This window comes from Tenrec ecaudatus, chromosome 4 (genome assembly GCF_050624435.1).
Source record: "Tenrec ecaudatus isolate mTenEca1 chromosome 4, mTenEca1.hap1, whole genome shotgun sequence".
NCBI lineage: Eukaryota > Metazoa > Chordata > Mammalia > Afrosoricida > Tenrecidae > Tenrec > Tenrec ecaudatus.
Genome location: NC_134533.1, coordinates 68213889 through 68285977, shown reverse-complemented (window position 1 = coordinate 68285977; position 72089 = coordinate 68213889). Strand labels below are relative to the sequence as shown.

The 72089-nt window shown below is 40.0% G+C and overlaps 4 protein-coding genes and 1 pseudogene across 6 annotated transcripts in view; 2 read left to right on the top strand and 3 right to left on the bottom strand.

Moving 5' to 3' along the window:
• LOC142444861 (olfactory receptor 51I2-like) overlaps window positions 1-5708 on the bottom strand; it is a 6759-nt gene extending 1051 nt beyond the window's left edge. The window contains exon 1 of the mRNA XM_075546168.1: window positions 1-5708. This exon is cut by the window's left edge and continues 1051 nt beyond it. Within this exon, the coding sequence (XP_075402283.1) occupies window positions 4699-5655 (957 nt within the window). The 5' untranslated portion in view covers window positions 5656-5708 and the 3' untranslated portion in view covers window positions 1-4698.
• Window positions 5709-26968: 21260 nt separating this feature from the next.
• On the bottom strand, window positions 26969-42743 carry LOC142444860 (olfactory receptor 51E2). Of its 3 annotated transcripts, XR_012783938.1 has the most exons (3): window positions 42607-42701; window positions 28308-29747; window positions 26969-28253 (listed from the first exon to the last, which is right to left on the bottom strand). XR_012783938.1 is itself a non-coding variant. In XM_075546167.1 (2 exons), exon 2 carries the CDS (start codon window positions 29648-29650, stop codon window positions 28763-28765), a length of 888 nt encoding a protein of 295 aa, XP_075402282.1. In that variant the 5' UTR covers window positions 29651-29673; window positions 42607-42743; the 3' UTR covers window positions 26969-28762. The 3 variants fall into 3 exon arrangements, 2 of the variants coding, with proteins under 2 accessions (XP_075402282.1, XP_075402281.1); XM_075546167.1 differs by having other exon boundaries at window positions 26969-29673; window positions 42607-42743; XM_075546166.1 differs by having other exon boundaries at window positions 26969-29747.
• On the bottom strand, window positions 36829-37867 carry LOC142446899 (olfactory receptor OR51C1-like). The gene has a single exon (XM_075548632.1). It carries the CDS (start codon window positions 37865-37867, stop codon window positions 36917-36919), a length of 951 nt encoding a protein of 316 aa, XP_075404747.1. The 3' UTR covers window positions 36829-36916.
• Window positions 42744-51937: 9194 nt separating the features above from the next.
• On the top strand, window positions 51938-52882 carry LOC142446897 (olfactory receptor OR51C1-like). Its single transcript, XM_075548631.1, has one exon. The coding sequence runs from the start codon at window positions 51938-51940 to the stop codon at window positions 52880-52882; it is 945 nt and encodes a 314-aa protein (XP_075404746.1).
• Window positions 52883-65580: 12698 nt separating this feature from the next.
• LOC142445906 (olfactory receptor OR51C1-like) overlaps window positions 65581-72089 on the top strand; it is a 7165-nt pseudogene continuing 656 nt past the window's right edge.

The window sequence follows — 72089 nt, the reverse complement described above, 5'->3', positions numbered from 1 at the left end:
TCGTCGAAATCCCTGGATGGTGCAAGTGGTTAGCACACTAGGCTGTAAGTGAAAGGCTGGCAATTTAATGGGGGAACAAAGCCTGATGATCTACTTTTGGAAAACCATCAGGTGTCGACAACTCTACGGATCATACATAGTTCTCCATGTGGGGTTGCCGTCAGACGGAGTTGATTAGACAGTAACTTGCAATAATACCATCTCTGTGCAATGCATAGTCATGTTTCCGATCATGACTAGTTCATGCTAGCATGCAGTTCCTTTGATGCATTTTACTCTTTATTAATTCTTTTCTTTTTAAGACAAATCTGTTTGTCACTAAAGACTCCAAGTCCATTTCAAATTTTCTTTAGCTTTTTTTTTTTTCTTTTTTAAGTCACGCAGACCACTATGTATGTTTGAGGGTAAAGGTATTTGGAGAGATTGATGAATTCTTCTGGCTTTTAAAAAAGGTACCAGATTAGAGGTGTGTGTGTGTCTTGCTTTCCATAGTCTAGATTTTTCTCATTACTTTTCGTGATGAGATTTGGGCTTTTTGGGGTAGGAATTCTCTTTTTAAGATGTTGTGCCTCTGTTGCCGATATTGGGAGGTATGTCAGTCTGATGATACCATCATTGGTTAAATTTGAGCATTTGCTTAAGGCTGTTGGTGGTGGTGGGTGCCATCAAGTTGGCCCTACCCCAAGGCAGAATGAAAGACCGCAAGGTCCTGTGCCATCCTCACAATCGCTCCATTGCCTGAGCCCATTGATGTACCCACTGGGCCAATCCATCTCATGGAGGGCTTTCCTCTTTTTCGCTTCCCTTCCATTTTACCAAGCATGATATCTAGTGCCTATGAAATGGGTTGTAATCAGCCTGGTTGGCAGTTTGAAATCAACAGCCACTCCTCAGGAGAAAGATGGTGCTATTTTACTTGCATAAACAGTTACAGTCTCCGAAACACACAGATGGGTTGCTATGAGTCAACATTGACTTGCTGGCAGGTGAGTTTGCTTTGGGATTTGGATGTCCTTCCCTAGGATGTCCTTCTCTTGACAATATGGCCAAAGCACAGGATGATGTCTTGCCATCTTGCTTAAGGAGTAATTGCTAATACCTTTATTATAAAAGAGGAACCATTGTAGAGTAGCGATTACATTAGGCTGTGATTCCCAAGGTCAGTAGTTCGAAACCACCAGCTGCTGCATGGGAGAAATGGGGGCTCTTTACTCCCGTAAAGAGTTTTAAGGATGAGAATTTGTATTTTGTGTTATGAGAGTATATGATGCTGATGTTTACTCTATTATTGACCTGTGGTAATGTTTAACCCGTTAAGGTGTCATTCGCAAGTGTATTTTTAAAGGGATATATTTATTTTTAAACAAAGAAGAGAGAGAGAAAAAAAGAGTTATAGTCTCTGAGACTCCTCACAGGGTCAGTTCTACCTTGTCTCACAGGGTTACTATGAGTCAACATTGACTTGATGGCAGTGAGTTTGGTTTTGTGGTTTATTATAAGGTACATTCCTTCCTTTACAGCGAATAAAAAAATCTATGTAGTGATACATCGGAATTTTGTATATCCTCTTTCCAACATCCTTTAAGCTTTTGTTGATTATTGTTGCATGGCAGTAAAATATTCCAGCAGCTGGTCTTCTAAAATGACCAAGCATTTTATATTTACTGGATGATGTTTTGCTGTAAAAATCTTTCTAATTTTAGTTTTGTCTTTGACTTTCACCATCTGTATTTTGCGTATTACTATGGAGTTATTATTTATTTTTAAAGCCTTCATATTGCCTTTATTTTAAAGCCCCATTTTACAAGTTTTAAAAATTAACACAATCCTGTTGTATTTCTGTTCTTTATTGCTGCAAGGCACAAGGTGTTTCAGTATAACCTGATGCTTTCTCACCTGCAATCAGTCATTTCTGCAGGGATGCTTCACACCTGCAATCAGTCATTTCTCCAGGGATGCCAGGCTTTTTGCAGTGGGTAACGGTATTTAGAAACTGCTAGGTGGTTTCTCGGTCTACTTACTGATACTGGGCGCTGTAGCTTCTTGGAATTCTCAATGAACAGAGATGAGAAATTATACCAAAAACAATTAAAAATGCAGTATCTTTTCCATTCCAATGACAGCAATTTAACTACATCAACTATAACATTAACTTCTGCTTATTTAGACTATTACAAAAATTTCCTAACTGGTTTCCTTGCCTTAATTTTCTTCTTTTATATGTCTACCTTTAAACTTTAGTGGCAGAGAAATTATTTGTTGAGCTGTTAACAGCAAGTTCAGTAGTTTAAGATTACCAGCTATTCCTTGGGAGAAAGATAGGGCTTTCTACACCCATAAAGAATTACAGTCTCAGCATTGAGAGTCAAATGAAGGTCAAAAATGATAGTGGGACAGGAGGAATGTAAAAAGAAATAGAGGAAAGAACTAGGAGATAAACAATATTTATAGAGGTATAAATATAGGCATGCACATATGTAGATATATTATTATATAATGATGGAGATATAGGTCAATGTACATAGATTTAAATTTTAAGTATTAAGGTAGCAGAGAGGCATTGGGTCTCTACTCAAGTACTCCCTCAATGCAAGAACACTTTGTTCTAATAACCTGGCATTTTGTGATGCTCCTCTTCCCAACACAAATGCTGAAGTCAAAATGGGTGCATAAGCAAATGTAGTGAAGAAAGCTGATGGTGCCTGGCTATTAAAAGATATAGCATCTGGGACCCAAAAGGCTTGAAGTTAAACAAGTGGCCATCTAGCAGGAAAGTAACAGAGGCCACATGGAAAAAGCACACCCACTTGTGTGATCATGAGGTGTTGACAGGATCAGATTTCAGTCATCAGAAGACCCCAAACAAACAAATATACTGATGCAAATGATGGGGGTCAGAGTGGAGACCCAAAACCCATCTGTACACAATTGGATATTCCCTCACAGATGAGACACAAGGAAAGAATGAGACAGCCAGGGTGCATCATAGCACCCACAAAACACTCAAATTCCTCTAGTTTTTAATGCTTTCTCCCCTCCACTATCAGAACCCCAGTTCTACCTTTAAAATCTGGCTAGACTGGAGCATATACACTGGTACAGATAAGAGTTCTTGAAACATGGAATCCAGGACAGATAAACCCCTCAGGAACAGTAATGGGAGTAGCCATACCATGAGGGTAGGGGGAAAGTGGGGGAACATGGGGGAGAAATGTGGAACCCCCCACCAGGGGGATGAACAACAGAAATGTGGGCAAAGAGAGACAGTGGATGGTGTAAGATATGAAAATAATAATAATTTATAATTTATCAGGGGTCCATGACAGTGGATAGTGGGGGAGGGAGGGACAAAAGAGGAGCTGATACCAAGGGCTCAAGCAGAAAGAAAATGCTTTGAAATGATGGCAACATATGTACAAATGTGTCTGATACAATTGATGTATGAATTGTTATATGGACTATAAGAGCCCCTCAATAAAATGTTTATTAATAAAAAATTTTTTTAAAGATGAAAAATTAAAAAAAGAATTACAGTCTCAAACCCCTACAGGGGCAGTTCTCTGACCTATAGAGTTGCTATGAGTTGGAATTGACTTGATGGCAGTGAGTTTGAGCTCAGTTTTACCTTTATGATTCGCTAATATAGAAGCTCTGGTGGCAACGTTGGTTCAGTGTTAGGCGGCGAACTTAGAGTTTGAACCCGTCAGTGGGAACAATAGTGAGTTTATTTCTGTAAATATTTACAGCCTCAGAAACCCAAGGAAATGGGTCTTCTTTGTCCTGTGGAGCTAAGAAGAGTTGGAATTTATTCAACAGCCATGTTTTTGGTTTAGCATGTCTACCACACAGTTAAGCCTGTGCAATGTTCTATAATGAAATCGTTTCCATGGTGACTCAAACATCGGTTGCAAGTCAAACATTTCAATAAGGTTTGAAAGGTTCCATGAAGTCTCGCCATCCCTTTCATGCTGACCTCCACTCCCTGCAATATGCACCAACAGCTTAATCTGAGACCATCTGCCTTTCCGCAAGCACACTAGAGTTTTTCCATGCCATGTGTCAGCATTTTCCTCGTTTCCTTTGTTTCCATCTTTCCATGCCTTTCCTTGCTTTCTTCTTGTCTTTGCCCTTTAGCACATTTTTCCTGTTTGATCTCCTATAGTTGATTGTTCTGAGGAGCACATTCATGGATGTTATTGTTTGTTTTATAGACTAATGGGTTATTTGTCTGGAAAGTGACCTCTGGGAGTAGTTTTAGTTCCAGATTAAAAGTGTTTCAGGATAATAAAACCAAACCAACTCACTGCCATTGAGCCAGTTCCGATTCATAACACCCCAGTAGGGCAGACTCCACCTGTTCCTGTGTGTGTTTCTAAGACTGTAACACTTTACAAGCACAGAAAGCCTCAACTTTATCCTGAGGGGCAGCTGTTGGTTTCAAACTGCCAACCTTGCCCTTAGCAGTCCAACACATAGTCCACTGTGGCACCATAACTCTGATCACCAGCTAGTATAAAAGCACTCTTCCTACCTCTTCTACAAGTTCCTTGTTTCAATTTATTCATTTTTTTCTGTCTTGTCATACCTGGAGAGTGTTTCTATGTCTGAGTTCTGGATAAGGACTTAGAGAATATTTCTTATTATTTGGCCACAATTCCTGCCAAATTCTGTGGGGTTTTTTTTCTGGTTTTCCCAGACTTACCCCTTTGCCTTCAGTACCTTGAGCATGGCTTCCCTGATGGGTTTGGATTTGACACTATAGATGATGGGGTTGAGCACAGGAGGTACTACCAGGTAGACGTAGGCAACAAGAGCATGTACCAGGTGGGGCAAATGCTTCCCAAAACGGTGGATCATGGACACACCTATGACTGGGATGTAGAAAACCAGGACAGCTAAAATGTGAGACACGCAGGTATTAAGGGCTCGGACACGCTCTTTGGGAGAGGCTAGCCCCATGACTGTGTGAAGAATAAGGGTGTAGGACATGACAATAAGTAAGGAGTCCACACCCACTGTGGACAGAACTACATAGAGTCCATACAGGATGTTGACAGTAATGTCTGCACAGGCTCTTTTCATGACATCCGCATGGAAGCAGAAAGAGTGTGACAGGAGGATCTTGCCAGGGCAGAAATTCAGGCGCTTAAGTAAGAATGGTACTGGGAAGAGGGACACAGTGGCCCGAGTCACAATGGCCATCCCAATCCTGATGATGACATTATTCGTGAGCACAGCTGCGTAGCGCAAGGGGTTCGAGATGGCCACAAAACGGTCAAAGGACATGGCCAGGAGCACAGAGGACTCCACCACAGAGAAGGAGTGAAGGAAGAACATCTGGACCAGGCAAGCATTGAAGCCAATGAGCCGCTGGTCAAACCAGAGCACAGCCAGGGTGGTGGGCAGTGTGGACAAGGTGAGGCCCACATCGGTGAGGGCCAGCATGGACAGGAAGTAGTACATGGGCTGGTGCAGGCTGGGTGTCTTCCTCACAGCCAGGAGGATCAGGCAGTTTCCTGTGAGGGCCACAGTGTACATAGAGGAGAAGGGGATGGAGATCCAGCCGTGAAGAGCCTCCATCCCTGGGATTCCAATCATCAGGAAGGCAGGGGGCTGAAAGAAGGAGACATTGCCATAGGTCTGGGAAGGGAGCATCCCTGAGGGCCAGATGAGGTCTTCAAAATGATGGGACCCACTTCAATCTGGACAGAAAACTAAGGAGAACAAACATAACATTTAGAATTATAGAATCTCTGATATTAGGTGATCTGGGTTCAAGCCCAATAGCAAGTATGAAGGATGAGGAGAATTAAAAGGTATTCCATGTAAAGCAAACATAGCGCTTCACAGAAGCTCCATGTGTTGGCTGGACAACATGAATATAATGCCATTGAACCATACATGTAAATTTATCCCTGTAAAATATTGAAACAGAACATTTTTACACACACACTTATCACAAAACAACAGAAATATATATATTTTTAAACTACACAGAAATAGTCATTGATAAAACCAACACCCTAAACAAGGCAATTAAACGAAGAGAAAGAACTAGCTGGAACGTAAAGCTCCTGACTGTCAGGCTGTTCTTTGAAAGCGTGAAGCACTCCATTTGTGCAAAGCAATGCTTTTTATTTAAAACATGTAAGATGGTTTTAAAGACTTTAACCAAAATGCTCTCTTCTGAACAACAAGAGTGACTTAATGGAGTTAGTGATAAACATACTGTATGCAGTAGACGGGAATCTTGACCATGGGGGCTTGCGGCTCTACTTTCTTGGTCTCAAAAAAATCCCCTTTCCTTTTGGCACTATCATTTTACATATATCCATTCTGGCTAGACAAATGATGCTGTAAAATAGGAAGAAATTATTAAATGTCTCATAGAAGTCACTTATGATATTATTTTTAGGACGGTGATATGTTGAAGTGGAATATATATATATATATATATATGGTTTACACTTAATTATAATCTCTAATCAAAATACGATTAGTTCTTACAATGCCCTTTTTGATATCTACTCACATACGATGATCACCAACAATGAGTGACATTACTAAGCATGGTGAAGATGCCTGGCGATCAGAAAGAAAGTGTCTGGGGTCTTAAAGACTTATCTTAAAAATAAGCTTCCATCCAAGGAAAGCTTTAATAAGCATGCAGAAAAAGCACACCAGCTTGTATGTTCTGAAGATATTTTAAATAAAATCTATGATGAAAGGAGGGATTGTACTAGAGTTTAAATTTCAGAGGTCTTAGGTTTCAAGGGAAGAGCCCTGGTGATTGTAGTGGCTATGCATTGGGCTTGATTTGCATGGTTGTCAGTTAGAAATCACCAGTAGCTCTGAGGGAGAAAGAGTTGGCTTTCTACTCCTGCAAACAGTTACAGTCTCGGGGGTCACTATGAGTCAGCATTGACGGATGGAAGAGAGAAGTTTGAATAAGGCTATCGGTTGTAATGGAAGCCCTAAATCCATTCTGAGTCTCCACACAAATTTGGAATTCACTGAATTCCTTCTAACCAGCAGCACGAATAGGTTTGCCTCGGGCAGAATCCATTATAGAATGGAGTACTAGTGGGGAGCCCAGCCCATCCAGTGAGAGGTGGCATAGCCCTGGGGGACTTGCCTGTGTGTGCCCTTAGTGTTAATTGGGGTCCCTCATGTCACATGTTCATGTATCACATCCTGACTCCTTTGGTCAGAGGGTCCTGAATCGATCTTGTAAGCTCTTGTGTCTAATGACATATGCATCCCAATCATAGTCCCGTTCCCACTTCTGAAACCCCACTTGTCACTGTGAGGTATTCGTCTGCTTCCATTCATGCGTTTGTGAGTATCCTTTGCCCTCCCAAGTCCTTTTAAAGCCCCTGCCTCTCTGCAAACCCTTGGACACCATTACAATTATTGCTAATGTTCTGCCTCATCAGGGTGCTGTCTTTTCCTTGCTTTTTCCCTGTGTAAACATAAGAAACGTTGTTCTTAAATTATAACTCAAATTTTGGGGTTTATCTTGTACCTCAAAACATAATAAAATAAGAAGTAAAGTAGTAGCACAATTGAAATGATGAGGAAAATAGTAATAGTAATGACGATAATAGTAATAATCTAATTACAAAAGGCATGTGAGACTACTTAAAATATGCACATATATGGATACTAGGATGGAAAGTAATCAAACAGAAATAAATAGAAACGCTAGAAAAGCAAATTGAAAGACTAAAATAGATACACAGATTAAAAAAATGGAATTTCAAATACAATATCTCTTCCTGATGAGGAGTTAAAAGCACAAAGCAGAAAAATATTCAACATTTCCTTCTGAAAACAATTTGAATCTGTAATCATTCTATCTTTCAATCAACGCACGTATGAACCATAAAACAAACACTTACCAACACAGAAGTCTACATGTATTCATGTATAATTGTTGCATTGCAAAGTAAAACAAGAATCTTAGGAGCTCCTGATGGTAGCCATATGTATGAATATTTTTTAAAAAATTGACATCCCAGAAATCTCTTAAAACTTTCAGGCCACAAAAGAACAGAGTAAAGTATATGGTGACTTCTGGGAAAATTGTGCAACTTGATTTTTGTGCAGATGGGAAGGGACAGCAAGCGCAGCAATAAGCCCATCCATCAGGATCAGTAGTTTTCTTATCATTTGTCATGTGCACTACATTGTAAGGTTAGAAAATACTGTATGCTATAGGATCAATAATATTAAGGCCTTTGCAAAACAAGATATTTTTGTGTCTAAGCAAATATAATCTAAAATCAGGGACATACATTTAAACTGTCCTAATAAATCTGAATTGTGAATATTTTCAAGAATCATTCAAACTATAAATTTCATCTTTAAATTGGAATTGACTTGATGATACTTTTTTTATACATAGAAAATGCTTATAAACACAATGAACTAAAGAGCAAAGGATATCTGTAGTGCTTAGACGTAGTCTTTAAGTGCCATTTTACCTTAAAGTGATTCAGTTATCCTTCTGTAAATGACTGATTCCAAGTCTTGTGCTGGAAATATGCCAAATAAGCTTGGACCTATTTTAGAACTAGAAAATAAGAAATAAAAGATAACTAGGATCCTTCAAAACACAGTAACAAAAAAAAATCAGCTTGTAGAGGGTCATAGTTGTTAGAGATGAGCCTATTGAGAATAATAACTGCAAAGAATAGAAAGAAATTGAATATATTAAGAAGTGTCCATTTAAAATGAATAGTTCTACAAATACCCTCTTATTGGTCACATTTGAAGAATGCTAAATACTTTTTATAAAAACTAGTAAAAAACAGATTTTCTTTTCACAAATTATGTCTGCATCACATCCAGTTCCTTTCTATTCAGTCCGAGATTGATGGATCCTTTGCTTCAATAGTTCAGCTCCCCACTCAACTGGCAAGTCCAGAAAAGGATGGTTTGGAGCCCGAGGGTACTCACTCTGGCTGCAGCTCCAGGCTTTTCTGTTCCCTCACATCCTGTATGTGTCCCCATGGCTTTACGGTAGAAGAAGTGAGCTTTATTCCGTAGTAGGGGGAATGGGTCAGCTTGAATGTCAATCTCCAGGGAAGCCTGCACTTGAGTCACAAGGAAAACAATTAGCTCAGGCCTCTGAGGACTGGGAAGTTGGCATTAGTATAGGGATTAGGGTCAGACAGTGTTTGGATTAACTAAGCAATAAAGCACAAAAGCCCAGAACCATAGATTGTACAATATTCCCACTAAGTTTAAGTGGTTGTTTCCAGGGACTGTTAGTTTCAGCAGGCTCTCCAAGTTTGAATGTTCCAAGTTAATATTCCTAAAGCCCATCTTGGAAAGAGGGGAATGTGTTTATGGTGAATGGGCACTCATACATGGTGGTTGAACTCAGGTTGAGGGAGTCAGGGAAGGCTTAGAAGACCGCACACCTATTTTCAGCTCTCATTCTGGGAGATACCAGAACGCTGAGATGATAGCTGTGGCCAGGGCTGGCACACAGTCTACCCATACTCAGTCTGGGTCTGAACTGCTGAATCAAAGGGGTGCAAAAGAGAGAGTGTGGGTGGTGGAAACAAAAGCACAGAGCCACTCACCCCTGGGTTTGAATTCTTGCTTTACTTCTCACCACTACAAAGTTCCTTGTTCCTCCTTTCTCACTTTCCAAACCCTCCCCTCCATATATGCTATGAACTCAACTTCCTTCTAAATTCGTATGAACTTTGGTCTTTCATTTGAGACCACATTTGGTGGACATGCTCTGCTCCCCAGCCTTAATTGGAACCAGTCTACATGGCTAACTTTCTTCCCACGGTGCAGCATGTAGCGCAGAGAAAAAGCACGCAATCTTGAAAATTTATGTCAAAGCCAATACATCTTTAACTTGAGATGAATCATTAGTACCACAATTTTTCTCTCATAGTTTTAAAATTCTCACCATTTTCTCAAGTTCCTTACCCAGACTGCTGCCTCTACTCCCAGCAGCTAATTTAATCTCGCTCCTAGATTCAAACAGACAATGGAGGCTTTCAGCTTCCCTCTCAACCTATCTGCTCTATTGCCTGCTTCTATTTGCACATACACATCCTGCCGTTGAAAAACACAAATGATCTTATGTGAAACTTTCCCCTTGTGTTCACACTTTTAAGCCACAATTTGTGGGGTGACCACCGCTAATAGGAACACAATTTTGGACTTTGCAGCTGGGCGCATTAGTACCTTTAAGGTGCTTCAGAGAAAGTTCCTGAAGTTTTGAGAGAGTTATACATCTACATGCAGTTATGGTTTCTTCCAGGGCTACCGTCTTTCACACAGGTTATTGGATTGAGAAACTGAAGATACACGAGGTTTCCACCAACAAAGGGTTCTTCATTCCTTTTATAGGCACATCGCTTTCTCCCATTCCACCCACCTTTTAATCCCTATTATCCACCAATATTTCTTACATCTGAATCATTTTACAATTTGAACATTGTTATATAAATGGAATAATAAAAATGTAATATTTCAATATCATCTTTCTTCACTCAGCTTAGTTATTTTGATATTCTTCCAACTTGTTATGTGGAAGCTTTCTTTTTATTGCCGAGTGATATTACATAGCATGAATGTACTATAGTCTGTGTAATAATTCCCTTTCTGGACCCAAAGGTTGATTTCAATTGTTAACTATTAAAAATAAATCTACAACAACTATTTATGGATAACCTTTTATTTGAACATAACTCTTCGTTTCTCAAGGAAGGTGCTTCAGCCAGAGCTATTATGCAGTGGAACATTCCATTAAGCTAGAAGTGCACAGGATAGCAAATGTTCAGCCATATGTTAGTTACCGTGTTTGCGCTTTTGTTTGTTTTTCTTCTTTTAGAAACTGTCAAAATGTTTTAGAGTGACTACACCATTGTGAATTCCATCATTACATTTCTTATTAGCAATGTGTGAGCAATCTGGTTTTGCCACATGCTCACTGGCAACTGGTGTAGTCACCATGTTTTTTACTTTGCCTATTCTAATAGTTAGAGATTGACACTCCATGGTTATTGTAATTTATGTGTCCTAATGTAAATTCCAGGAGGTAGCATATGAGCAAGAACCAATGGCACCAAAGGGAGAAGTTCAAAATACACTGAAAGCATTAACCAATAACAAGGCTCTAGGAATTGATGGAATACAAATTGAACTGTTTGAACAAGCTGAAGGCACTGGAAGTACTTATTCATCTATGACAAGGAAGTTTAGAAGATGGCTACTTGGCCAACTGACTGGAAGAGAGCCATATTTGTACCTACTCCAAAGAAAGGTGGCTTAATAGAATGCTCATATTATAGAATGTTATCTTTGACATGACAGGCAAACAAAATTTTGCTGAAGATCAACAAAAAAGGTTGCAGCAAGACACTGACTAGGAGCTGCCAGTAGTTTAGGCCGGATTCAGAAGAGTATTTGACACGAGGTATAGCAAGGATGTTACTTTAAGGACTAAGGTATGCCAAGCCATAGTATTTTCAATTGCCTCATGCACATGTGTGAGTTGGGCATTGAATAAAGAAGACAAAGGAAGAATCAATGCACCTGAATTATGGTGCTGGAGAAGAATATTGAAAGTCCTCTTGGATTTCCAAAGGAACGAAAAGTACAAGGGAAGTGAAAAAGAGGAAGACCATGGACAAGATGGATTGATACAGTGACTGCAACAATGGGCTGAAACATAAAAATAAGTATGAGGATTGTGCAGGAGGTAGTGTTTCATTTTACAGAATACAACAGAGGGTACCACGGAACTGACCTGATGGCACTTAACAACAATGATGAATAATAATGTTGCCTCTTTTTTAAAGTTCTGATTTGCTATTTGCATACCTTTTTCTTTGAGCAGTACATTTTATTTTCTTATGATTTATTTACCATTTAAAAATTAAAAATTAGGTGGGGGTTTACATTTTGGATTATCAATATTGTATTCAACAGTTTAAAGTACTCATCACCCTCCCCCAATTGTTTATCTGGCAACTGCTTTTTAATTTCTCTTCTCTCTCTTGTTGACTACTAGTTTTCATTTTATCCAAGTAAACACCAATCAACATTGCTTTATTTGGCCCCCCCCCCCGCCCTCACCCCTTTTCAAACTCCAAAGTCTTTTTCCTTTGGTATGAACATTAGTATCTAATTTTTTCTTTCTATCTTATAACAGACGTTTCATATAATATTTTCCCTTTTGGTACTTAGCTAATATCCTTCAACATAATGTTCTCCAGGTCTATCCATGCCATGAGGTACTTCAGGGTTTTATTATTTATTTATATCAATTCATAATTGCCTTGTGTGTATGTACCAAAGTCTCTCTGTCCATTCATCTACTGATGGATGTTAAGAGTGTTTCAATCTTCTTGCTGTTGTGAACAGTGCTGTCATAAACATGGGAGAAAGGGATTAGATTAGCCAAGTGGATTTGGGACACACTGGGTCTTAGTTTTTTTTGCTGGCTTTCTGGGTCCCTCCTGGCTGTCTCCTGAGAGGCTTCATAGGCTGTGGCTATCTGCCTCTGCCCTGGGTAAATAGCATAGAGGCTCTCAGGTTGAAGCAAGGTAGTATCTAATTATCTATCTATCTATCTATCTATCTATCTATCTATCATCTATCTATCTATCATCTGCCTAAAGTTACACATGCTGGTAGTCCTTGCATAGAGCTGGGGAGAATGTGGTTGCTCTGTTTTGCATCAGGGAGGAGAGATACAAAGCTCATGAATGCACAAACAGGGGAACAGAAAGGGAACTCTGGAGTGAACTCTGTGGCTAGTTTTTGGAGGTTCTCCATGGGCCTAGAATTATGGCCACCCTTGGACAGCAGTCTGGGGATGTTGCTGCGTGTTGGCAGGTCTCAGATCTCAGGCTCAGGAGGGGGTGTGAACTCTGTCCCACAGGACCTAGTGAGAGATGAGAGGAATCCACAGGCAGATGCAGTGAGCAAGGATTTGTTCCATGGGAGAAAATTGAGAGGGAAGATATGAGCCACAGACCTTATTTGACTAGGATTCGATTTCTAGCACCTGTCCTGCCAATAGTGGCCTCCTTACCTCTTAATTTTCTGATCTAACAATGAGAGTCTCAGAAAAAATTTTTTTTGAGAATGGCATAGTGGATAAAAAAACTAATCTCTGAAATCTACACAAAAATGCAACATCTCAGTAAGAAAAATATGGATGGCCCAATTAAAAAGTGGGCGAAGTGGATTAGTGCAATGTATCTGGGTTAAAATGTAACACCTTATCATTAGCTCTCCCATTGGACCCATTAAAAATTTCTAGATATCATTATTTTCTGTTTTCTTATACATTGAGGTTTCTCTCTGTCTTATTAAATTATTTTTGTTTGGTTTGGCTCTTTTGTATGTATTTATTTATAAGAAAAAATGGAGGACAGAGATAGTAACTGTTTTAATAGTTTCTTAGGGTTATGGCAGGGGAGATTGTGGGGGAAATGAGGAGCTAATAATAATGAATAGAAGAATGAAGAAAGTGTCCTGAAAATTGATTGTGGTGGTGATTTCACAGTTCTTTTAAATATATTTAAACCGTTTTATTGTATTGTTGGTAAATTATAGTCAATAAAGCTGTAAAAAATGGATAAAGGACATGAATAGAGAGCTCACAAAGACAATATCTAAATGGTCAACAAACACATGAAGAATCAGACAATTATCCAGGAAGCAGAGAGGAGACCACGTAGACTGAACCCCCAGGAAGAATACACCCAGGCATTTAGTAGCCAAATTATCCAACTTTGAGGAAAAGGAGAAAATCACAAGAACAACTAGAAAAAAAGATGTAGTCACCTATAAGAGTAACCAGATAAGAATATGTTCAGACTTATCAACAGAAACTGTGAAGAATCGGAGAGAATGGAACAGCAGCCTACAAAAGTTGAAGGAGCTTAATGGTAACCCCAGAATCCTCTACCCCACCAAACTATCCATCAAAATAGCCTGAGGTAAGGGTTTTCCCAGATCAGGAAAAATTTAGAAAATATGTCAAAAAACCAAACAAACAAAAGAACCCCAAACCAGCACCACAAAAATTACTTTCCAATTCACTTTGGTCAGAAGACCAACATCCACAGAGCACAAACATAAGACCACTGCATAGAGTAACACTATCCAGAAGACAGAGTACTGAAAGAAATGCCGAAGACATCTTTCATCCAATGGTGAAAAGAAGATGACAATGCATCTGCCCACACATGCAAAACACACTACTAAGGAGGGAGGGTGAAAAATGTCTATCACAAAATGTATGAGATGAAAGCATATAACACAGATGAATGTAATAACTCTGAATGTCAATGGTCTGCATCCCCCCCATCAAAAAGCAAAGGTTAGCAGACTGGATTAGGAAACAAAATCCAGCAAACTATTGTCTCAAGCTCACAGACAACAGGTTGAGGATCAAGGGTTGGGGGAAAGTATAGCAAGCCAATGGCAATCTAAAAAAGCAGGAGTTTAAATTCTAATCTATGACAAAATAGATTTTAAGGTGCATGGCATACCAAGAGAGAAGTATGGGCATTATATAATGCTTAAGGGATCAGTAGACCAAGGGCCAATGAGCATAATAAATATATATGAACTCAATAAGAGACCCACAATATACATCAATCAAATCCTTCAAAAGATGAAAAAGAGATTATGAGATCAACAATCACATTAGGAGGCTTCTATGCTCTCTGAGAAGGATAGATCAGCAGGAAAGAAGCTGTGGAAGTTACATAATCTGTCAACTTGAGGGAGATGTGGAGTCTGGCCTGTCAATCAGGTTGCAGCTTGATGACCTCATCTAGAGGCACAAAAGAGATAAATAGCTCACTGGAGGCGAAAAGATTCACTCTCTGTAAGACATTGCAGCTGACAAGACACATGGAGCTATGCTACAGCCTTGGAGCTGGAGAAACCATGTGGAGACCCCTGCCAGAGTTGAGATGTTTCCACTGCCACTGGATCCACAAGACTTTCCACCTGCTGGCCTATGATCTTCCTGCATTTGGTGTCTGAAGAGGAACTTATAGACTGGTATCGGACATATAGGATAATATCAGACTTATGGTCTTGATCTGGACTGCGCTGGGATGTTTTCTTAATGTACAATTACTTTTTATATAAAGTTCTTTCCTATACACGTATGAGTGTCAATGAATTTGTTTCTCCTGTTAACTCAGACTAACACAGAAGCTCAACAAGGAGGCTACAGAATTAAACTCAACAATTAGACAACTTGACCTGCTATACATATTCAGCTCTCTCCACCCAACAGCAAAAACAAAACAAACAAACAAAAAAAACACCAAAAAACCCCCCACATTCTTTTCAAGTTCACATGGCACATATTCAAAAATAGACCACATGCTGGGACACAAGCCAAGTTTAGCAAATTCAAGCATACAGAGGTCACTCAGACATCCTACTCTGACCACTATACCATAAAGCTGGAAATTTAAAAAAGAAAGATTAAAATAAACAAGGGAAAATTCTTGGGGGATGAACAACCTACTTTTTCAAAAGGAATGGGTATTGGCCCAAATTAGAGATGAAATTAGAAACTTTCTAGAAACCAATGAGAATGAGAATACAACATACCAAACTCCATGGGATACAGCAAAGGCAATTATCAACGGATGCTTGATAGTGATCAATGTGCACATGAAGAAGGAAGAGAGGCTTATGGTGGATACCCTCTCACAAAACCTTCAGCAGTTGGAACAGCATCAGCAGAATAATCCTTCTAATTACACAGTACTATGAAAGGCTGTACTCAAAAGAATACAACAACTTGGAAGAGCTGGACAAATATGTAGAAAAACAAGCCCTCCCCAGTTTATCTCTTATAGATGTCAAGAACCTGGTCAGACCCGTAGCAAAAGAAGAAATAGATGAGGTTATCAAGGAACTACCAACTTTAAAAAGCCCTGGCACTGATTGCTTCACAGGAGAATCCTACCAAGCATTCAGAGAACAGCTGACTCCAATTCTGCGAAGCTCTTCAGAACATAGAAAAGGATGGTAAACTCCCAAACACATTCTATGACAATAGTATAACACTGATACCAAAACTGGGCAAGGATCCAACAAGAATATAGACCCACAGGCTGATATCTCTAATGAACATAGATGCAAAAATTCTTAATAAAATCTTGGCCAATGGAATAAAATATTGTATAATTTTGAATAATTCATCATGGAAAAGTGGGATTCATACCAGAAATACAGGTATGGTTCAACATTTGAAAATCCATCAACATTATCCACCACATTGAGGGAAAAAAAAGATAACTACATGATAATATGAATAGATGCAGAAAAAGTGCTTGACAGCATTCAATACCCATTTGTTATAAGACACTCAAGTAGATAGGACTGAAGGAAATTATCTCAATATAATTAAAGCTATATAATAAAATCCAAGCCAGCATTACAATCAGTGGAGAAAAGAAGACAACATTGAAAAAGTGAACCAGACAAGTGGGATCCCTCTTGTCCCCACTTTTATTCAACATTGTTCTGGAGGTCCTAATATAAGGCAATGGAAGGATATCAAAGGTACACATCTGGAGAAAGAAGTGAATTATCAGATGATATGATTATATATATTGAGAACCCCAAAGGCTTCACAATATCAGTGCTGGATGAGATAGAGGAATAAGGTAGAGTGGCAGGTTAAAAGACCAACAAGCAGAAGTCAATTGGGTTGCTATACACAACCGATGGTATTGTAGAGAACTTTATCAAGAAGGTAGTACCCTCACAGTAGCCAAGCTTAAATTGGGATACACCTATGCCTGCCCCACCCACAAAATTAAAAGATCTGCACAAGGAAAACGATGGAACATTATGACAAAAAAGCCAACCAACAGACAAAAAACCAAAAGGGACCTTCACAAATAGGAAAACATCCCATGCTCATGAATCGGAAGACTCAAAATTGTAAAGATGTCAATCCTAACTATATAGGTTCAATGCAATCCCAATACAAATACCAGCATCATTCTTCAAAGAAATGGAAAAACTGACTACCAACTTCATATGGAGGAAACAAAAGAAACCCAGAATTGGCAAAGAACTTCTCAAGAAGAATACAATGGGTGAACTTGCATTACCCAACTTTAAAACTTATTATACAGCCACAGGTGACAAAACAGCATGTTACTGGTATGATAGAAACTTGGATCGATGGATAAGAACAATCTAGAAATAAAATAAGCAGAATACAGATAACGGATCTTTGATAAGTGCTCCCCTCCCCAAATCAAATGGGAAGAAGAAACACTTTTCAACAAATGGCGCTGAAAAAAAATGGATATCAGCCTTCAGAAGACTGAAGCCAGATCCTTACCTCACCCCATACATAAGGACAAATTCAAGGTAGATCACACAGACCTCAAGATAAAACTCCACGCTATTAGGATCATCAGTGAAAAAATTGGGACAAAGCTAAAAACCTTAACCCAGGGAATACATGGGCTATCAGAAATAATGAAGGATACACACCCAGAGGAAGATAAAATAGACACATAGAATATATTAAAGATAAAACATTTGTGTGCATCAAAAGATTTCAAGAGAGTAATGAGAGCCCACAGTCTGGGAAAAGATATTTAGTAATTTCATATCAGAAAAAGTCTTATTACCCTGCAACCTTACAAATTCATAAGAAAAAAATTAATAGCCTACTGAGGAGGTGGTCAAAAGACTTGAACAGAAGATTCACAAAGGAAGATACCCAAAGGACCAATAAACAAATGATAAAATGTTCCTGATCACTAGCCATCTGAGAAATGCAAATCAAAACAACCATGAGATACCACTCAACACCCATGGAGGATAGCCCATTAAAAAAAAAAAGAAAGCAACAAATGAGGAAGCTCAGTATAGATTTCTGACTCAGGGGTGGGGTGTGGGGGGAAGCACTTGGCACCTCATCTGAACTGGTTGGAGGAGATTCACAAGAGGGTCACACAGAAAGTCTAAAGGTGTTTTTGGGGTGGGAAGTGGGCACTAGAGTGCTCCATCCTGGACTTCTAGAAGAGCAATGGGGTCTTGTTGAAAGTGCGCCCCTTGCACAAAAATGTTGAGGACTAAAAGGGTATAAGGAATGTTAGTTAAGCAGGACTTGGGAAAGTGATCATTGAAAGAAAAGGGTATTGGACTGATGGATTATAACAGGGTCTGCTAGTTAATAGAGGGATGCTTATCAACTCTGAGTCAGGACAACACCGACACATGGAACTACTTGTATGGTCTCTCTCTCTCTCTCTCTTTTCTCTTTTGGTATCTATCTATAAAAGATAAGTGGGATAAGCAATCCCACGGAGATAGTAATGAGACAGAAGGTTGTGAGGTGTGAGGAGGGGAGTGAGAGCCAGTACGATAAGGACAGGGGAATATAAAAAGGACATGTATATAAAATCAATGGGGAGAAGGGTGCAGCATTCTGGATCGTGTTTGATCAATTGAAATGTATCTGAGAGGTGAACTATAGGTAAACATAATAGTGGGGCAGGAGGAAAGAAAAAAGAGAGGAAAGAACTAGAAAGTAACAATCATATATATAGGTATAAATATAAATATGTATATATGTAAATACATAAAGATAGGTGTTGTAGTACACACACACACACACACACTGGGCCTCTACTTAAATCTTACTTAAGTACAAGAATGGTTTGCTCTAATAATGTGGCAATGTAAGATACCCACCTTCCCAACACAATTGCTGAAGACAAATGTGTGTATAAGCAAATATTCTGAAGAAAGTTGATGATACATGCCTATCAAAAGATATAGCATCTGGACTCTTAAAGGCTTGTAGTTAGACATGTGGTCATCTAGCAGGGAAACAACAAAGCTCTCATGGAAGAAGCATATTATTCTGTGTGATCATCAGGTGTCAATGTGAATAGATATCATAAGTTCAAAGACAAGCAATCAAATTATGAGAAGAGGCATAGACAATGTCGAGACCCCAAACCCACTTGTAAGATAATTGGACAGTCCCTCACAGAAGGGCCACATGGGAGGGAAGATATATTCAGGGTGAAGTTTAGCACTAATGAAACATAACTATCCTCTAGTTCTTTAAAATTTCCTCCTTTTACTATTATGGTTCCAGTTTTACCTCATTAAGCTTGTTAGACCTGTGAATATTCATTTGAATAATGAAGATAATTTGATGTATGAAATCTAAGATAGATAAACCTGTCAGAAATAGTAATGGGAGTAATGATTCTATGAGGAGACTGGAAGAGAGGGGAAAGGGGAAGGAGGTAGGGGGAACTAAGCAAAGATGACTTTATAACCCCACTTGAGGGGAAGGAATAACAGAATTTCAGGGGAATGGATATCGTGGATGGTGTAAGATATGGAAAAATAATTATTATTTATAATATAAGAACAAGCGTTCTTGGGGGTAGGGTGGGGGAGGGAGGAGATAAAGGGGAGCTGGTATCAAAGAGTTCAGGAAGAAAGAAAATGTTTTGAAAATGATGGTGGCAGTAATTGTACAATTATGCTTGATCTAATTGAATTATGGTTGTTACAATATCTGTAAAACTCCCAATAAAATGCTTTAAAGATATATCCCCCCCACCCCCATTGGGTCTCTTTTCACTCTTTTGATGAACTCGATGCACATACATGTCCTAATTTTAGTAGGTCTCAGTCATCTATTTTGTCTTCTACTGTACGCACATCCTTTGCTATATTTAACAGTGTGTTTATGTTCTGGAATGTTGTTGCTAGGTGCTGTCCAGTTGGTTCTAATTCATAGTGACCTATGTACAACAGAATGAAACACTGCATGGTCCAGGGTCATCCTGACAATTGTCCTTATGTTTGAGCCCATTGTTGCAGCCACTGTGTTAGTCCATCTCTTGCATGTCTCACTCTTGCTCCCCCTTCACTTTACCAAGCATGGCCTCCTTTTCTGGTGACTGGTCTCTCCTGATGACATGTCCAAAGTACGTGAGATTAAGTCTCACCATCCTTGCTTCTAAGGACCCTTCTGGCTGCATGTCTTCCGAGACAGAACTGCTTGTTCTTTTGGCTGTCCATTTTACTTTCAATATTCTCCACCAGCACCGTAATTCAAATGCATCAATTGTTCTTCAGGCTTCCTAATTCAATGCCCAATTTTCACATGCATATGAGGTGACTGAAAATACAAGGGCTTATGCCAGGGGCATGGTGATGATTAGGAATCATCTCAGGTAGACACTCTTGGGTAAAAGTAGGGACAGGGCCCAACCTAACAATTAGGTCAAAGCTAATGACACGAATTCATAACTGCTAGACGACCAGGACTCCTCTTTCCTGGAATAAGGTCCTTAAATTAGTATCTATTTTCTCATTGATAAGTTTTACAGTTTTGGGATTTACATTTTGGTCTTTGATCCACATCAAGTTAGTTTTTTGTACATGCAGTTCTGGTTCATTTCTACAGATGGAAACCCATCTATGCCAGCACCATTTGTGAAGGAGACTATTTCATCTAATGTTTATTGTTTTTGCCCTACAGTTGATTGTAGATGGTTGAGTTTATTTTTGGGCTCTCTGTTCTGCTTCATTGGTGTATGTATCTGTGAGGGTAGAATTTCTTAATATGACTCTTTTATCCATGATTATGTAACTCCCATCATATGACTGGATGGGGGAATGCAAAGAGGGCATATGGACCACCAATATGGGGGACTGATCAGTTTTAGTTACCACTTCCTTGGTTATAAGGATGAGGCATCTTTGACGCAGGAAGACAGAAAAATCTCAGGCCCACATTTCTATTTATTTAGCTTTCATGACTTTTTCTGAGAGCACAGGCTATTTAGTCTTTCTTTCCTGCCTAGTCTTTTCAGGTTGCTGTAGTGTGGTCCAGATATGATCATCTTGTCCCAGATGTCCCTGTGTATAGTTTTCAGTGAAGTGGCTCTTCATATCTTTTGTTCATTTACTCATTGAATTATCTGTACTTTTTCCAGTTTAGTTTTGAATTTTTGTAATATATTCTAAATACTAGTCCTTGTGGTGTAGTGGCTACTCACTGGACTGATAACTTCAAGGTCAGTAGTTTGAAACCACCAGCTGATCAGTGGGAGAAAGATGAGTCTTTCTACTCTCAAAGAGTCTCAAGAACTTACAAAGGTGGTTCTACTCTGTTTTATAGAGTCGCTATGAGTTGGAATTGACTCAATGACAGTGAGTTTAAGTTAGTCCTTTGTTGGGTGTATGGTGTGGAAATATTTTCTCCACTGAGATAGTTTATTGTGCCAGCCTGGCCGATAAATACAAGTGGGATTAATTGAAGGGTGGAGAGATAAATGGCTCGGTGAGCCTCGCCTTTCTTGTCTCTCACTCTTTGATCATCCGATCAGTGTGCGGCTGCCCTGCTTGTTCTGTGCCTCAATTTACAGGCTGTACTACCTGTGGGACGTCTAGCCTGTGGACTGTGTCTCTGTAAGTTGAGGTCCCTTTAAGACCACACGATTGGAATTTACATCTCTTCAGCTGGGGACTGACTGTTGGTGACCTGGCTGACAGTTGGTGACCTGCCTTGCTGTTTGCTATCTGTGCTGAGATAGCCTAGCTCTCTGTACAGAGAACTACCTGGCAGCCCTCAAGACTTGAAGGACTGCTAGTGTCTCACAACTCCCTCATGGGAGTGAGTTGCAGTGAGCCATTTGTCCTGCTTTATAATTTAACTGTTCATTTCTTGTATTATATATCTATCTGTATATAATTTAACAGTTCATTTCTTGTGCTATATATTTAACTATCTTTATAAATGTATATATAAAATTGTCAGCAATCTGTTTTTATCTCTCTAGAGAATATTGTCTAATACATCCACTTTATAAGTTATCTTTTTATCCTGTTAATAGAGTCTTTAATATATTCACAGTTTTTAACTTTATTGAAGTATAATTTTACCACCCCCCACCTTTATGGTTGTTTTCTGTGTGTGTGTGTGTATCTCAGAATTATTTGCCTAGCATTATGTGCCAAAGACTTCTGATTTCTTCTAGGATTTTTCCTGGGTTTTGTATTTATTTTTACATGTATGTAGTCAGTGGTCCATGTAAGTTTAATTTTCATCCAAGGTGTTGCATTTAGATTGATGTTGATTTATATATATACTCTAGTACCATTTGGTGAAAAGAATATTCCTTAATTTTTTTGCTTGCTTTTTTCCCTTTTATAAACAAATCAGTTGGCTATATTTGTGTGAGTCTATTCCAGTGTTCTCTGTTCTGTTCCATTAATCTGTAGGTTTGTCACCTCAACAATAATAAATAATGTATCTTGAAATTGGATTGGTTCCTCCCACTTTATTGTTTTCAAAATTGTTTTAGCTGTTCAGTTTCTTTTCCATTTTATATAAGCTTTGGTATATTCTTATCTATGTCTGCAAAATCTCTTGCTGAAATTTCAGCAGGAATCGTGTTGTAGCTGTATGTTAGCTCGACAAGAATTGTCATCATTATACTATGTTGAAGCTTCTGCCCCGCTAACATGAAATATTCATTTGCATTTGAATGCTTCCTTAAAATATTTGATGATATTTTCTTAGATTTTCACTTTAAGCCTTTCATTCTTTCTTTCTCCTAGTTTTTCCCCTCTAGGTAGATTTCTTTAACATTTTTATATACATAATCATGTAATTTGCAAATAGAGGTTTTCCCCCCTTCTCATCTATATGTCATTTATTTCTCTTCACTCCTCCCCCTTTCCCTCCCCCCTCTTCCTTTGCTGCTTCTCCTCCTCCCCCTCCCCCTCCCCCTCCCCCTCCCCCTCCCCTTATTGCGTTTGTTGAGGATGATGTTGAATAAGAACAGTGAGAATAGGCATCTTTGCCTTTTGTTTGTTCATATTGGATTTATCTCAGAGGTGTTATGTCATTGCAGGTCACCCTCTTGATTTTTGTTATATGTTTCTCTGTTCTCCAGTAGCAAGTAGAATAAGGGCGTCTTGGTGGGGGCTGGTGGGAGGGTAAAAGGGAGCTGATGTCAAGGAGTTCAAGAAGGAAAAGAATGTTTTGAAACTGATTGTGGGAGCATTTGTAAAATACTGATTGATATAATTGAGCCATGGAATGATATTATATCTGTATTATCTTAATAAAATTGTTTTGAAAAGAAAACACAGATATGTTGAAGTCCTTAAACTCCAATGCATGAATTTACCTCTTTTGGAAATAGAATTTTCCTTTGGTTATGTTAAATTATCTTTATGAGAGTAGGTGGAGCCCCAAACTAATTCCTCATTAACCCACTGCCATGGAGCAGATTTTGACTCTTAGTGAACTTTTAAGACAGAGTAGGACTATTCCTTTGGGTCAGAAGTAGACAGGTGCATTCCCCCCACACACACCCCATTGAGCTGTTGGTGAGTTTGAATAGCTGACCTTTTGATTAGCAGCTCAATTAACTGCTTAGCCGTAGATCCAGATAATCGATCCTTCCTTAGTGTTGTCTATTAACAGAGAAAACCGACATATAGACAGACAGATGCCATGCCACCCTGGAGGCAGATGCCCAGGGTTGCCAAGGATTGATGGAAATTTCTTGAAGCTGAAAGAGGTAAGGAACATTTTCGTAGAGTTGATGGGATGTGGTTGTCAGAAGGGATAGCATCTTATTCTGTTTTCCAAGAAAGAAGTTTCTGAGCGGAATATTAGACTCTAAATCATCTTTGTTTTTGTTCTGTCTGTTCCCTCCATCCCTCCCACTGCTCCTCACTGTGGCCTCCTGGCTCATGTCCCCCATGAAGCAGCTATGCTTAGGTCTTTGTCTTTGGGGAATCTCAGGTGAAGACACAGCAAATGATCTTGCAGTGTCAGTAATCGGCTCACTGTTTCTTGTCTCTATGGTTTTGTCCATAAAAACCTACTTCTGCTTTTCCCATTTAGCCTCAGTTCTTCCTCTCAATTTACATATTGTCCTTTCAAGAAGCTTTCCTGCAACTCCACTGAGAGCTACTTTCTCCTTCCTCTTCCTGACTGCTCTGTCTTATAAGTCCCCTGAGGGACAGTGAGGGCCTTGGATTTATAAACTTTTATTTTCTATGTGACACTGACTAAATGTGGACTGTTTATTTTTGTATTTCTTTCACTTGACAAAGGCTCTAAAATAGTGTAAATATTGTTTGAATTTTAACATTGAATGATACTAATGAATAGGCATTTGGGTAAGTACCAGTTGGTGATTTTTGCAGGGAAGAATCCCAAATATGTGATGTTGGTAATCTCTGGTAATAAATGTGTATTAAGTATAAATCTTTTCTGCCCGTGATAATAGTAAAAGCCTGGGGAACTATCTGTCCTAAGAACCCAACAAAATTGTGGTCTTCCCTTCTTTCTTATTAATCCAGCTTGAGACAAATGATATGCTACTCAGAGATGGGATTAGATGATGTTCCTGGGCCAAGGAGACGGTTTTGTCCACTGGGTAACCTCAGATTCTCAGTCTCTCCAGGGGAATTAGCTCTCTAAACTGGTACCTCCACTGTCTAGGCCAATGTAAACATGGCTGGGAACAGGGCAGTATTTCCATGGTCCTCATTCCCTGGAGACACTGTTTCACTGGGAAAGATTCACTGCAGTGAGCCCATGTCTAATCTCCAAGCTCTGGAAACCTCTCATGCCAGGAGTTGTTTGGGACCACCCACTCTGAGCTCACTCAACTCTTTGTGCACCCAAAAGACTTCTTCCAGAACGCCCTTCCAGATCATGAGGAAGAAGAAGCCAAATACTCTTCCAAACACTGGTCCATGTGAATGAGGAAGAAGTGTGTGGGTACAAGCTCTCTTAGTGTGCCCCCTCCTAGTTTGCAACCACATTTTTGGGGCCAGTTTTGAAAATTGGGGCCTTTCTTGTGGTTTTCCTTATTTAGTGCAGAAAATTCAGCCAGCATTTTCAATTCTATCATGTCCATCGTTCTTTCTTCATTTACCATGTTACTCCTGGAATGGGGTTAGAGAAGGTAGAGAGTTCCATTCTGAAATGCTAAGTAGCCAGGTGAATGTAATCAGGTGAGTGCTTTAAGAGAATCTGCGTGGCTTGCTTGCTCTAGGCAGAAAAAGCATTTCACACCCCCCACCAATGTGTCTGTTGGGAAAGGGTTATTGCCCACTATCTCCCCGTGGGATAGTGATAATGAGTATTTATTGATAATAACAGTAGATCATAAAATATGAGGAAAACGAGGCTTCTTGAAGGGAAATTGATCAATCACAGATCTGCTTGCTCTTTCTATTGGCCTGGACTTCCTCTTTAGAGAGCCTATGAATATATCTTGGGGTGGAAATGTCTTATTATTTGAGGGCAGGTTTGAACTTTGGAGAAAGCAATAATTGGCAGGATTCGGGAGTTGGAGGTGAAGCTGAGAAATTCCATGTTTGGGCAAAGAGCACATGTGGCCAGGAAGGGGCTTCCTTATGTGGGTCAGAAGCAGTCCCCAAGAAGGTCCCACAGGGTTTCAACATTGAGAACCATTACAATTCTTCATGACTTCTCAATGGTGTTCAGAACACATAATATTTAGAATAGGGCTGGGATGTAGATGTTATAGAAATCAACCGAGATGCTTTATAGAGTAAATTTAAAGAGACAATGTGGACTAGATAAAGTTGCCCACCTAGTGACAAAGCAGGGACTGGCTGAAGCTGTGTCTTCAACAGGTTCCCTCTGTGCTCACCATGGGACACAACATTTCTCTTCTTGGGAATGATAATTATGGACCAGGACACCAGACATAAATGTAAGAGCACTTCACAGGATGGGAAAAGATTGGCTTAACTTTCGTTTTCCTTCCGGTAGAGACATGGAGCTTTGAAGGCAAATCGTCCATGTCTGTGACTGAACTTTCCTTCCAATTCTGAACTGCAGGTATTACCCTGCCCTGCATGCTCCAAATAAAATAACAGAGGCACCAGAGGAACAGTGAATTGTCACATCCCATAGAAGGCATTTCTCAGCATCTGCAGAGATAACCTTAGTCATGCCATACTTGTTTCCTGAGATTACAATTCCCACTGAGTTTAAAATAGAGATTGCTAAATAGCAGGTTCAGAAGTCAGAGGGACCAGCCTTTAAGTTTAAACTCTGCCATTTACTGCTGTATGACTTCGGGGAAGTTACGTCACCTTTTATGGTCCAGTGCTTGAAGGTGTAAAATGGGTATCAGCTCCGATATTTGTCTTTAGGATTATGTACAGAGCATGCAAAAGATTAAGTGCTTGTCCACTAACTGAAAAACGGGTGGTGAGAATCCATCAGGAGGGGCCTTGGAAGAAAGGCCTGGCGATATACATCTATAAAGTCTCTGCCTTTGAAACCCAAAGCACATTTTCACTCTGAAACATAGGGGGTACCCATGATTTAGACTTGACATGAAGGTAATTGGTATGGGTGTTTTCTTTAGTACTTATTACCACAGAAAATAAACAGTACACTTTTCACCAGTGGTAGTGTTAAAGAGAATATAGATGTATCAATTCACAGCTTTCTCAGATATTCTCCCATTTCCTTAGCCTAGGGAGAGTAATTGCTCTAAGTATTCCAGGTCACACTTCGGTGGCCCACCTTTGAGTCCACGTATAACGCTGACAGACACTTTTTTTGTTCACTTGGACTATTTTACAGCAACTGTGTAAAAGAGTTAGTGTGTTCCCCTCCTTTATGCTTTATGCTTTAGGACATTCCCCAAAGCTGTAGGAACAGAAACAGCCTGGAACTGCAGGTGAGTTAGAGACCAGAGAGCAACCTCCAGTCAGAGTTAGTGCATAAGTGTCCTAGCCTACCCTTGGGATTGAAATTCCCTGGGAAGGTCAGTCCTGAAGTCTGGAGGATTTAGAGCCTATTGTTCATAGCAGTGGACTCTACAAAGTTCAGGGTTGAAGGATTTTATAAATGAAAACCAATTTGCAAAACATTCAGTAAAATTTAAAACAAAGCTTTATTATATCTTATACCTACTAAGTTAAAACCCAGACATTACCAAATGATATACATTAAAAATGTTGGAAAGATACAGGATACACTGAGAAAAAGGAACATATGATTAAAGAATGGTGTGAGATAAATAGACCAAACATATTTTCCCTTAATCTGAAAAGAAGCAGGTTTTAAAACCATGAAAGGTGACTATAAAACATGGAGAATGATTTGCATTTATTGCTCACAACAAGAACAGAATTATCTTTCAGCAATAATACAAACACATCCATCTTACTACACAGCAGAGAGAAAACAGGATTTGCACTGGCTGTGACAGTACATATTGGGTTATTAAATTTAATTTCAAGCCTGTATGACTACAAACTGTGATTTAATTAAGTCATCTTGCTAATATAGGTCTCATTTCTCTTTCTAGTAACGAGGGACAAAAATGATAGCTACCTTATACAGTAGTTGTGAACATTAGCTACAACTTTTAAATAACTCCTCATAGTGCTTGAGCAGTGGAAGCCCTTAAAATGTTAATTAGAATTATAATTAGAGGCTTTGATAAATACCCATGTAACGCACAAGATACTAATAGTGGGAAATGTGGCCAACATTGATTTCTATAAAGTCCCAGTTTCATTGTCCTCACGTAAAATGTACAAGTTACGCAGACTAGACTATAATAGCTTTAGGAAGTGGAGGCAGGTATAAATTGCTTGTAATTTGAGCACGTTTCTTTCAATGCATAGGTTGATTTTCAAGTTAGTACCAATCATATGTCCTTATTGCTATTATTAACATCAAAGTATGTTTTATTATATTTTTATTATGAGAGATACCGATGTAACAAGTCATTTGCCATTCCAACGTTCCGAATGTATACAATTCCAGGACTGGGTTTACCAGGTGGCTTTAGCATTACTCGGACCCCATAACACATAGCATATTTCATTTTACAGCCGAGCTTTTAAAGGCCAGAGACTATTTCCGTAAGTGGATGGGTCATGTGGTGGGTCTCTATGTTTTTATGTATTTCACTTTGGGATCTGTTATATATGATTGCTCCAAATAATAGTGTAATTGCTATATTTTTTGAGCATTTTATTTTATGCATTTAAGGGCATTTTGTTAGGATATGTTTTCAAATGTGAGATTACAGCATTCAAGAATATAAATATTTTAAAATTCTTGTTACATACTGCCATGTTTCCTTTCAAAGGTTTTGTACCAATTTAACCATCCTCTGCAATTTTGCAAAATATCTGTTTCAATTCACCTTCACTTTTTTCACCCCCACCTTCCCCTAATCCTCCTGTTATACCTATCTCACCTTCACTTTTATTGTGAAGTTTTATTGGTCATGAAGTTTTATTGGTCATGTGAAGTTTATTGGTCATGAATTAAAATGACCAAATTGATTGGCAAAAATGTAATCTAATTATTGTCTGAATATTTCTTGGATTACTCGTGATAGTAAATGATTTTTTTCTATATTTTAAAGTCAATTGCCTTTTGTGACAGTCCTTCTTATGTTCATTTGATTATTTATTGGGGGACTGAACAATTTTTTATTTAAATTGTTTTATATAAGCAGGATATCAATAACTTTTTGACCTACAGGAGGAAACCATGCTAGCCTCAAAAAACACTTGGTACCCCAAACAGAGAATCTAGAGACCGACCCAGAGAAATGTACTCCGTGCTTTGGGGCAAGTGGAACTAAGTGAGTGTTCGGAGCAAGTTCTAGAAAACCATTATGGATTAAGGGAAGTTGAGTGGGAAGGGTCACCTGTCTCCCACAGCCTGAAGGTTCTTGTCACAGCTCATCCTGAACATGGCAAGTACACGGGTTCTGATCTCTTTCGTCTTGGCACCATAAATGATGGGATTGATCACAGGAGGCAGCAGCAAGTAGACGTCACCCATGAGAACATGCACAATGGGATTCAGGCTGTTTCCAAAACGGTGCACCACTGAGAGTCCAATGAGTGGCACGTAGAAGGCCAGTACCACAACGATGTGTGACACACACGTCCCAAAGGCCTTGGCCCGCTCTGTCTTGGAAGGCAGCTGTAGCACTGTCCGTATAATCAGGAAATAGGACAATGAGATGAACATGACATCCACACCCATGACCAGCAGGATGGCAGTAAGGCCATAGACCACATTAGGCAAAGTGTCTGTGTAAGCCAGATTCATCATGTCCTGGTGCACACAGTAGGAGTGTGAGAGCACATTGGAACGGCAGAAGGCCAGTCTCTTGATGAGCAGAGGCAGCGGGAAAAAGAAGAGGGATCCGCGGACCACAGCCACCAAGCCAATCTGGGCTGTGACTGTATTGTTGAGCACGGAAGCATGGCGCAGTGGGTGGCAGATAGCCACATAACGGTCAAATGCCATGGCCAGCAGGATGGTTGACTCGATGGCTGAGAGAGCGTGAATAAAGAACATCTGAGTAAGGCAGGCGTTGAAGGTAATCTCCCGCGAATTGAACCAGAAGAGAGCGAGGATCTTGGGCATGGTGGATGTGGATAAGGCCAGGTCGATGGCTGCCAGCATGCAGAGAAAGAGATACATGGGCACGTGCAAGCTTCTCTCGGTCCTTATGATGAAGACTACGATGCAGTTTCCAAACACTGCCATGGCATACATTGAAAGCAGGGGGAACCCCATCCAGAAGTGGGCGTCTTCTAGTCCTGGGATACCAATAAGCACAAAGGTGGTATGTGTGAAGTTGCAGGAATTCATAGCTGGTACTGAGGAGGGGGAACTGGAGAAAGGTGAGGTCATAGTGGCAGCCTGCTAGCCTGCTAGGACATGGAGCACAATCAGAGAGGCCAGCCCTGGACACGTGGGACCTGCGAGCATCTTTCTCTCCCCCAGCCCCACACTATGCTGATGGCCCTTAGTCTCTTCAATATGCTCTGAGCAACTCTTCCAAAAAAAAAACCAAAAAAAAAAAAAAACCCCAAACTAAACAACACAAGCTCTCCAAGTTAATTTACATAAAAGAGAGCCCCGAGACCATAATTCTTAATGTAGCTTCTCAAGTTTCCTCAGAGACCTCATTCTAGTACATATCTTTATTGTCTGGATACTGGGCAGTCCTATTTCAGAAAGGTTAAGAAAAATTCTATTCAAAGTACAGAGCTAGGCTGGTGTCCTTTCTATCTTTCTTTTATTTATTTATTCATCAGTATTTACTTATATGATTTGTTGTGTAAAAAGGCTATTTGCTAGATGCTGCTAATACAGAGATGAAACACACCTCCTTTCCCTCTCATCTGTCCTGCCTTGTGGAGGCAGCAAAGTAAACCAAACAGTAGAGCATTGTGACAAAGATAGTAGCGTAAGGTGGAGAAGCAAGGTGGGAGGAACCTTCCTGGAAAAGATGACCCTTCATTTCAGTCTTGAAACATGACTAGAAAGGAGATAGGCAGAGAATGGAATAAAGGTTATTCCAAAAAGCAAGGAAAGGGGATTTTATTTTTGCACAATTTCATGATTCCCGACCCCCAGGTCCAAGGCCAGTGAAGAGGACAAGCAGCACAACAACAATAACTAACAAAAAGCGTACAAATGTGCTTGACACAATGGATGGACATATGGATTGTGATAAGAGTGGTACAAGTCCCCAATAAAATGATTTAATAATAAAAAAGTAAATTGAAAAGAAAGAGGAACAAAGAAAAACAAACAAACAAAGGTAAAAATGTTCAGGAATTAGGGAAATTCACCCAGAGACATACAATGAAAGTAGTAGTTTCTTCCCACAACTTTTCTGAAAATAAAAGTGCTGGCAGGACACAGCCTCCTGCAGATCATAACCGACTGGTGTGATCCCTGCATAAGCTCTTTTTTCTACTTCCACTTGGGTTTCTTATGGGAGCCCTGGTGGCATAGGGGTTACTAGTTGGGCTGTGATCTGCAAGATCAGCAGTTCAAAACCACCAGCTGCTCCACAGGAGAGAGAGGGGACTTTCGACTCCAATAAACAGTTACGGTCTCAGAAACTCACAAGGGCGGTTCACATAGACAGCTGCAAGGAAGCAGTGTTAACGCAATGGCAGCAAGTGAGTGAGTGACACTGTTTCTTAACACTTGCAAATTGCCTCTCAGGAGAGCTTGGCTGAGTCCTGATGTGAGAGAGATAATTTTCAGAACTCCAGAGCACAGGGGAGATATTTACGAGGAGGTACCCACCCTCCAAAAAACCAAAACCCAAACAAAACAAAACAATACAACCCCGGAATTGCTCTGGGCTGAACTTTCATCATACACATTTTTCTCGCTATTATCTCAGGACATTTCTTCTTCCTTGTCCTCTTTAGATCTCTATTTCCTTACCCTTTTCCCTGCCATGTTCCTCTGATGTTGTTGATCCAGTTGTTGTCTCTATATGGTTACTTATCTTGGGTTTCATATTCAGAAAACACAATATTCTGTAAAGATAGCTATCTTTAAGGACGCAAGGACTTGGCTTCTAGGAGCCAAGGGGCTGCCGTGTGGAAATAAGCTCTGAAAGCTTCTTCCTCAATGGCATTCAGGTTGATACTTTTCCTTTTGGCTTTAAACATGATATGATACATGGAGGACCAAGAGACTTGACGTTGAGTCTTCCCCTTGTGGATAGCAAGAAAGAACAAACCCTGGGTTTTCGATCACAAGCCACGATTCTGATCTCTATTTTACCCTCTCAGAACTTGTGAAAGGAGAATAGCTATCCTCCTTGGCTAACATTCAATAGTAAATATGACCTCAAACGCTGTCAGAATGCAAACATGTTTTCCAGAACAGGGGATGCTATTCTGTAGCCCTGTTTTCATTACAGATAACTTGTGGAGAGGACACAGAAATCCAGACAAGTCATGCTGGAGGGCAGGGACATAAACTAAGGAACCTTCTCCAGAGAGAATTCAGATCACTAGACCACAGTGTCCAAGAGAAATGGGGCACTTTTCTTCCTGGTGAAGAAAAGGGCAGGCCTGAAGGCTACCGGGGGAATACAATGATGGATGTATTTTCTCTTTCTCAAGGCCTTTAGCTGGGGAGATTGCACGCAACACTGGTAGATTCTGCACAGTTTGGATTTCCCATGAAGCATCTTTTCTACGTTGCTGGCACCTGCTCTTTCTTACTGATCTAAGTTTTTGTGAGAGTTGTCTCATAGTCCAGGTACCTATCCCCTGTCTTCCTCCCCTGGTGTCTGCCCTCTCAGCTAACGTAGCCTTTGCCTCGACCCAATTTTGACTTCTTTCTGAGCTGAGTGTGGTTGCCGCACTCATTTTCACACGCCTTCTGGACTGTTCACTAAGGCTTTGGGGACGTTTTTTTCCTGCCCACGGAGGTATGAGTGGAACACAAATCCTAACCCCTCTACCTTTCTGTGAGGAAGTGTGTTGGGTATTCAAGACCCTGTATGACAAGAGACTTGGGCTGCCCCACCCTGAGTGAGGGCAGACTTACCTAGGAATGATGCAATTTACTGAGGAGAGCTGCTGGAGCTGCTTCCCCCTTCCAGGAGCAGGCCTATTTATAATGCTGCCCAGAGGCCCATGGGAAAGGCTGTGGGGATAGGGCCTGGGGCACTAGGGACTTGGCTATAGGAACCTCTCTATATCCTCTTGTGTATCAGTCCCACGGGTTTTCCAATGTCCCTGCTTAAGAGACGTAATCATAAAGGGCCTGCCTCCTTCCCATATTTACATATAGGGATATGAGCATTTTATTTGCCCTCTACAAAGCTAGGTTCTGAAGGTCAGTCACTCTAGTGATCCTTTCGTCATTGGAATTATGCTGGGCACAATAGATGCCATGACAGTTATGTCCCTAAGGCTCTTGGAATTCATAGTCTTTATAAAAACAAGAACGGCTGTTCAAAATGTGGCTTTATTATTAAAAATAGGGACATGCATGCACCAGATGTATTGGGAGAAGGATGAATAATAGCACCTCTTGCTTATACTCTGACATATCTATATATCTTTCAGTTTTTCTCAAAAGATGGTCTTAAGAGTAGGAAAACTATTGTTTACGGCACCAGATAAAAGCAGATTAGATAAATTCCTTTATCTATAATTTACAGTTGATCATAATTTGTTATTTGAGGAACCAGATATTTTGTCTTTATTAATACAGTTATTCATCAAATACTTATGGAGAACCTACAAGATAACAAGAAAAATATACTAAAAAGTCTCCACCACCATGAAGTGTACCTTCTGTTGAGGGGCAAACAATAAATGGACTTAATGTGTAGATGAAGTAGGATTATCAAGAGACAGCAATAGAGGGCAGAAGTGAGCACAGTCGAGGTTTCACGTAGGGTTGTGAGGGAAGGCTTTCCACAATGGAGGTATTTGAGGAGAGGCGGGAAGAGAATGAAGAATCCACAGAGATACTGAGGAAGACTACTCCAGGAGGAACAAAACGACCATGTCCTTAAGCAGATGAATGTCTGTGAGCTTAGAATCATTAAAAGCTTCGTGCGCCCGAACAGGGAGGACAGGGGAGAGTAGTATGGAAAGAGTATCAGAGATAATGAGGGCCTAGGTAATTCAGGATCGTATACGATTTACAGGAGATTTAAGGACATTGACTCCTTGAACTCTGAGTGAATTGAGGCTCTCGGAGTTTAAAGTGGAGGAGAGATGTATGATCTGATATACCTACAGAAATGCAAACAAACAATCCTCAGCTCATTGCCAAAGAGTCCGTTCTGACTCACACTAACCCTACAGGACAGAGCAGAATGCTTCCTGGGGTTTCCTGAACCGCCAATATTTCTCCTGGCATTTAGACCACTGACCTTGAGGTTAGCAGCCCAACATGGTGTGCAGCACTCAGTGATGTACATCCTCCTGATGCACATCCAACTGACATACACACAGCCACTCTGTAGGACAGGGTGGGTTTGATGAGGATAAAATTGGATGTTGCTATGTATTTAATTATGAAAGGCAGAAACTTAGATGTGTTTAACTTTCCATTATCCCTCACATCCAATTATTGAATCAGTTCTGTTTTTTCTTTTAAATATTTCATGAGTATTTCATTTATTTCCATCTGACTACCATTGTCATGTCACTGAAACAATGATCATCTCTTTATTTCAACTCTGCCTTGAAGGAAAATCCTTATGAGCTAGATCTATCTTGGTCAGAGCGTGACATTTGCTCTGTACACCACCAATTCCCAAAGTGTTCAAATGACCTACTTCCTAGTAAGGGAAACTTAGTAGCTTACGGGATTGTTGGACAGTGGGAGTGCCCAAAGATTAATGTGTGTGTGGTAGGAAAAAATGTGCCGGGGAAGAATGTGAACAATTAGACTGCCTGGTTCATGAGATTACTGTTTCTTCTTTCATTTTAAGACTCTGGGTTCCTCATGCTTTTTTTTTTTAATTCCCAGAGTAAGTTATATTCTGTCTTCCTCGCCTCTTATCCTACAACCATATCACGCAGTGTGTGAAAGCAAGGAAAGAATAAAAAATAAGTCAGTAGGCACACATTATCAGCTCTTTTCTCTCTTTCCTTGCGCTTATCTGTAGCTTCTTTGGATTATTTTTTTATTCATTGTAAAGTAGGAGTATTCAGGGATGATAGTCCATGGGCAACAAGTATGGAGACAAAGAAAGGGGGAGAAATACACAAAAATCTCACTGCATGATTATTCAAATATACGTCATGTCTTGGAAATGGCCCCTACTCTCACGATCTATGTTTATTTATCATTAGACCAGGAGAAATTTATATCAGAAAGAGGAAAATGTAAGACTGCTTTAGAACAAGGTAAGATTATACTATATCTTGTGAGTCAGAGTGAAAAATCTTCAGCTCAGGTCATACAAGCTAGTCGGACAGGAGAAAAGTAAAAGGAAATAGAGTAAAGAATTAGGAGGCAAAAGACATACTTATAGAGTGTGGTAGTTAGATAATGTGATGTCAATTTGGGAGCTGATAGGATTAAGAGTGAAGGGGTGGAGTCTAGTCTGTCAATCGGATCATAGCCAAAAAGTCCTCTGTGTGGGCATGGCCTTCTCCTGAGAATTCTTGTATTTCCTCCTTGAAGTTGGGAGAGACTCTCTCTCTTTCTGCTCACTTCCCACAAAACATCTCTGAGGAGAAGCCACATGAACCTACCCTGATGCAGGCCTGGGAACTGGTGAAGTCACATGGAGACCCCAGCCAGCGTTGAGATGCTTTTACCACCACTTACCTCCTACCCACTGGCCTGTGACCTTCCTGCATTTGGCATCATTGCATGTGTTTCATGATTCTGAAGAGGATTTTATAGATAGGCATTAGACATACAGGCTAATATCAGACTTATGGGTTTAGACTGGACTGGGTTGGGATGCTTTCTTAATGTACAATTCCCCTGTATATAAAACTCTCTCTTATACACATATGAGTTTCTATGGATTTGTTTCTCTAGTCTACCTGGACTAACACATGGAGGTATAACTATAGACATGCATATATGTAAATATATAATGATAGGGTTATAGGTCTATGCACATATACTTATATGTTAAATATCAAGGTAGCAGATGGGCATTGGGCCTCTACTTAAGTTCTTCCTCCATGAAAGAACTCTTCGTTCTAATAACCTGTCATTCTGTGATGCTCACCTTCCTGACATGATCACTGAAGACAAAATGGGTGTATAAGTAAGATGATAGAGCATCTGGTGTCTTAAATGCTTGGATTTAAATAACCATCCATCTAGCAGGGAAGCAACAAACCCCACATAGAGAAAGCACACCAGCCTGTGTGATCACAAGGTGTCCATGGGATCAGGCATCAGATATCAGGAGAACCAAAACAAACAATCATATTGATGTGAATGAGGAGCGTTGGATTGGAGACAATTGAGCATCCATTCACAGAAAACTCACAAGGAATGAAGGGGTCAGCCAGGGTGCAATATATCTCCCATGAAACACACAATATTCCTATAGTTCTTGAATGCTTCTACCTCTCCTCGCAACCCCTACCAAGACCCAATTTTACCTTCCAAATCTGGCTAGAACAAAGCATGTACACTGGTACAGATAAGAGCCCTCCACACATGGAATCCAGGACAGATAAATCTCTCAGGAACAGTAATGGAAATAGCGATACCATGAGGATAGGGGAAAGGTGGAGGGAGAAGGGGGAGAAAAGGGGAACTGATCCACAATGATCAATGTACAACACCCCCCTCCCAGGGGTGGGAGGTGGGGATGAAAAACAGAATTGTGGGTGAAGGGATACAGCAGATGGTGTAAGATATGAAAATATCAATAATTTATCAAGGATTCATGAGGGTGGGAGGGTGGGGGAAGGAGGGGAAAAAGAGGAGCTGATACCAACAGCTCAAATAGAAAGAAAATGCTCTGAAAATGATGATGGCAACATATGCACAACTGTGGTTGATACTATCGATGTATGGATTGTTATAAGAGCTGCAAGAACCCTTAATAAAATGATAATAGAAAAGAAAAATCTTCATATCTAAAGGGGAGTGCCTATAGCTTCCTTCAAAATATGGAGTTTCATTTATAAAAATATTGTGTATACATTCAGAAGAAAATTTTGATATTAGAGAGGTTTTTCTTCTTGTTTGTCATTGAAATCCTTATGCATATTTTATGACACCATTTACTTCTCATTTCAACTGACATTAAGAGTTGCTATGTGTTGGGCACTTTGATTAGAAATATCAAGCTATCTGTGAACAAGACACAGATCCTGGCCTTGAGAAGTATACACAGAATCCAGAGATCCCAGGCAAGAATTATTTGGGACAAACAGATGTGAGATGGAAACCTTTTAGATGTAAGCCTTTAGTTGTTGATTTTTCTTTTCTTTTGTCTTGCCTCCTTATCTGTAATATGAAGGAGTCAGACTAGCTGGTATCTTGGGTTTGAATTATTATCCACATAGCTCTAGAAGTCTATGACAATATTTCTTTGGGATGGAGAATTTTTAAGACAGCTCTACGTATCTGTTTGGTCTTCACACTGTAGATTATGGGATTCATTACAGGTGGGACCAGCAGGTAAGTATTAGCAATCATAGTATGCACATAGGGTGGCGCTTGTTTTCCAAATCTGTGGACAAAGGACAGACTGATCAATGGAATATAGAATATAGCAACAGCTCCAATATGGGAGATACATGTGCTGAAAGCTCTCTTTCTCTCTTCTGGGGATGCAATGCTGAGGACTGTCTTAATGATCAAAACATATGAAAAGAGGATGAATACCGAGTCCACACCAACAGTGGAGATCATGGCCGTCAATCCAACCACACTGTTGATCCTGGTGTCTGTGCAAGAGAGCTTCATCACGTCTGGGTGATAGCAGTAGGAGTGGTGGAGCACGTGGCTATGGCAGAAAGACAGTCTTTTAAGAAGTGCAACCATTGGTGTCAATGTTACTGTTCCCCTGATGACAATTGCCACCCCAATCTGGGTTATTCTAGAGTCAGTTAAGATGGTGGCATATCTAAGAGGATTAGAAATGGCCACAAAACGATCAAAGGCCATGGCCAACAGCACTGAGGATTCCATGACAGTGAAGAGTTTAATAAAGAACATCTGTGACAAGCAGGCATTGAAGCTGATCTCCCTGGCATTGAACCAGAATATTCCCAACATGGTGACCAGGGTGGAGATGGACAGCCCAAGGTCAGTGGTGGAGAGCATGGACAGGAAATAGTACATGGGTTGATGGAGGCTGGGCTGAGTGATAATGGCAAAGAGAATCAGGCTGTTTCCTGAGAGGGCAGTTCCATAGAGAAAGCAGAAGGGAATGGAGATCCAGGCATGGAAGGCTTCTAGTCCAGGAACTCCAGTTAGCAGGAAACTGATGGAAGAGGTTGTGGTATTCTGGAAAGCTGACATGCTGGATTAAAAGTACAGACCTCCAAGGTGACAGTCTGAAACAAAAACCTATATTTGTTTATGCATTAGTCCAATTACAAGTAATTACATTCCACGGAACACTGATCAAATATTAATATCTATACATGTGACTCATTAAATTGATAAAATTGTTTGCCTTCAAGGTCTGTAGTAGGTACTGATAAACATTCTTTTATTTTTCATCTTTGGAGTCTTTTGATATCCTTACTACATGACTCCCTTGCCTTGGCACTCTTTTGGCTGGCCATTGATAAGGTGACTAAGAATAGATACTTTAACTTAGTTGAGCCAGTCATATTTGGTCCATATTGGAATATTTCAATATGATAAAATGGCAAAAGGTTCTGTGTGTGTATATGTAGGTACCTTAGAAGGCAACCTTGAACTCTGGAGCAGTCATATCACATGCATTTCATACAAAGTAACACATATGAAATAGCAAATAAACATGAGTGCACCTGCAGCATCGGTTCTGCAAGTAATCCTGGCAATCCAATGACTGGATCATAAATGGGAGACATTGAAAGGCAAGAAACAGACCCACTTGCCAGAATTAGGAGCAGAGGAGGCTTGCCTTCACTTCCCCTCTGCCTCACTGGATTACATGCCCTGTCCAACGCTATATGGTTTAAATATACTCATTTATTCAATCTACTTGCCTGTAGTCAAGTATTTCTCAGCAATATATTTTCTCAATTTTGTTAGTCTCCTTAGGAGATTCCTGTTTGAAAGTTACTAGCTTGCCTCAAAGTAAAAATGTCATTGTATTGCAAACATCACATTTTTTTTGCAATGAAAGTAGAATTTCAGACGGATATGCATCAGTTTGAAGAAGGGAACTAGCAAAGGAAAAAGCTTAGAGCTGTGGTTGAAGAAGCTCAATCAATGAGAGGGAAACGTGAGTACTTGCATACCGCACAAATTCTCAGAGAAACTCCCATCACAAGAATTCCCTGAAAAAAGTAAAAATGGAAAAATTTAAACTGAAGTTCACACAATAAGAGGAATGTGAAGCAGAATTCCTTAGTTGACCAAATGAGTGAACTATAACTTGGACCCAGAGTCTAGAGTAATGAAAGTGTCCTTCGCGACCAGTGAAATTTGACATCACAAATGTCTATCAAACTTCATTATGGAATTAAGAGTTAACAGAAAGGAGACATCCAACAGGCTTGGGCATTTGGAGGAAGTGTTTTAGAAAAGTTAGTGCTTGAAGAATTGTTAGGATGTATTTGAATAAGTCTAGATAAAAAATTACAAGGTATTTCACATGGTATGTCTAAAAGGATTTAGCCAAAGTTAGTGTGTAAAATTTCTTTCCCTTCCGCACCTTCTCTTAGTCTTCTAATCATACTTACTAATATCTACTTTGTGCATAAAGCTGTGTTATAAGCTAAGGAATAACACAAATGAAATCCTTTAAAAGAGTTTATAATCAAATCTGGAAGAAGAGAGGAATCATTGATCATTCAGATTCACAGTAATTGGTGATGGAGATGAGAGTGCAGAGGATCTCCATATATGTTAACTGATTCTGGCCATTATAATGTTTGTTAGCTTCATACACAGTGGGTTGGCTTGGATTTTTGCTCATTGTATCTTGAGAATATTTTAGAAAAAAATAAATGTTTAAAATGGAGACATTTTAGAAAAAATAATGTATTGTCTGAGAATTTCTCTTTCATTCTAATTCCTTATGTCAATAATTCAAAAATTGGTTCATTCACCATTCCAATTTTTCTTGACAGGTTTCTTTCTCTTTGTTGCTGTCTTATTATTTTTTTAAAAGTCTAGTTTGACCTATTCTGTGCTGAGCCTAGGTGAAGATAATTTCCTCAAATTCCCATTTGTTCATCTCTCCATAATCATCTTAACTTGTACTCTTCTCTCATTCCTCCTGGATTCAGAGAGCAGAAGATTCCTACTCCTTTCAATAGCCAATAACATTACTGAAACTCTTACATATTCATCATGAACATTTAGTTCTGTCAACAGCGAACACATACCAAGAACTCTGAGCATATCAAGCACTGAGAATGTCAAATAAAAGACCAGTGAAGGAGTCATAAAGAGTTCTAATGGTGTGGTGGTAAAATGGTCATCTGCTAAACATAAGGTTGGCAGTTCAAAGCTGACAGCTTTTCTAAGGGAAAAAGATATGCTAGTTTGCTTCAGGAAAGCCTGTGGGGAAGGTCTACTCTATCCTAAGGGTGGCTATGCGTTATAATTGACTCAAGGGCAATAGGGTCTGTGCTTGGTAAAAGAGTGAGACAAAACAGTAGGATAGGACAGAAAACTATGGGGTACAGAGTGGCAGATTCAGAGTCTGGGTGTGATGTGAATATGTGTGTGTGTGTGTGTGTGTGTGTGTGTGTGAAGAGGTAATAGATGTCATGAATGTTCAAAGGAATTTGAACAAAGTAGATGGATTATATCTGTGTAAAGTTTTGAATAGTGGGTGTTAGTACACAGGATGAAAAGGGGTAAACTGTTCTTGGCACAAACAACATGAACAAAAATGTTGAATAATAACACAATAGAATTTGTTGGGCAATGACAAGAAAATGCTAGTCTTAATTATGTGGTTGAGTGCAGTGACAGATGTAGCGTGAGAGACCAGCAGGAAGAAGGTCATAAGCATCTTGAATTAAATAGAAAGAATAAAGAACCCATACATTTTCTAAAATTTAGTGACTCTGTAAACAATTCACTCTCCTCTCTTCTAATTTAACCCCAGCATAATAAACCCTTTTGACAGCCTGCTTTTGTTTGTTATTTCGACATCTTCGGTAACAATCTGGCCTCTACGAAACTCTTCCAACTGATGGTCCTAATGGCTTTGTAAATGCCAAGGTCAAAGGCAATGCTCAGCTTTTGTTTTCTCTCTGTCATCTGAAGGTTGGTAATGTTGACCTCTGTCTACTTGAAAGTCTCTTTCTCCTCCTTGAACCTTCTTTCAATTAGCTTCAAAGATTGTTGCTCACTTTTTGTTTTTCTTGCTTATCGAATTATAGTTTTGTTTTCTGCCTTTTAAATCGTGAAGTTCTAGAGCATTCTGTTCGTATCCCTCTTCTATTCTTGCTTTCCAACCGCTCTCCTTAGGATATCTTAGTTTTCCCGTGGCTTTAAAGAGCTGATTCACACAGCTGGAATCTAGTTATGATCTCTCTCGAGTTTAGCCAGATCTTTAAAGCCAAGGCAAAGACTTTACACTTACTCTGCAAGGGAATGATGAGTATTGGAAGGAGAGGGAGGCACTCAAATTTGAAAGTTAGAAGGTAACTGACAATAGTTTGCAAAATAAACCAGCGCTCTGTGCTTGGAGCTAATGAAATGAAGGTGAAAGAAATGCCTCACTTACCCTCATGTGGCGTTTCCAACCATAACCCTTTAGCTACCACCTCCACCGAATGGGCCACACAGAATGTATTGCCCCTCTTATTCCAGTTTTGGATTTTTGTCCTATATTTTTCCAGTAAAATTATATCAAATATGAGCAAAGGATTAATTAGAAAGATCTCTCCAACACACTCTCCTTTTTCCCCTACATAAAAATCATCCATTGCATTCTCACTGCTTCCTTAGGAGGTTAGGCAATGACAACCTGATAGGAAGTAGATATGTGAGATTATAATTATTTGCCTAGTATGTGGAAAACCTTGTTCATTTTAAAGAATAATTGAATTTCATAAAGAAAGGCACTGACAAATGCCCAAACTCTTCTCCAATCCAAATACAATCTTCATGAACTCTTGTGTAAAATAAACCACTAATATTCCCGCCCACTCTGCAACAAGTCTCGTCTCTTATTGCACTGTCGTGAGCTGTAGCATGTTCCTGTCGCTAGTTGCCGAGTCCGACAGCACAGCCTCATTTACATTCTTCCAGCCATTCCCAATGGCACGGCTGTAGTGCGCGATGGGCTTGGGCTCCTAGCCGTGCTCAGCCGCTAACTGGTTTTGAGAGCTTGCACAGCGATAATACTAGTAAACATGACGAATAACAATTCAGCTGTCACCATTTATTAGACACCCGTGCTATAAATATTACTGTGCTCAGCCATTCATGATCATTCTGTCTTTTCATTATTAGTATAAGACCAGGTAATCCTTATTATTAGATTTGCTTCTCACATAAAGATACAGTGCCTCATAGAGACTAAGAAATGTAGTCAAGAGCACATCCACCTAACATTCTAAATCAAGGTTTTTGTTTTTAAACTCGAGTGCTCAGGTTCTCTAAAAGGCTGCCTCATTGGGATCTATGTTGTTGTTAGGTGCCATCGATGGGCTTCGACTCTACGTAATTACTCTATAAGTCACATCAACTTCCTTTGCTCCGGTTGTTTCATCTGTGAAGACGAATCTCTACTGCACTTACGATAGAGCCTGGCATGCAGGAGGTGTTCAAAAGTTGGCGTTGAGATGAGGTTTTCATACACTCTTCAGTTTGCCAAGGTATCAGAACACCAGTTAGGAAAAACATGTCAGGACACTGATGAAGCCATTTGATTAAGCAGCCACAGAGTACCCAACCCCCACTACAAAGAACAAACTCTACAGATTTCTTGGGAAGAACAAATGAAAACATCTTCCTCAGCCCGCCATCCCCCCACCAATCCAATTCTGTACGTGGCGAGGAAATTCTTCCCTATGGATAAAATAGCTCAGCTCATCTCTAATTGAGTGCTTTTGCTGAACAAAAGCAATTTTACTTACACAGTCCATTCAGCGGTCCTCCCTGTTCCTGCCAGGCTGACTCAGAGGCTGGGGAGACACTGAATTCCAGAGGAGTGCCAAGCTTTTAAGGAGACGTATTCCAGCCTATTGGAGACAAGCAGAAAACTGAGAAGGCAATTCCAGGTGGTGGTGCTAGACCACAGTATCTCCAGGGACTGGTGATTCCCGGAAGACGTTTTCTGCCTTTTATAGACTTTTCATTATCTAATTTCTTTATAGTGACCATGTACTCCATAGGCTGATATCTTTATGTTTGAATGTAATTTTTGTTGAAGATTTTGCTTTAAAAAGACTTACTAATATATTTTCCACTCACAGCCATGTAAAGTGTACACTTCACTGACATTAAATAAAATAAAAAAGTTGTGCAACTTTCAGTACCGTCTAATTTTAGAAAATTTTCACCACACCAAGAAGAAAGCCCATATCCATTAGCAGTCATTTCAGAGGTGTAATTTTTAAACTAATTATACAAAATAGCTACAAAGCTTTTTTCATTATAACTGTGAGGCACATATCACCCCATATCTTCTCAGCATCTATTATTATTCACAGAACTGCTATTTTATTAGCCTACTAGTGTTCAACTTAGTAGTCTCTTGTGTAGCTAAGAAAATAATTCACTTATTCAAGCATACCTAGCAGATATTTCTTAAGAGCTTCGTGTATTCCAAACATCATTATAAACACTACTGAGTTAAAAAAGGAATTTGAGAAAATAATTTGAAATGAATAGAGCATTGTAATTACTGTATATCATCACTCATTTGCCAGCTTGTTGTACTGCTTAATGCAATAACGCTTGAAGTTATGCAGTAGATATCCAAATGCCGGCGGACTCAGTCATAATGAGCAGAGCGCAGCAGAGCTCTCTGAATAAGGCAGACTAAAGAGAATGGCCTGGCAATTCGTAGCCAGTGAAAACCTTATGGATCAAAGCAAAACACTTCCCAATTGACCTGCTTTAAATGTGTCCTTGGGAGGGACCTATTGCTAGAGGACTTCAGGGTGGGGAAGCAGAGAGTGTGAGAGACCTTTGATGAGATGACTTGTCACAACAGCCACAACGAGCAACCTCAACATGCTGGTGATTGTGAGGGTGTTACAGGACTGGGTAATGTTTCATTCTGTTAAGTACAAGTAGCCATACCCCTCGGGTCTTGGCAATCCCGTGCACAACTTAAAGACATGCTGCTAGTCCCTTGATGGTATGGGCACAGGAATGTTGTAATTCACAGGCTTCTTATTGATTAACTGTTGGAAGTAGATCACCAGGGGTTTCTTCCTAGTTTATCTCATTTTGGAAACTCCGTTAAGCCCTGTGAAGCATCACAGAAATATGAAAACTTCCCCTGACAGAGGGGTCGTGTCCGCACCTGAAGTGCATTGCCCGGGAATAAAGCCTGGCTCTCTTACATGGAAGACAATTCAACCATTGAACCACCGATACCTCACCACTCACTACTCTATCCCCCAACATTGTTGGTAGCTTGATTCAGCCTTTTGAAAGTCTTAGCACAATACCCCCCAATAAAAATCACTGATCATAAAAATATACAATTATCATTCTGTTAATATTAATGCCATTGAATTAGGAAACATATCATAGTCAGTAAGATTATTGGACTTTATATAATGTTTGTAAACTTCATCATCAAAACAGGAAGGATAGAATTGGAAGCAAGAAAACTATCTTGTAGGGACTTGCTACAAATACTATGTATCTAAAAATTCAACCCTAAAAATAAATAAATAAACAAACCATTTTTATATATTATAAAGTCAAAGGGTAAAATAATCTTATTTAGAAAATAACATCTTTTTATTAAAAATTTATAATTCAAAATTTCTAGTTCCTGTGTTACCGTGGACAACATATTCTTTTATATTGCTTATATGAACTTTCTAGAAGACACTTTACCTATAGATTATTTAATGATATTTCCATAATGCCCATAATATTTCCATCTACAGAAATTTATCCAAAGGAAGAATATCAGAGATACAGACTATATTTTATGTACAGGGACATTTATTACATCATTATTTACAGTGATAAAGCATTGTACAATAATTGTAGGTAGGTATTATGCTTGATGAATCAGAAGAAAGCATTTAATAGCTAGTCATGGAATATTATGCGATTAAAAAAATCTGCATGAAGTAGTGGATCTGGATGGTCATGCTGGTGCAGGAGGTGGGAGAGTGGGCTTCGCTGGTGAAAGTCTTAAAAGACGGCATTAATGTAGGTCCTGAAAAGAACGGGTCTGAAACAGTACCAGGAGGTTAGAAGCAAAAACTTTCCTGTAGGATCAATGTACCTGATTGGTTGCAGTGAAAGCAAATATATAATAACAATAACCTGAAATGGTTACTGCATCTAAGATTTTGTTTGGGCAACTGCCTACAAAAAAATGCTAAGATCATACAACTCTTACTGGCCCAATATGATCTTGCCTCATTCCTTTATTTCCTGACTTTAGCAGTTGTCCCCCCAAGAGTCGTTTGAACCCACCATTTACTGTGAGACACAAAGATGTGATAGAATACTGTGACCAAGCTTGCAGCTGTGGGAAACCTGCGAGGCAGCTGGCCTCTCTCTAATATGGAGGCTATCATTTGGAATCAACTTGACAGCAATGGGTTTACCAGTAGTGAGTAGCTACTTAATTAACTCAAGGTTACACAAATAATAAATTCAAGAGCTGATTTTTGGATCTAGACTGTCTGGTCACAAATATTTTGAGCTTAGTAGAGGCTCTGTTAACGCCAAATGAATATTCAGGTGGTTAACACTAGAGCTCAAACAGAGTTAAGTCCTAGAACAGAGATATTAGAAGAGACAACCAGTTTGAATTGATGCCAATTATTATGCCCTGTCTATGTGCTATGTGGCTTGGGTTGATGAATAGTTTAAACCTCTAGGTTTGGGGCTCAAAACCCCATGCTTCTGTTTACAATCTGTCATACACAATGCCTACAATCATATGTACATAGTATACCCTTCAGATGTACCCTGAACATGGCCAGCAAGATTCTCCCTTTTATATCCCAGACTAGATGCAACAATTTGGGAATTTCCCTACTTTTGGTTTTTCTTTCTCTCCCCTTGAGCCTCATGTATTTTATGACAAACACTCAGAGCTGTGAAAATTTCTGCAGCTCATTAAGTGTTTTCTGGGTGAAGAATATGTTTCTATTTATCCAGGAGATACCTGATAAATAAGCACATCTTCTTGTTTATGATGAACTCCTGGAAAGACTAGCATCTTTCCCAACTCTCCAAGAAATCTAGGGTCTCATGAAAATAGGGACTACAAAGTGCAGGGAGTAATTAAGGCCTCTACTCTCCACCACTTCTAATGGAACTAAGTCGTTAGCGGACCCCCTTCCTCCAAATTTCAGGAGGTCTTTGCAAGGAAACGCCCCTTGGGCACAGCTTATTATGCCTAAATTTATGCAAATATGAATGCTTCATCAGTTATGCTCCTTACAACTTACTAGTCTCCTCAATATATAGCTAAATGTCAAGGGCTATATTAATGGATAAAATCTGAAAGTGCCTTTTGGGTGCTCCCAGTTTTAAGGTAGGTTAACATGACAAACATTAGATTAATGTTTCAGGCTCTACCTACCCGGGTATTTTTGCACCAGTCTCTTAGTAGTCTAGCACCTTTGTAGGATAGCGAGCCAAGACATGGTGAGTCAAAGCTCATAAATTTTTGTCGTTTCCTTTAATGACCACCTTGCTACTGGTCATTAGCTGTGACTCTGTATAAGTTCGTTCAGCTCCAGGGATATTCATAATATACAAAGAAGACCTGCAGCTCTGAATCTGCTAATAATCAGATCATAATCACACTAGCTTCAGTACACATGGTTATTTCCATACTTGGGTTTTATGCCTTATAATTGCTGAAACTGAAAAATGACTGCAAAGCAAACTGCTGAGCGTCTCCCTCATTCTCACCCTTTGGAAAGTGAAGGTTAAGAGTTTAGATCCACAGCAGTTCAAGAGTTAGCCCACTCAACGAGGCCTGGAACTCTTCTCCGTTTGGAGGCTTTTCCATTGGCAGAAGTAAGAGTGGGCTGAAAATGAATTACAGTCTGCGTTTGGAGCGCAAAGGGTTAGCAGGACATGGTTGCTAAGAGATTTCTCTTCGGAATAACATAAGTATGCTGGATAACTAACTCTCACTGGGCAGGCTCGGAATCCTTATAAATGCCGTTTTCTCTCATTTGATAGCGCTCTCATTCCTGAGTTCTTGGCATATTTGTTTACCTAGCAAAAGAAAACCGTTTTGGAAATGGCTTTGCAGAGGACTGACTAGGGACTAATCTCCCAGCTTCCAGAGAAGCACTTTTTTACTGTAAGTTTTGAAGTGGTGTTAATAGTCTCTATCCAGCTCCTTTCTTTCTCTCTCTCTCCCACCCTCCTTCTTTGTCTTTTATTCGTAAGGTAAAAGAGCCTGTGCTATCTGAGACGGTCCCTCAAAGGGCAGGGACATGGTTCTGTGACCTCTCTTTCCTGATCAAGGATTCTCCTGGGCATGAATTCAGTGTTTCTTTGGTGCACGGCAGATATTAAAAACAAGAACAACCACACTGCATAATTTTTAGACAGCTTATGAAGATGAAAGGAGAGCAGTCAGAGAGGAAATTCTCAGCAGGGGTTCATTGTTATGTGACCAACAGATCCATGTATTTAGTCACCCAAAACAACAATAACAAAACAATTTCTCTAATGTTCTAAGTAGTCACTACATATAAAAATAGGAACGATCATGTGTTTATTCAATCCACTAAAAAAAAAAATTTTCTCCAAATAAGGAGTGCTAAGAACAGTCGTGTGGGCTATGCTTGCCTTGGCAATTTTCTCAGCGGGGGAGAAAGATACAGTTAAGTATCTTTTTATTTTAGATCAGTGATTTAAAATTTGCTCATCTGTTTTAATACATGACAACTCAAAGGTGATTAGAGAACCATATAATTTTTTTCTAAGGATGGTTTTGCTTTCAGGCTGTACTAATGCAGTTTCATTGACCCTATAAGGTAAAATAGAGCTGCTCCCTAGGCTTTCCTGGGCTGTAAATCTTATGAGAGCAAAATGCTAGCCTTTCTCTTGTGGAGCTGCAGACCAGAACTGCTGACCATTGCAGAAGCCACTATGCCACTCGCCTCCAGGCCCACGGTGGTAGAAGAGTCCAAATACCTTGACTTTGATCATAAGAATTTGAAGAGAGGCCGCAAGGAGAATGTCGAGCAATGCAAAGACGGACTCCAAGCAGACACTAAAGTGAATAAAGAGTTTGGCGTGCACACACACACACACACACACACACACAGGAGTTATTTAGTATATTTGTTGTGGTTATTCGAGAGAAAATCTAGTGTGACCAGTAAGACCATTAATTGGGCTCTCATTTATATGCTTTAACAAAATGAACATCAAATTGAGAGCTGGCTGCCTCATCTTTAAAAAAATATTTGAATTTAAGGTTCTTACCAGTTTTGTACTTCATGTGGAAAACCAAAAATCAAGCAAGTAAACAAAGACTTCAGGTCCTAATCTGAACTAAGGTCCAGTCTTGAGAAAATCTGATTAATAAGAAAACTATTATTTTCCCTATTGTTGTAAAATATGTTCATGTGGCTACATGGATTTGACTTCCGATTTGAGGGGACCTTAGAACAAGATTACTATGAGTTTAGGGTACCTCATTATTTACTGAAGCAATACTTTGCTTTGTTCAACAACTACTCAGATGTAATTGTATCAAGCATTATTACCTGTTCTGGAAACACAGGTCTGAAAAAAGAAGAGATACAATGTGTCATTTTGAGTCTGATTAGAAGATGTTTCTTATATCTTCTCCTTAAATATTGTGGTTTCTCTATAGATTTATTAGTCCTAGGTGTTTTTAACTACTCTGTGACTCCAACCACAGCCTTTGGTTTGATCATTCTTTGGCCTTATTCAGAGGGGCCAGAGTCATTGAAACCCCTATGGTTGCGGAGGTAGGTTTGCATTTCAATTCTTACGTGTGTCGTCACAGATGTGAGACTTGTCTCTCAGCTGAAGTTCAAGGACTGGCTCCAAAGAATATGGATCTGTTGTATTTTGCATTGCCTCTCCATTCAAAATTGTCTGGTCTATAATATTTCAGTGAGTTCTTAAAGATGCCTCTGCATTATATAACTTTCTCTTTTATCCTCCTCCAAATAGCTACCAAAATATCCTTTTGATTCACCCTCCTATGTCGAATTCTTCTCAGTCAACTCCAGGCATCAGCCTGCTCATCCAGTGGCTGGAATGGAAGTCTCCCAGCTGACATACATGGAAATATATTCTTTCTCAGAGTTGTATACAGACTTTCTTGGGGAGCCAATTCTATTTTCTTTTTTTTTCCTTTTTTGTGTGTGAGTGAGAGTGAGTGAGTCAGTGAGTGAATGAGTGAGTGAGTGAGTCGGTGAGTGAATGAGTCAGTGAGTGAGTGAAAGAGAGTGAGAGAGTCAGTGAGTAAGAGAGTGAGTGAGTGAGTCAGTGAGTCACTGAGTGAGTGAGAGTAAGAGAGTGAGAATGAGTCAGTGATAGTGAGTGAGTGAGTCAGTAAGTGAATGAGTAAGTCGGTGAGTGAATGAGTGAGTGAGAGTGAGTGAGAGTGAGTGAGAGTGAGTGAGTGAGTGTGAGTAAGAGAGTGAGAGTTAGTGAGGGAGTGAGTGAGAGAGTGAGAGTGAGTCAGTGAGAGTGAGTCAGTGAGTGAGTGAGTGTGAGTGAGTGAGTCAGTGAGCCAGTGAATGAGTGAGTGAGTGAGTGAGTGAGTGTGAGTGAGTGAGTGAGTGAGGGTGAGTAAGAGTGAGAGTAAGTGAGAGTGAGAGAGTGAGTGAGTCAGTGAGTGAGTGAGTGAGAGTGAGTAAGAGAGTGAGAGTGAGTAAGTGAGAGTGAGGGAGTGAGAGAGAGAGTGAGTCAGTAAGTGAGTGAGTGAGTCCCAATTCTATTTTCAACTTTCCTTTCATACACTGGCACTCTGTAGCTATTTCAATATCTTTTGAATAAATGCAGATATAAATGAATGAATAAGGAACAAGTACACTACACACCTAGCATTCTTTCTATGGATGAAATTATGTATGGTGGAAGAAGTCTAAGGGTAAGAACCAGTAATGATAAATTTCTTAGACTGTGTAGACGTTTTTATGTGGAGGAAAGCATGCTTACATCACCAAGTAGAAGAAAAGTATCACACACATCATCATCCATCTGTGTAGAGTTGAACCAAGCTGCAGCAAGGGTTTCTAAGAAAAACTTCCCTAGAAATCCATTTTCAATTCCTTTAAAAACAACAACAACAACAAACAATAACAAATAAAACAAAAAGACCAGAAGACTTGCTTGTGCTATCATTTTCCAGTTATGAATTATATGTGTATTATTTCTAATTATGACATGTTGGCATAGTGCATAGTGGATTATATGTTAGCAGGTTGAAACCACCAGCTGCTCCAATAGAGAAAGAGGAAGCTTTCTATGCTCATAAATATTTATGGCCTCAGAACCCCCCGGAGCATTTCTGCTCTGTCCTCTAGTGTTGGTATGAGTCAGAATCATGGCAGCAAATTAGTTTTTTGGCTTTTAATTACTTCCTTTGTTCCTGCTGAGGTTGCCTACTTTCTTACTCTTCATTTTTATCTTTATATTATTATTAATATCTTCCTGCTTAGTTTTGTTTTTATTCCCAGTTCAAGAAGCACGGGAGGCCTTAGTGGATGCATAGAGACAAGAACTGAGGGAATGATTTATCAGGAAGAGGGGTGGGGAGTTGGGGAGCAATCAGTGGATGTAGGAAGGAGGAGGGAGAAATAAGGCTGATCGTGATGATGTATATAAAACTCTTTTTTGAAGCGGTTTAACTATGGAAATGTATGAAATGTGAATATCATATTAAGAAACTACTTTTTTAATAAAAAGAAAAGAAACCAGAGTTGACTGTGTTAGTCTGGGGACTTTAGAGAAACAAATCCATAGAAACTCATGTATAAGAGAGAGTTTTATGTAAAGGGTAAGTGCACATCAAGAAAACATCCCAACCCAGTACTGCCTAAGCCCACAAGTCCAACATTAACCCATATGTCCAACACCAGTCCACAGAGTCCTCCTCAATCCCACAAAACACATGCAATGATGCCGACTTCAGGAGGAAAGACGAATCAGTGAACGTGTAAGTATCTCAGCACTGGCAGGGGTCTCCTCATGGCTGCTCATGCACCTAGGGCTGTATTGTGGTAGGTTCATGTAGCTTATCCTCATGGATGTTTTACAGGAAGTCAGCCTTGCCAGCTAAATCAGGGAACTGGCTAAGGCAGCTGCACCCTGGTCCAACCCACCGGAAAGCAAGAGACCTGAGAACTAGAAAGGCGAGGTTCACCAAGCCATTTATCTCTCCACCCTTCAATTAACCCCACATGTGTTTATCGGTCAGGTTGGCACAATAATCTTTAACTGTGTCATTGACCAATATTTATCATGGGATGAAGAGGGTATCAGTTTTTGCTTAGGGGGCACTGAGTTCATTTAATGGTGGTGGAAAAGTTTGGAGAGATAACAATAGTGGTTGAACAACATGAAGAATATTATGAATGGCACAGAATTATACATGTAGAAGTCATTGAATGTTTTGTTGTGTATATTTTTACTGAGATAAACTAACTCTGGCTACTTTTTCATCCGATAGTGTTTTGGGGGCTGTATTTAGTTGTTTCTTTCCGGTTATGGTTTTCTAAAAGTGGTTCTGTAGTCAATTGAGTGTATTTAGCTACTAAAATACCTAACATATTTACTTTCAATTTTAATTTGGTTCATAAGGTCTTATAAATCTTAACAGACTCTCAGCATTTTGTTCTTAGAAACTGGGAAGTGAACAAAAGCAGGGTAAATTACTCTTTGAGATTACTTTGTTGCCTAGATATATCCCATCTGATGATGTACACAGAACCTGTCAGTTGAAAAATATTTTAATATCTAATCTAAACTTTCTTTTAAAATATATGTATGTATATATACTGACATCTATATATAGTGAAACTCTTGTCAGAATCTAAATTTACTCCTATAATTTAGTGTTCTATCTCTTCCTTTAGTTCATCGAAGATCAGTTCCAAATTTCAGAAAGAGTAATTGAGTAAGCACTCGCCCCGAGGAACAGGTGATCTGAAGTTGAATGCTGGATAAGGGAGAGTAAAACCTTTTTCTCACCCCATGATTGCAGGATATGGTGTTTGCTCGCGGAGGAGTCCGTTTCCTTCAATCCTCATGCCATTCTTCAACCAGAGCATTTTCAGCCCTGCTGTGTTCTTCCTTACTGGCATTCCTGGCCTAGAAATCTCTCATGCCTGGATCTCCATTCCATTTTGTTGTCTCTATGTCGTTGCCCTCTCTGGCAATGGAATGATCCTATTTGTCATCATTACCCAGTCAAGTCTTCATCAACCCATGTACTATTTCCTTTCCATGCTATCTTTCACCGATCTCGGCTTGTGTCTTTCTACACTGGTGACCATGCTGGGCATTTTCTGGTCCAATGCTACAGAAATCAGTTTTGACGCCTGCATCAGCCAAATGTTCTTTATCCATGGCTTCACGTTCATGGAGTCTTCTGTGCTCCTGGCAATGGCTTTTGACCGCTTCGTTGCCATCTGTAATCCACTGAGGTATGCCACGGTCTTGACGAATTCACGCATCATCAAAGCAGGCTTTGCCATTGTTGTTAGAGGAACAGCAGCTCTGGTGCCTTTACTTCTGCTTCTTAAGCGTCTGTCTTTCTGCCGCAGCCATGTGCTCCACCACTCCTATTGCTTCCACCCGGATGTGATGAAGCTTTCATGCACTGATACCAAGATCAACAGTGCCTTTGGTTTGGCCATTGTCATCTCTACTGCTGGCATAGACTCTGTCTTGATCCTGCTCTCCTATGTTTTGATCATCCGCTCGGTGCTCAGCATTGCCTCTCCAGAGGAGCAGAAAAAAGCCTTCAGCACCTGCGTCTCACATATAAGTGCCGTCGCCATTTTCTATATCCCTATGATCAGCTTGTCACTGGTGCATAGATTTGGGAAGCATGCTCCTCCTTATGTGCACACGCTCATTGCCAATGTCTATTTGCTCATCCCGCCTGTGATGAATCCCATCATCTACAGTGTGAAGACTAAGCAAATTCGCAAGGCTGTGCTCAAAATATTCCTTTATAAGAGAGTTTAGGAAAGTTTCAGAGTTAATCTTTTTCTAGAAACTCTTCCCTGACTCATATTTGATTGTTCACTGGTTTGAGTTACCAACCAAGTCATAGGGTGGGTCTAGACTATCTAGCCACCTATAATATATAAAGCTGCAAAAGGTAAATCTTTTATATAGATTAGTAGGAAAAGTCTGGATTTCAGAAATTCTTATTATTTATTATTCCTAATACTGAGTATATGAATAAAAACATGATAAGAAATGTGAAGAAAGGTATAACTCACTAATTCAAAAATGAATTATTCATGGTACTTTGGAAATTGTATAATCCTAGTGACTAATCTACTAAGGATGTGTCCAAAGTGAGGAAAACGGGCAAGAATGGAACAATGTGTAGTGATGTTCATTAGCATTATGTTTTGAAATGAAAATTTAGAAACAGCTTAAAATATTATGTAATGGAATTGATTTAATAAATTATTAATCATTATGAAACCATCTAAACATTTCTATAGAGCTAAATGATATTGTTAGTTGAAAAGATAGATTAAAAGGTAGGGTACGTTCATAAAATCTGTGTATATAATTCCTTTGAATATGCACAGACACATACACACATGCACACATATTAATAAGCAGGATAATTTTCACAGAATTGTGTATATATTTAATGTGACCAAATACACATAAACATATATACACACATACATTAAAACACTTAGATAAGACATGTTTTGAAATATTATAAGTTTCTATTGGATTGGTCATAGTGTAAATTAGTGTGTTTATATTTTCTTTGTATATTCTTGATTTTTACAAACCCTAATGAGATTTTTTAACTTTTGAAATCATGAAAATAATAGATTTCCATGTAAAGATTCATCTCAGTGTTCTTTTTATTTGCTGTTGTTCTTCATCAGCCGTCAGTCTTCAGAGTCTACTTAGCCTCTGGTTCCCTTTCCCCCTCCCCAGTGTGGTATGTGTGGTCCTGTGCCAATGCTTCAGGACACTTGAACATCTTGTCTACAAGTTGATAGATGCTTCAACTTCACTCCCCAAGCCACTTAACCATTACTCGAGATAGAGCTCAATAACTAGAATTTTAGCATGCAGCGTGTGTGTGTGTCAGGTCATGTTTTCTGAGGTCCACCTAATATCCACTTCGGAAAATGCAATGGGTAGCTTCTTGTAAATATTTGATTGGTTTTTGATTCTCTCAGACTGAAATATATACTCCCTTCACAGTGTTTAAATTTTTTAACTTTTTATTGTGAATTGAGGGAAGGTTATAGAGCAAATCATCACTTTTACATTGAAACATTTGTATACATTACTTCATCTCCTTCATTAGCCCCTCTTCCATGTTTTCCACCTCCAGTCCTTTGTCTCCCATAGCCCTTCTTACTGCTTTAAAAACGTTTCCAGTTTCCATTGCTATGAAATCTTTTCTTTGACTATTTTCCAGATGTCTCCCATTAAATTTTCACCCGTTTTTAGAGTCATTACTGAATTATATTAGTGTTTTTAAAAAATTTCAGGTAGTCTCCCTATGGACATAAAATTTATTGAAATATTGTACTTTGAATATTGTTCTATATTCCCTCAGACACATGCATAGTGACTTATTAGTGATAGCTAAATAACGTGTGCATATTGAAAAGCATTTACTGGATCCTTACTTCGCATACGTTCCACTTATGTATCTTGAGCAACTTTATTTTACCAAACACTAGGGACACTAGGGTTAAAACAGTGGGAAGTAAAGTCAGTCTCCACTCTTAAGGTGTTTATAATCTGATTATGCCTACATAAGGTGATACGACATCTTAATCACTACCTTTTCCTTATAAAACACTCATTGTAAATGAAACATTATATAGATGGTAACAGGAGGATCCGAATTAGTAGGAACATAATCTATGCAAGAAATATTCAGCTTGAAAAATATTTACATAGTTCCGAGAAGTTCACTGTTTAGTGAAAGAGACACAATAAATCCAGAAATCAAAGCAAGCAAAGCATAAGTATGAGTGACTTGAGTGTCATGAGTGCTCAGGACAAGTTTCAAAAAAGGAGGATTCTGAAAATGGAGTAAACATCTTTTTGAATGCTTTTTAAAATACATATATCGGAGCATGTTTTTTAAAAATCATTTTATTAGGGGCTCATACAACTCTTTTTACAATCCGTACATACAGTTTGTGTCCAGCACATTTGTACGTATGTTGCCATCATCATTCTTAAAACACTTGCTTTCTACTTGAGCCCTTGGTATCAGCTCCTCATTTTCCCCTCCCTCCCTGCTACCCCCTCTCCCTAAACCCTTGATAATTTATAAATAATTATTTTATCATATCTTACACTATCCAATGTCTTCCTCACCCAGTTCTCTGCTGTCCGTCCTCCAGGGAGGAGGTTACTTGTAGACCTTGTCATCTGTTTCCCCTTTCTCCCTCACCTTCCCTCCACCTTCCCGATATCGCCACTCTCACCACTGTTCCTGAGGGGCTCATCTGTCCTGGATTTCCTGTATTTCCAGTTCCTATCCATGCCAGTGTACATCTCCCGGTCCAGTCGGTTATGTAAGATAGAATTGGCATCATGATAGTGGGGGGGAGGAAGCATTCAATAACTAGAGGAAAATTGTATATTTCATCATTGCTACACTACACTGTGACTGGTTCGTCACCTCCCCACAGCCCTTCTGCAAGGGGATATCCAATTTCCCCCAGATGGGCCCTGGGTCCCCACTCTGCACACCCCCTCATTCACGATGGTATGATTGATATATATATATATATATATATATATATATATATATATATATATACACATACATCTTTTTTGTCTTTGATGCCTGATACCTGATCCCTTCGATGCCTTGTCATCTCACAGGCTGATGTGCATTTTACATGTGGGCTTTGTTGTTTTTCAGTTAGATGGCCCCTTGTTTATCTTCCAGCCCATGGGACCCCAGATTCTATATGTTTTGACAACTGGGTACCATCAGCTTTCTTCACCACACTTGCTCATGCACCCGCTTTGTCTTCAGCATTCTCGTTGGGGTAGGCTGGTGTGCTTCTTCCTTGTGGGCTTTGTTATTTCTTAGCTAGATGGCTGCCTGATAGTCTTCAAGCCTTTATGGCCCCTGATGCTATATCATTTGATAGCCGGACATCATCAGCCTTGTTCACAACTTTTGCTTATGCACCCACTTTGTCCTCAGTGATCTAGTCGGGACAGGCCGGTGTGCTTCTTCCATGTGGGTTTTGTTGTCTCTCAGTTAGATGGCTGCTTGTTTATCTTCAGGTCTTTAAGACTTCAGGTGCTATATCTTTTGGTAGCTGGGCACTATCAGCTTTCTTCACCACATTTGCTTGTGCACTCATTGTCTTCAGCGATCATGCCAGGCAGGTGGGCGTCTCAGACTGCCGAATTGTTAGAACAAAGTGTTCTTGTGTTGAGGGAGTACTTGAGCAGGGGCCCACTGTCCATCTGTTTCCTTAACACTAAACCTATAAATATATGTACATAGATCTATTCCCCACACCCTTGTCGTATATAAATATACTTACATCTTTATGTCTGTATTTAAATCTCTATGACTACTCTTTGCCTCCTAGTTTTTTCCTCTGTTTCTTTGTACTTTCCTCTTGTTCCACTATCATGTTCTGCCTTCATTTGGGTTTTAGGAATTCCTCTCAGTTACATTGCCCTTGATCCAGCCCTACCAGATCTCCCAGTCCTTGGGACTGATTTTGGATTACTTGTTATTCCCTTGTCCCTGGGCTTGTTAACACCCTCTTCCCTTCCCTCACCACCCCTACCCCCATGTCACCCCGGAACTGTCATCCCGCTGTTCTCTCTTCTGGCCTGCTTGCTCCGCCTATCCCTTCCAGGTAGACATGCTATGTACTATCACAAGATCGAGTACCGCAAAGCACCAACAGAAAGTAAAACAATAGCTACAACAACAACAACACACCCACATATAAATGTATGAATAGTTCAGGGTCTGTTTGTTTTCCTTCACGGATGCTTTTCAGTTATGTCTGATGGGGTGCCATGATCTGACACCTCCTCTATCCCTGGGGACTTTGCTCTGCTTCCCCCACCACTCTGCTGCATGTCCCCAGGAGATAGCTTTGGCGTGGTGAGCTCATGGCGGGCACAATTCCCACTGTGTGTCTCTAGTGTTGTCCCCAGTGGTGCTATGGGTCAATGAGGAACGCTGTGTCCCATGGTGGGGCCAGCCTTGTGGTCATCTCTGTGCATTGCTTTTCTGAGCAGGAACATTGTCCTCAGGGCTTGGTAAGCCAGGATGTGCGTCACTCTTTTCTTTTTTTCCCCTATGCCCCCTCATTGGCTCTTGTGTGCTCCGACCAGACCAGTCCTCTTCCCCTCTTCTTGAGCTGTAGCGTCAGTGCTGTCCTCTGAAGTGAATTCTTCTTGGGGGAGGGTGGTGCTGTCCACTTAGTTGGTAATAGGGCCGGCCCCGCAGGCTCTCTATGGGTTCCCTGCTTCATGTCAGTGTGTTGCATTCTTGTATTGGAGCTCTGGGTGGAAGTCTTGTCTCTCTTTCCCTGTGGAAACACAATCAGCACCCTCCCCCTGTGTCGGTTAGTGCCCTGTTCCCCTGGCTGCCCATACCTTTGTCCATCTCCTCTTTTAATGGGCTACCATATGCATCCTTGAGTTTAGTCTGGCCCCTGCCATATTACCTGGGCCTCACCCCAGGGACGTATGTATACAGTGTCTTCTTCCCTATGCCGCCTCATCAGAATCATGTAGTACTTGTCCTTTTGTCCTTGGCTTCCTTCACTTAGCATAATTTCCTCCAGTTCTTCCCATGTGGCGATATGCTTCATGCGTTCATCATTGCTTTTTAGGGATGCATAATACTCCATTGTATGTATGTACCTGAGTTTTTAAATCCATTTGTCTGTTGATGGGAATTTGGGCTGTTTCCAATTCCTTGCAATTGTGAACTGTGCCATGGTGAACATTGGGGCACAGATGTCTGGTCATGGTTTATTTTTTGTCTCTTCTGGGTAAATGCCCAGTAGGGGGGTTTCTGGATCATAAGGTAGCTCAATTTCCAACTGTTTGAGAAATCGCCAAAACGATTTCTGTAATGGTTGTACATACCTACAGGTCCACCAGCAGTGGACAAGAGTTCCTATCTCTCCGCATCCCCTCCAACACTTGTTACTTTCTGATTTCTTGAATTGGCCTATCTTTGAGGGTGTTAGGTGGGAGGCCAACCTCTGCCTTTTCTATGACTGCTGTTAGGTCCATGTGCTCCTCTGGCATTGGATTTTGTTTCTCTTTTCTTGTTGAAACTGTGGAAGCAACTTGCTGTTTTTTGTTCTATGTGATGGAAATTAGTGCCATTTTCCTGGGTGTCTCAGAGCCCTCCCTGGGCTCTCTCTTTGGGAAGCTGGTGTTTCAGCTGGTTACTTTTAACCCACTGTCTCACGGGGTTATGTTTCCCCTTTGTCCTGCTGGGGATTCCCTCTCGCCTTGACCTGTGGTTTGTGCTGCAGTCACCTTTAGGTCCCCTTAGGGGCTGTTCGCAGGTGTGCACGCTGCAGTCTGATAGAAAGTATTGGCCCCATTGCAGGGGAGAGTGTTTAGGGGATGGGTTGGAGGTTGGGTGCTCTATTTCTGGCTAGGGGCACTTCCCTCAGGTAGGCAGGTGGGAGGGGCCGTGACTGGTGTGCAGATGCACTGCTTGGAGCCCAAAGGGTGGGACAGAGTGAGCAGGGAGAAGGGCGAATGCAGGAGCAAGCCCCAGTGGCTTGGGTTCCTATGTTGCAGCTGCAAATATCTCTTCCAGACTTGGGTCCTCTGCCTGGCAGGCCTGCAGCAGTGTGGCAGGATGGGAATCTGTGTGTGTGTGTGTGTGTGTCCCCACGCACGGGTGTGTGCGTGTATGGGGCGAGGGGTGGGAGTGGGGGAGGCCCAGGGAGGGGGTTGGCTAGTGGATTTTCAAGGAGCGCAGTGATGGGGTGGACACCTCTGGGCTGAGACCTCTGAGCATGCGGCAGGTCTGACTGGCAGTTTCGCATGGAGCACCGAGGTGGACACAGCCTCCGCTGTGCACCTGGCTGCCCTATGGCGCTGGCCCTGACAGAGTGGGTGCCCTGAGCGCCGTCCCAGAGATCACGAGTGTCCGCAGAGCCCTGGCGATCAGATAGGGGTCCACTTCTGGGTCTGAGAGGTGCTCTGCGTGGTCTTGGGAACCAAACAGGCAGATTTGATACCCCTACTCCACCGCCAACTCTCCCCACTCACTGATCTCCTCCGAGCTCTGGGCTTCAGCTTCCTATCTGGCAGCCATCTTCCCGGGGTCCTGGAGAATGTTATTTTTTAAATAAATCATTGTCTTGGGGGCTCTTATAGCTCTTTATAACAATCCACATATCAATTGCATCAAGCACATTTATACATATATTGCCTTCATCATTTTCAAAACATTTTCTTTCTCTTGAGACCTTGGTATCAGCTCCTGTTTTTTTCCCTCCCTCCTCCACCCTCCCCACCTTCATGAACCCTTGGTAAAATATAAGTTATTGTTATTTTCAGATCTTTAACATCCTCTGTCTCCCTTTACCCATGTTTCTGTTGTTCATCTCCTTGGAAGTGGGGTGGAGCTATTATATGCTGATCTTTGTGATCGGTTCCCCCTTTTGGAGAACGTTCTTATGAAAGCATTAACTTTGACTTATTCTGCTTAGGAATGGATTTTAAGTAGATCTGTTTTTATAAATGATATGCTGTGTCTTAACTTACAGAGTTGATATGCTTACAATTTGGATTCTATTAGAATTCTATTAGGGAGCATCAGAAGAAGATGGGAAGAATACAGAGTCACTGTATGAAAAGAATTAATCAACATTTCATCGTTTTAGTAAGTAACTTATCAGCAAGAACCAATGGTACTGAAGGAAGAAGTATAAGCCGCACTGAAAGCATTAGCCTAAGACAAGGCTCTGGAATTGATGAAATAGCAAGTGGAATATTTCAATTTCAACAAGATGATGAAAATCTCAAGCACTTACTATTCCAGGAAAATTGGAAGACAGCTATTCAGCCAATTTATCAGACGAAGTCAATATTTGTACCCATTCAAAAAATATTTACCCAATAGAATACTCAAATGATACACTAACATCATTGATATTACATGCAAGCAATATTTTCCCCAAAGATCACCCAACAAAGGTTGTAGCAGTACATTGACAGGGAGCTGCCATAGAGGTTCAGGATGAACCCCGAAGAGTATGTGGGATAAAGCATATCATGCTGATAGAAGATGGATCTTGGCTGAAAGCAAAGAATAGGATAAAGATGTTTACTTGTATTTTATTGATCATGCAAATGCATTTGACTATATGAATCATAACAGGCCTTGAGAGAAATGGGAATTCTAGAACACCTCATTGTGCTCATGTGGAACTTGTACGAGGACCAAGCGACAGTTCTGTGAAGAAAAGGGGAATGTTGCCTTGTTTAAAATCAGGAAAGGTGTGTGTCAGAGTTGTATCCTCTCACCTTATTATTCAATCTGCATGCTGAACCAATCATCGGAGAAGCGGGTTTAAATGAAGAAGAATGTGGTATCAGGGTTGGAGGAAGGCTTATTAACAACCTGCAATATACAGATAACACAATCTTGCTTGCTGAATGAAGAGGACTTGAAACGCTTCCGGTGAAGACCAAGAATAGCAGCCTTGAGTGTGGATTAAAACTTGACGTAAAGGAGATCCAAATCCTCACAATTGGACCAGCAGGTAGCATCATGATAAATGGAAACAAGATTAAAGTTGTTGTCAAGGATTTTGTCTTGCTTGATTCCACCATCAATGCTCATGGAAACAGCAGTCAAAAGATCAAAGGATGCATTATATCTTCCGCACAAGACCTCTTTAGAATGGTGAAAAGCAAGGATCTTCGTTTGAGGACTAAGCCATAGTATCTTCAATGGCCTCATATGCATGTGAAAATTGGTCAGCGAACGAGGAAGACTGGCTAGGAATCAAAGCATTTAACCTGTGGTGCTGGTGGAGAACAGTGAAGTACCACGGACTAACAAAAGGACCAACACGTCGGGTCTGAAGAAGTATGGCCGAGTGCTCCTTCTAGGCGAGTATGGCAAGGCTGAGTCATACGTACTTTGGAAATGTCAGGGGCGATCAGTCACTGGAGGACTTTCCTCCCACTGTGTGCCTGGTTTGAAGCCCTTTTCTGTCACCAGCTGAGCACTTAACCACTGCTCCACGAGGGAGGGATCCTTCCCAAAGCCCTGACATGCCTAAAAGATCCTTCTAGACGTGGGTCCTGACTCCCTTTGTGGCTTCTTTTTAACCACAGTTATACCTTCTCAATGCCACCCAGTCAAGTCTGACTCATAGGATAAGGTGGACTGTATGTTTGGCTTCCCAAGACTATGGGTTTTCACGGATGTAGACAGGCACATCTTCCTCCAGCAGAGCCACTGGGGGTTTCAAATAATGCCTTTGCTGCTAGAAGCCCAAAGCTGATCCCACTACAGAACTAGGGCTTCTAACGTTTCTCTGAGTTCCCTGGTGCTAGTCTTCTTGCGGGTTAATAAGTGCTTTCCTATGTGCTTAACATAAGTTATGTATGACCTGTTGTAATCTCCAAGCTTATGCCTCCTAAGTAGGTTATGAGCACTGGAAAGAACAGACTCTGTACTACGCATGGACTTACCAATACAGATAATTAAGTGTGAAAGATTTTAAAGTTTTTGATAAAAGAATGAGTGACTTTCTTCTGACAGAGCAGAGGCATTAATTTTAAAAATGGACAAAATTCACCCAAGTGATGTTGAAAAGAAGGCATTCTTTTCACTCCTGCTGTTGGTGGAAGTAGCATGGCAATGGGATTTCAGATTATGGATAGAGCTTATAGCAGGGGTTTTATTTGGGAATTTTCACTCAGATTTTTACTTGTAGCAATATTTTGTCACTGGATATAAACTACAAGAGTAAGTGTCATTAAGTAGAAAGGGATGGAGGCGTGAGGTAGAGTAAGTCCCTGGGAAAGTTTGTACTCTGAGGGCCACAGACATCTCCATCAGTTTTCCTAACAAGTGACTCCACATAGCCTTGTCAAGACTCTTTATATATACTATCGATCCTTCAGTTCTCAGTTCTTTTTATCTGGAGGACAGGACAGGAAGCAAGACACTTTAATACTTAGTAAGTAAAACTGCGGTCTCCAAGGGAAACATCAGGTTTTATTTACACTTGTTTTCTTTAGAAATAAGGAAGACTTTATTAATTTTGAAGAACTGCATTGAGGGCCTGAAGAAAATTGTGGAAAATTTTTGACCTGAAATTTACATTATCAGGTAGTCTGATTGGGCTTAGTTAATCTATAGATTATTTGTCTTATTGCTTAGAGTATGTTGCAGTTGGTTTGCCCAAGTTTCCTAGTTAATGATACCACATTTGAAGCTGTCAATTAAGACCAGCTACCATTACCACCACCACCATCCTCATTCTCATCTTCCTCAGGATCAATGGTCCTCAGCCTTCTTAATGCTGCAACCCTTTAATACAATACAGTTCCTCGTGTTGTGGTGACCCCCCCAACCATACAATTATTTTCATTGATACTTTATTGCTGTAATTTTGCTACTGTTATAAATCAGGCAACCCCTGTCAAAAGGTCGTTCGACCCCCAAAGTGGTTGTGACCCACAGGTTGATAAGCGCCGCACTAGATGTTTTACAAGTGGTTCCTAATTTAATTCTTTCCACTTAATGCTATTGGAAAAATAGAAGTTTCACAGCACAGGGATCTGGATAGGATATAAAATTATTTGGTATGGCTCATCTAGTTGATGGTAGAGACCACAGTGAAACCCAGGTCTCCCTGACACCAATATTTGTATTGCTGATTTTTTGTAATCAGAGAAGAAAGCCAACTAAGGTATCTCAGCACAAACGTGTGACATACTCTTGCAGTAGGACAGGAGTGTAATCATCATATAAGAAGATCATCACGATCATCAAGTTATCGGCGGCTGGGCATGCTTTCTCCATAGTACAATGGCATAGTTTTCCATGAGGAGAAAAACTACACTGAAATATTATATATATCTTACCATATATACACTATAATTATATATATTTATATATCTTTCCTTTATATAATTTTATCTCTATATGCATGAAATACCCAAATTAATTAGCTTGTGTTATCAGGGGAGGGCTTAGTAAGATACTTAATATAGAAACTTTTAAAATTAATCAACAGAAGATGATTCAAATAGATATATTTGGTTTTATTCAGACTGTTCGGTAAATTCACAACTCTTGAATGTAATTTATATAAATAAATATATATTGCCAGCCTACACTAAGTTGAATATTGTATAAGATCTTGTGAACCAGGTCTGTCTGAATAGGACAGGCTGGATGAACTATCTGGAGGAAAAACAACGGGACCGACAGTTCCGGGGGGACTTGGGGTGGGGGGTAGGGGGGGTAAGGAAGTGGTGTTAACAATCCCAGGGACAAGGGAAAAACATGGGACCCCAAAGGGTAGAGAAGGGGGAGTGGCAGGCCTGGTGGGAAATGATCAAGGGTAAGGTTGCTTAGAGAAGAGGTATACTCTAGCCCAGGTGGCAATGAAGCATGGTAGTAGGGCAGGAGGAAGGTCAAGGGAGATGGAGGAAAGAGCTAGGAGTCAAAGGGCATTCATGGAGGTCTAGACAAAGACATGTACATGCAAATATATATAGGAGGTTGGGGAAATAGATCTTTGTGTCTATATTTATAGGTCAAGTATTAAGGTGGCGGAAGGACCTTGGGCCTCTACTCAAACACTCCCTCTATGCATGAATACCTTCTTTTATTAAATTGGAACTCTATGATGCTCACTCTCCCGACACAACAGCTGGAGCCAACATGGGTGAACAAGTAAATGTGGTGAAGAAAGCTGATGGTGCCCGGCTATCAAAAGAGATAGTGACTGGGGTCTTAAAGGCTTGAAGAAAAACAAGCGGCCATCTAGCTCAGAAGCAACAAAGTCCACATGGAAGAACACACCAGCCTGTGTGATCGAGTGGTCCCAAAGGGATCAGTTACCAGGCATCAAAGAACAAAAAATCATATCATTGACTGCACACCTCCATGATAGGATCGCTGAAGACAAATGGGTGCATAAGCAAATGTGGTGAAGAAAGCTGATGGTGCCCGGCTATCAAAAGAGATAGTGTCTGGGGTCTTAAAGGCTTGAAGGTGAACAAGCGGCCATCTCGCTCAGAAACAAATAAGCCCACATGGAAGAAGCACACCGGCCAGTGCGATCACGAGGTGCCCAAGGGACCAGATATAAGGCATCATGCAAAAAAAAAAAAAAAAAGATATAAGTGTGTGTATGTATGTGTATTTATGTGTATATGTATATATGTATGTGTATATATATATTATATTAAATGAAGGGGGAAGTGCAGAGTGGAGACCCAAGGCCCAAGTGTCAGCCAATGGAGATCCCCTCATAGAGGGGCTTAGGAGAGGAGATGGGTTAATTAGGGTGTGAGGTAGTATCGATGAAGAACACAGCTTTCCCCCAGATCCTGGATGCTTCCTCCCCCCAACTACCATGATCCGAATTCTACCTTGCAGGGCTGGATAGGACAGAGGCTGTACACTGGTACATAGGAGGGTTGGAGATACAGGGAATCCAGGGTGGATGATACCTCCAGGACCAAGGGAGTGAGGGACGATGCTGGGAGAGTGGAGGGTGAGTGGGTTGGAAAGGGGAAACTGATTACAAGGAGCCACATGTGACCTCTTCCCTGGGAGAGGGACAGCAGAGAAGGGGGGAAGGGAGACCCCGAATAGGGCAAGATATGACAAAATAACGAGGTATAAATTACCAAGGGCATATGAGGGAGGGGGGAAAAGGGAGGGATGGGGGGAAAAAAAAGAGGACCTGATGCAAGGGGCTTAGGTGAAGAGCAAATGCCTTGAGAGTGATTGGGACAGGGAGTGTATGGGTGTGCTTTGTACAATTGATGTATGTATATGTATGGATTGTGGTAAGAGTTGTTGGAGTCCCTAATAAAATGTAAAAGAAGAAAAAAAAAAAAGAAAATGATTAGGGCAAAATATGTACAGATGTGCTTTATACAATTGATGTATGTCTATGTATGGATTGTGATAAGTGTTGTATGAGCCCCTAATAAAATGTTTAAAAAAAAAAAAAAAGATCTTGTGAACATTATAATGTATAATAAATGTTTCAGCCTGTTAGTAGTTCGATCTTGTTGGAGAGACATATTTGTATATAATCCATGGGGGCACAATGTAATAACCACATTTGACACATCTATATGGAAAAGACAATCTACTAAAAGGAGTAAAAGCCGCTTCCTCTTGCCTGACTTGAGGAAGTCAAGATAGAAAATGCTTCCTAAAGTCAATAAATTCATGTTGCAGTTATAAACATTTTAGTGACAAATGGGAGTCTAAAGAACCTAGACTAAATCACAGAAGAGTAAACTTGTTGAATTAGGCTAGATATAATGATGGGAAAGAACTTACTGTGTTTACTAGTTTGTAGAATTGAGAAAAGACCAGGTTGAAACATTCAACAAGTGACTATGGCAAGAGATATTGTAGTAAATGGGTTTTGGTAAGATTGGGAAGTGCTTTGATTGCTATTAAAGCGAGTGTTGGCATAATGCCTGAGGTAAGGGAGCACTCTGCATGATGCTGATGATTGGAAAGATCACACTGGCATTTATGTGGAAAATGTTTGGAAACACTCGGAACTCCAGGCAAGGAAATTACTTATGAGAATATTGCTGTTACTATTAGAAAATGGATGATTGTGGTAATGGATTTGGGGGACAAGGATGATTAAATAAGAGATAACTCAGAATTTAACCTCTTAAAACACTAAGCCTTGATGATTGTGGTAGACAGATACTAAAGGACCCTGAAGGTTAGTGTTCCTGTGTACATAGCCTAAGTTATATCTAAATTGCTTTAGAGGTTAACTACTCAGCTGCCAACTGGAAGATGATAGTACCAACATTGAATAGGGATATTGAATAAGGAAGAATGAAGAAACAATGAGAGCAATTGTGAGGATGGCACAGGAGGGCAGTGCTTCGTTGTGTTGTAATATAGGGTCACTATGGATCAGAGACAACTTCACAGTAAGAATAACAGTTAGGAACCTACCACCAGCTTGTTGGAAGAATATTTGCTTCTGTAATGATATAGAGCTTTGGAAACCCGATGTAGCCCTTCTGTTTTCTTAGAGTCACTATGAGTTGGAATCAACTTGATGATGGTGTGCCTGCTATTCTTTTTCAGTTTCAAGGTTAGAAATATAATAGGCTATCTTTGGCTATGTTACGTTATGTGTCAAAGGCAGAAATGATTAAGATCACAGATTTCTTGATTTTGAGTGAAGAACAGAGAGATTATCCTGATGACATACCAAATCATATGAGACTTCCAAAGAGATAAGAAGTAAGAAGTTTCTCTTGGTGATGAGGCAGTAAGTTGCCGTGATGTGAAAAGCCACATGGCTAGGATTGAGGGTAACCTCTCAGAGCCAAGAATAAATCAATCTTCAACAACAAGGAACTAATTTCTGCCAATTACCTGAGGACTTGGAAGACCCTGAACTCCAGATGGGAATGCAGCCATGCCTGATGCCCTGAGACACTGAACACATAGCCCATTTTATTGTGTGCACATTTCTGACCTACAGAATTGTGAGATATTTTGGATGTTATTTTACTCAGCAATAAAAAAATAACAGGATATGTTTTGATCAGTAAAGAAGTCAAATTTCAACTCCAGGTGTGAGTTACAAAGAAGGAAATGAAGGTAACTGCTAATTTATTAGGTTGTTGATAAAAATAGAGATACGTATAACAGGAGAGCATAGTTAAAAAGACAGGGCTTGCTTTTAACCAAGGCACCATGCAAGTGAGACGTCAACTAAACTCACATGGGAAAAACATACCAATGTCCGTGATACAAGGGTTGTAAATTATATAATCCAAATATGAAGGATAGAACAGTATCAGAGCCTAAATGGTGAGATCCTGGTGTTCAGAAGGCTATGGATGAAAGCGGAAGTCCAAAATACTTTTGCAGGATCTGCACAGAGATGCCCCTCCAACCATAACTGAGCGAAAGGAATAACCTGGTCATTAGAAAGATAGTATTATAGAGACAATTATAGTAGATTAAAATGATAAATCTGACTTGAACAGTGAATAGCTTGTAATCTGATTTTCCTGTAGATATACTTTGTGCTATATTTGCTTTAAAAATATATATGTGCATATATACATACATATGGGTTTATCTCTTGTATTTTGTCCTTGTTGGTAACCTTCTTGACTGTCTGTTATGTATTTTTCTATGTTTTTAGTATATAAAGCCCAGGAAAATGAATCTATAGAGACAACAACTAGAATCAGTTTTTCTGGGAATGCAGTAGGGGAGGTCGGGCATGGTGACAGGGAGCTGGTATCAGGGAGTATAAGACCGAAGGGAATTTTTAGAAACTGGTATCAATTACACAATATTGCTTTATAAGATTGAACTATGAAATGGTAGTGTGTCTACATTAGGGTCTTTAAAATTGATTTGAAAATAAAACAAAAAATAATGTGTCCTTGACACATTGAAATACAGAAGTTTTCCTTTTTGTGCATTTAAGTGATATATAAAATGATGAAATTTATCATAAATTACATCGTAGCTTTGCTTACTACCTTGAGTAAATGAAAAAGATTTACAGAATCAGAAACCCACAGGGTCAATTCTACTTGGTCCTATACTTGATCGATTCTGTCTTGGAAGATGTGTAAGCAGAATCCTCCTTCGGATCAAGGATGATGAGGCATTGACTCACGTACTTTGGGCATCTTATTAAGAGGACCCAAACCCTGGAGAAGGAGATTATGTTCGATTAGGTATAGGGACAGGGAAAAAGAGGGAACCCTCCTTGAGATGGATTGGCACAGTAGCTACAACAAGGGGCTCAAAGATATTAATAATAATGCTGATGGACCAGAGCCAAGCAGTGTTTTGCTCTGTTGGATGGGGTCAGTAGGAGTCTGAACCAACTCCCTGGCATCTAACAGTACAACAGACACTATATTTTAACCAGCATTTTATATCTACATGTATCACACTGTATTTTTTAAATATCACTTTATTTGGAGCTCTCACAGCTTTTATAACATTCCATACATCAATTGTATCAAGCATATTTGGAGATATGTTGCCATCATAATTTCTGAAACATTTTCTACTTGAGCCCTTGTTATAAACTCCTCTTTAACCCCCTCCATCCCCCACCATCCCACCCTCATGATGCTTGATCAATTATACACTGTTATTATTATTTTGTATCTTACACTGTTTTCTCCCTTCACTCATATTTATGTTATTTGTCCACTTTGGGGGGATACTATATAGCCAACCTTGTGATGGGTTCCCCATTTCTCCCCCTTCTCCCTCCCCGAGCCTCCCCTTAGCCACATGATATCACTACTCTGGTTTATCTGTCCTGAATTCCATGGGTCAAGAGCTCTTATCTGTACCAATGTGTGTTCTCTGGTCTAGCCAGATGTGTTAGGTAGAACTGGGTCATGGTAGTGGGGGTGGGGAGGAAACTTTTAGGGACTAGAAGAATGATGTGTTTTGGTTGGAACTATGATGCACCTTGGTTGAATCATCCCTTCCTTATAACCCTTCTGTGGGGGAATATATAATTGTCTGAAGATGGGCTTTGGGTCTCCACTCCAAAACGGGATCAGGTACCAGGTATCAAAAGATCCAAAACAAACAACTGACGTATATACTCATGTATAAACCGAGTTTTTCAGCACAAAAAATGTGCTGAAAAACGGGTTTGGCTTATACACGGGTCAGTGGTACCCCAGCGAGGTGTAACATCTCGCAGGAGATTGCCATTCCTCTGCTGTTCATTCAAAGCCCCACTGACACTGCAGGACTTTGAATGTTTGTTTACTCACATCTAACCAATCAGAGTAGTCCTATGACATGGACGGCTCCAATTCGCAGAAGCACCCATAGTGATTCACTTACGCCGGCAGCTGAACTGATAAGGATGTGTCTGTGGCTGCGCTCCGTCTCTCCCCTCTGATCTCTGTGTTAATTCACATCTGAATTTCCCATCCTAGGCTTATACTCGAGTCAATTAGTTTTTCTGGTTTCCCAGGTAATAATTAGGTACCTTGGTTTATACTCGGGTCGGCTTATATTCGAGTATATATGGTATTTCCTGAGAAATTACTGTTCCCTACTTAAAATCAATTTCATAGATATCTTTTTTTAGCAGATCGTTCTTCATAGGTAAGACAAAACTACAAATCTAATTTATCCAGTTGTGATGGAATTCATATAATGGAACATAAGATAGTAATTTTTATCTTAAAGAATATGTATGCCACACAGAACTATTTGCAGTGGCCTATGAATCATACTTGTTTATGAAAAGTTCTTAGTTTTTGGATGACTAGAAAAAGTCATTAAATGTTCAATATAAGCTATATCATTACTAAGTTTCTTAAATTTATATTCAAATGTCTTTGTTTATTCTTATAGATTAAACATTTTTATTACAGAAATAGTATTTTATGTGTTTATTTACATGTTGTTTTTAAAAAAACGAATGAATGACAACTTTTGAAGCAAATGTCATATTTAATTTGTTTCATATTATTAGATCTAGAACATACTCTAGAATCCATCATTAACTCAGCGATGTTCAATTCATATCAAACTTAGTTAAGATAATGTAGGGGTTATGCATTGGGCTGATGGCCTCAGTCAGCCATTCCAAAGCACCAGCTGTTCCAAGGGAGAAAAGCCAGACTTTCTACACCCAGAAAGCATTGCAGTCTTGGCAACCCTCAGGGGCAGTTTCACTCTGTCCTAAGTTCTCAACCCGTGGGTCGCAACCCCTTTGGGGGTTGAAAGACTCTTTCAAAGGGGTTGCCTGAGACCATCAGAAAACACATATTTCCAATTGTCTTAGGAACCAAGACACCACTTCTCTACATGCAGATACACCCACATACGAGTACCCAGGGTAAAGACTGTTACCCACGGTACACCATGCTTCAAGCCAAAATTTCATTTATTTGTAATTGGAAATAAATATTTCACAACATACAATTGCATATTGTTTTTGTGATTAATCACTATGCTTTAATCATGTTCAATTTGAAACAATGAAAATATATCTTGCATATCAGATATTTACATTGCGATTCATAAAAGTAGCAAAATTAGTTATGAAAGAAATAATATTATGGTTGGGGGTCACCAAAAATCAGGAACTGTATTAAAGGGTCAAAGCATTAGGAGAGTTGAGAGCCACTGGAACTGTTATTAGTCAGAGTTGACTTGATGACAGTGAGTTTATTCAGTGTGTGTGTGTGTGTGTGTGTGTGTGTGTGTGTGTGTGTCCAAAACACACTGACAGGTTAGGTTGTAGAGTTGCTTTGGGAGGGGAGCATGGTATTTTCTTCTGAATAAAGGAATAACATAAGAAGGGTGAAGAAAACAAAGCTGTGGAGGAAGAAGAAGCCAAATAGGGAAGGTAGTAACTGGTAGACTCTTTCTAAATCAGGCTTAGATAATATTCAACCGTGTTCCCCTACTGTATCAGACAAAAAGACAATACTATAGTGGAAATGAGGTAGGAATAGAAGAAAAGAAGGAAAAGATGTTTTGCATAGTTTTTTTAACTTAAAATTTTCTTTTCAATTGATAACAACTGATATTGGTGAACATTTACTATAAGCCAGATGCTCTACCGCGCTTTCTCATTCATTCATCTAATTACAAGACTGGAGCATGTTTTTTCATTATTGTTTTAGAGATGGGGAAACCGAGACATGTAACAGTTGTATAACTTGTTCAAGAACCTGGCAAACACCAGAGCCTATGCTTGAACACAATCAAACTGCTGAATGTACAGGAGTGAGAAATTCCTTGGGACACAAGATAAAATTCATAACATCAACCATAAGATTGCCTTTGGAGGCCTTCTGGGCCCCAATAATCATTCGTAGGTGGTGCAAATAGTACAATACTTGGCTACTGAGATGGTGGTGGTTTGAGTCCGTTCAGGGTGCCACAGAAGACAGTCTGGATTCTTTCTTTCTGAAATATCGCAGCCCTGGAAAACTCAATGACCCAGCTCTGCTCTTATACACAGGGGATTGTCACTTCAGCAACAACTGGTTTGCTTTTATCTTGTCCTAATTTGCCTTAATTTTATTTGTGGCATCAAAGATATGTATATATACTTCAAGTTTGATGTTGAAAATTAATAGCCTGCTTTTCCAAGGAATTATCAAAATTGTTAATGGATAGTAGGGGTTCAACATATTAATTTATGAAGATATTAAATTTGATTCAAATATTGTATCCAACAGATGAACAAGGAAGGAGTTTCTCCTTTGGACCTCCAGAAACTGATGCAATCCACTTACTTTAACAGAATGAAGGAAACTATATCCTATTACTTTAAAGTTTCACAAACTATTTAGCCACATTTCTATATGGATTTACTGAACACTTACCATTTCAACTTACCATTTCAACACTTATCTCTTTTCCTCTTTTTTACTTGTGTTTTTAATGTATCTTTCTTTAAACAATGACCTTAAGCTTTGTATATAAAATTGTCATCATCTTTTATATATGTTTACCTAGTATAATAATTTATTTCAGGTTAAGTATGTAATAAATAAGAATAATTTATGATGACATGATTGACTGGTAGCTTAAAATTCTGCAGGTTGGATTCAACATGTCTGCTTTCCAGCATATCACAACTTCTTCCATCAGTTTTCTGCCAACTGGAGTTCCTGAACTAGAAGCCTCCCATGTCTAGATCTCCATTCCCTTCTGCTTTCTCTATGGAACTGCCCTCTCAGGAAACAGCCTGATTCTCTTTGCCATTATCACTCAGCCCAGCCTCCATGAACCCATGTACTATTTCCTGTCCACGCTCTGCACCACTGACCTTGGGCTGTCCATCTCCACCCTGGTCACCATGTTGGGAATATTCTGGTTCAATGCCAGGGAGATCAGCTTCAATGCCTGCTTGTCACAGATGTTCTTCATTCAGCTGTTCACTGTCATGGAATCCTCAGTGCTGTTGGCCATGGCCTTTGA

What these genes read in the sequence shown, in the direction of transcription:
- LOC142444860 (XM_075546166.1), bottom strand. Translation starts at nt 29,725, where the DNA reads ATGAATTCCTGCAACTTCACACATACCACCTTTGTGCTTATTGGTATC.
- LOC142446899 (XM_075548632.1), bottom strand. Translation starts at nt 37,867, where the DNA reads ATGTCAGCTTTCCAGAATACCACAACCTCTTCCATCAGTTTCCTGCTA.
- LOC142446897 (XM_075548631.1), top strand. Translation starts at nt 51,938, where the DNA reads ATGCCATTCTTCAACCAGAGCATTTTCAGCCCTGCTGTGTTCTTCCTT.